Source organism: Strix uralensis, chromosome 18 (assembly GCF_047716275.1).
Source record: "Strix uralensis isolate ZFMK-TIS-50842 chromosome 18, bStrUra1, whole genome shotgun sequence".
Lineage (NCBI taxonomy): Eukaryota > Metazoa > Chordata > Aves > Strigiformes > Strigidae > Strix > Strix uralensis.
The window spans coordinates 6,427,778-6,488,650 of record NC_133989.1 but is presented as its reverse complement, the minus strand read 5'-3'; the positions used below and the strand labels follow the sequence as shown (position 1 = coordinate 6,488,650).

The 60,873-nt window shown below is 38.7% G+C and overlaps 2 protein-coding genes across 2 annotated transcripts; one reads left to right on the top strand and one right to left on the bottom strand.

The window, feature by feature from the left end:
- Positions 1-908: 908 nt before the first annotated feature.
- Positions 909-37,075, bottom strand: CTCFL (CCCTC-binding factor like). Its single transcript, XM_074888147.1, is given in 17 exon segments — positions 909-928; positions 1,950-2,038; positions 2,949-2,977; positions 3,337-3,535; positions 18,463-18,562; positions 22,517-22,570; positions 24,830-24,954; positions 25,743-25,892; positions 25,894-25,913; positions 26,561-26,721; positions 28,515-28,664; positions 29,983-30,103; positions 32,054-32,187; positions 32,669-32,839; positions 34,516-34,729; positions 35,691-36,137; positions 36,458-37,075. Coding segments are annotated over 17 exon segments (2,802 nt in total).
- A 12,678-nt stretch (positions 37,076-49,753) lies between these two features.
- PCK1 (phosphoenolpyruvate carboxykinase 1) lies at positions 49,754-57,410 on the top strand. The gene is made up of 10 exons (XM_074888483.1): positions 49,754-49,837; positions 50,032-50,306; positions 51,674-51,855; positions 52,466-52,669; positions 52,992-53,179; positions 54,137-54,299; positions 54,430-54,654; positions 54,742-54,873; positions 55,622-55,717; positions 56,319-57,410. The coding sequence occupies exons 2-10, from the start codon at positions 50,083-50,085 to the stop codon at positions 56,771-56,773; spliced, it is 1,869 nt and encodes a 622-aa protein (XP_074744584.1). The 5' UTR covers positions 49,754-49,837; positions 50,032-50,082; the 3' UTR covers positions 56,774-57,410.
- Positions 57,411-60,873: the final 3,463 nt, after the last annotated feature.

The window sequence follows — 60,873 nt, the reverse complement described above, 5'->3', positions numbered from 1 at the left end:
TGTGGCAGCAGGAGCTGAAGGGAAGGTGGGGGGCTGCGCCACCCCGACTTTCCTCCCTTGCCCAGGACAAGCGCAGCTCTCCAGACACAGACACAAGAGGGGTTTTACCAGCAGCCACCTTACAGGGATTAATAAGATCTTTTTACCCAGGTGGAGAGCCAAATTGTCATCAATGTCATTTATCTAACAGAAGTTGAATTTTAATTTGATCAAAACCCAAGCGTTTTCCTGAGAAGTTCTTCCTTTTCCAAGAAGGGCAGTTTCACTCAGAAATCATTCTGATGGAAATCCCTAGCCTGCTCTAGTTGTTATGCCAGCAATGCAGATACACCAAGCAGAGAAAAGCACCATCGACGTGTGTTCATTGTTTGATTTGTAAATGTGAAGGATAAAGTAAACTCTTTCTTAATACCGCTACAGGTTTTGTTAGAACTAAAAAGCCCTCTGAGGAACGATTCCAGCCACCCAAAGCCTGGGATGGCAGAGCTCAGGGAGTTCAGTGGGATTTTATCTAACCTGCTACACTGTACCCTGCACCAGCAAAACCACTGGGCTGAGATCTAAATGCTAAATGTCATTTATTTTTGTTATTGCTTGTTTACAAAAATGTGCAGAGGCTTGCACTGGGATGCCACCAGGCATAAACAGAACTAAAAGGCCATTCCTGTCCCCAGGGGCAGAAGGGTTAGTGAACAGGGCAGTGAGTAGGAGATGTGTCCCCTTCCCACCTCCAGAGCAGCACAGGCTGCGGCATCTTCTGCAGTCCCGGAGGCAGGGCTGGCCGAGATGCTGCAGGGACCCTCACCACACTGCCGCTGCATCTAGCCTAGCACACTCCAGCTTGCTTTTGAACAAACTGTTACTATGAAAGAAACGAAAGAACAGCTTCTATGTTTTTAATTATCTGGTCAAGTTTTCCACTCTAAATCTAATTGAGACAGCAAGTAGGGAGCTACGTTTAAAGACAGACAAGACATTTGCATCTGTTTTGCTGATTATAGTAGTTGCACATATTACTTTAAACATCAATGGCTTGCAACTGCTATTCAAATGATATGGAAATTGCTACTTTATACTGAAATTTCCCTTAAGCAACAAAGGAAAGGATTAGCACATGGCTCTGTTTTTTTTTCTTTTCTCTTCTTCTTTTCATTTTAATAAAACACGGTGGCAGTGGAAAGCTCTTTGATGGTTCATGGACAACACCTGTATCTTTTAATATTCTATTCATACCAAGTTACAGAATATTTTAATTCTTTTGTGTAATTATTATGACAACAATTTCTAACTAAAATATCCCTCTTTATCTGAAACACCGAACTAACTTCATTTTCACAAGACCTCTTCGCCACAAGAATAGACATACACAGGCTATATGGATAATTATGCCAGGGAATGAAGGTACCAGCAACAATTTATAATTATTTTCTGATTTAGATAAAGCTAATCAACCAGAGCCTGTCTTATTTCCACATACCCAAGAATCATTTCTCATGTGGTCAGTCCCACTCAAGACTAAATCCTACCTGTTTCTAGCAAAATATATAGCATCGTCAGAGCAAATAAGAGTCAGACCACAGTCAAACCACAGTGTGAATATTTCCCACTGAAGCTCTCATAAGTGAAATCAGTTGTGTTCCAACTATTTGCAGGATTGATCCCGTCCAGCTCTGCACCTTTTTATGCAATACTAAAGATGGCACCTTTTTTGGTGAATTTCAATGGTAAACTTCACTCCAGGCAGCAGAGGTAAAAGATGTACAGGATATATAAAGACAGCTTTGCTGGTCCCCCCAAAATTGATTACTTTTACAGAAGACTGATTAAAAACACTTTACAGATTTGGAATTTACTGATATGGTAGAGAGACATGAGCAAATGTGTATCACCGGCTTCTTACATAACTTACAGGTACCTGCCAAGGAAGAGTTTCAAGAGGACCATCATACCTTTCATTGACTTTGTTGTTACAGAATCTTCGTCATCCCCATCATGTACTTTAATCTGAACACCTCCTCTCAGCACGGCTAGCCAGAATCTGCAAAGGAAAGCGCATTACAAACAAAATATTTTAAAAATAAACCCATGCAGACACATTGACAGAATTAATTTGTAAAACAGTCTGTCTAAAGAGACTGACTCACAACATTTCTATTTTGATGTTAAAAGCTTTGAGGCTTCAGGGTGCTAGAACAGTGGAAAATTATTAAGTCTTGACCAGATCAGATACTTTCCTGTTCTTGAAATTAGTTAACTAATTTAAAAACTCAAACACTGAACTCAGTCACTAGGTTCTTGTGTTCCTTAAGCACCTAGCACAGATCTGGTGAGAAACTTTCAATTCTTCACACACAGGTTCAGAAGAGAAATGCAAACAGAATGATTAAAACACAGCAACTCCTTTCTCTCAGTAACTAAAGTTTTAGTGCATCACCCACAACGGACAGCAATGCCCATCTAGAACTGCCTACATTATGCAGGAGCACAAATCCTGCTCTTATTCATGCGCCCCTGCAATCCCCCTACCTTTGGTGGATTTTTTTCTCACAAACGTAAAAAGGACATTACTTCAAAACATTCACCCTGTATTCATCACACTAAAACCAACACAACAGGGCCTGCTACAATATATTCAAGCAAGAGCTCCGATAACCATACTTGCACTTTTGGTTTTGTTAGTCCCACATGAATATTTATGCACATTTCCATGATATGTCCCCTGGTTTGCATAGGGCACAGGTTGTCAGCAGCTGAAAGCCATTAGCATCTGACAGCTGCTAAAATAGCTTGTTTGAAACAAATAGGTGGTCCCAGCCATTGTCTAGCAGGCAGGTGATTAAGGCATCATTACAAGCTGCATCTTCTTTGGCAGCTGCGCAGACAAGGAGGGCCCTTCTTGCACTGCTCAGACCTGCCTGGTGAAGGGGAGATTTAATTATTATCACTACATAATGGGTAGTTTGTAGAAGACGAAGACCTGACAGAAACAGATAGTGGGCAAACACAGGACACAGATCGCAGCCGATGAAGTAATTACAATCCAAATCAGGGTGTATGAGCTGGCCGGGAGCAGCAGATGTTGCTGTCCATCAGCATCTCTATATAAAACATATGTTCAAATGTTACTTGGAAAAAAGACAGCAGAACATTATTTGCATTATTTGCAGAGCTACAGGATGCTGGGGGGGATGCTCAGGGAGGAGATTATCACAGGGAAAATTCAGGGAATCTCTCCGGAGCAGAGAGGTAGAAGATACCCAGCACACGGGGCAGGGACTGCATGGACAGATACCAAGAGGGATCAGTGAGGAAGATATTCCTTGGCCTGCAACCTACCAACGCCCTCTCCTCCCAAACCTGCTTCATGGATCCGATTCCCAGGTAGCGAGAGTGGGAATGAACCCATGAATTGTAATTGTGCTCGGAGGAAGAGAGATGAAACCTGTGCCCTGGGCAGGCAGGGCTGATGATGACTTTCCACCTCAAGTGGGCAGCCACAGGAAGGTGGTCAAAGTCCCGCTCACATTTAACCTCTCTAGGTGAAAAAGGTTGTGTGCATAGCAAGTAAAAGATGCTGCTCAATTTCCGCTGAAGTCATGGCATCTTGCTGTCTCAAAAACAAAATAAAAGCATGTGTTGGGCAGAGATGAAATGGGGTGGTCAAATGCAACAGAAAAGAGGTACAGTGCAAAGCAGTCCTTCGGAGATGCTGGAAATGCTTGTCTTCATACCACAGTAATAAACACAATTATTCCACTTAAGGCTATTTCATAAGTTATTTTTTTAAAAAATAAACTGATGTAAAAGCAGGAAATGTCAACATGTGCACATTACCTCCTTTCAAACCATTTTCTTGGCAACCACCCCATCTGTTTTACCTCAATCTTTCTTCCAAAGATGAATTAATATATATTGTAATAAGTTTAACACTTAAAAAATTTCTGAAATTACTTTACCTACACAGCATCACCTTCCAGACTTGTGACACTATCACTTTCACCTCACTTCATTCTTTTTTTTTCAAAATTTGTGTGTAAACACATTTATGCACCAGTTTTCAAAAAAGCCATACTCAATAGCAACATAAATTTGGTTTGTAAATTGCCACACAGCATTCTGTCACATGAGAAACAATGATGTACGTGTACAGCTTCGCTGCCTTTGATGCAAAGCCAGAATCAGACATTTTCAACATTTCCTTATTAAGGATAAATTACAAAACAGACCAAGCATGATAGAGTGGGATGGCCTTGACAGGAATGGTGTCCAGGTGTTAGGGTTTCTTTGTTTAATATTGATATTGTCTTCCAAATATTGCAGCCTTTTCTCTGGAGACACGTAAAAGTCTCAGAATCAGGTTTTTTTAGTACAACCATCATTCTTAGATAATGTCTACCTGAAGAGAGAATTGTGTCTTTTGATTTTGTCTGGGCTCAAAGAAGGGATGTCAGAAAAGATGAATGTGTGTGTGTGTCACATTTTCGGAGCTAGTTTTCAATTTTCCCAGTTGTACCACCCCTGTAAGAAAGAAGATAACCCCTGGGGAGAAGCCAGCTGGACCCTAAGGTCAGCCCACGGATCAGCCTCCCACCTCTGCCTTTTGTGAGCCATTTGCAACATCCCAGGGAGCAAGGGTGCCCAGGAAAGCGGCTGCAGCAAACTGCCCTGTGAGCACTGAGCCCTCCTGGCAGATGCATCCTTGGGCCAGTAGCTATCAGGGCAGGCAGACAAGCAGAGCAGGAGGCTGTCGAGGCTGTAAGTCTACCTACAGCTCAACTTCTTCTGAGCACGTAGGGAATCTGGCCTTGATCTCCCAGCAGATTTTTTCCCATGTTCTGTGTACACAGTTACTATTATAAGCACAATCATGGTGAATGTTTGTGCAAATGATTAGCTCTGAATCTTCTTGGTAATTTATACATCTTTGTTACTATTTTTTATTTTACTTGTATTTTTGGAAATGGGGAGCGTGGAAATATACCCGCTTTCCTGGAAGCATACACACAATATGGCTCTAATTCACAAACCCTGAAGTTAATAAGAACAGCAAACATTTATGACTAAAATCATCAGGGAAGAACTGACCTCCATTACCCAGTCCCAGGGCTTACAAAATGCTCATCACTGCATGTTTGCGCTGTGTATTTTTAAAACATGCAGTGTTTAAAACATGCACAATTAATATTAACAAAGACCTGTAGTTCTCAGTGTGAGCGGCTGGAACAAGCACTGCTTTCTGCCTGATGTGCAATGACCTTTTGAAGTATTTTTAGGGACTGTCCTATAAGCAATATGTCTTGCACAAATTACTTCTGCCCAGATATAAAGCAACATTAACCATGAGAAGGAGAGAGCAACACGGGATGAATTTGTGTTTTTTAAAATTGAGCGACAAAGAAAATTACTGGAGTTTATAAGAGGATTTATAAACTGCATCATTTTCTCTCTCATTTAATCCTAACATATAGGATCATGTACCATGGATAAGGACACTCATAATAGACTGAAGTGTTATGCGATTCTCCCGTTTTTGAGTAAAGGAAGAAGACTACACTAATTAGCTCCTTGTAAGAAAGAGAATTAATAGAATCCATTATGTATTTAATTAGAAGTGTTTGTGTCTTCCAGGAAAGAGAAAGATTAATTTAGGTAACTACTGAAAGCTTTCAATCTTCATTAAGCTAGAAACTAAAGTTAGAAGAAACCTGTGTGGAAAAATACTTACCACTCTGCGTGCTGGAAGTGATTGCCTCTCTCAGCCATGGGAGAAGCCAAACTGCATTGTGAACTGTGGTATACAATTGGCTCATACAGTTACGTTATCAACATGTAACAATAATGAAAAAGTCTAGGAAATTACATGAAGGATTAGGAAAAGCTCAGGTAAAGAAATAAAATAGAAAGAGCAAAGTCAGACATTTTCATACCTCAAAATTTTCTTCAAAGTCTGAAAGGGAATGTAGAAACAAAGGAAATGCATATTCAGATTCAGGAAACTTAGCAACTACTAAACACGTGCAAAATGGACATCCAAAATACTTTCTGTAATTTATTTCTGTGAAAAAGTGCACAGAAAATAACTATTTAACTACCAACTGCTGCAATTCATCAGCTGGAGGAGGAGCCACCAAACACATTAACCTGCTTCCAGCAGTGGCCAAATCTGTAGAGGAGTATTACAAGCAAGGTAAATACAATGTGAGCCTACCTGGAATACCCACTCTGTGCTACAGTAGCACTGCTGGCACTTCCTGAGCCAGAGGATGATTTAAACCCACACTAACATTAACAACAGGAACAACTGCAGCAATCAATACCGTCCTTAAAAATTAAACTTAAGGTACCAGAAAGATTTGGTATAGGTATAAAATATACATATATGCAACTACCATGTATAGAATGGATAGAAGCTATATTCAAAGATTGTGATTGTACAGTGTTCATTATATGAAAAGCAAAACAAAAATCCCTGCACCTTTCTGCACATACAAACACAACTGATGTTTTAAAAAAGAGGTCTTGTTTTTAATCCACAGATTTTTCACACAAGTATAAGCTTGTGAAGAAAACAGAATCAGCTGTATTTTAGCTGCCAACAAAAACTAATGGTTGTGGTTGTGCCACAGACAAAAGCTAATGTACCTGTGTTCAGTCATTCTGTAGCAAAGAACTACCAGGAAGCTTTTTATTGATAGATCATACCACAAACCAAATAGTGAAAATTTAGAAAGGAGATACAAGATTACGGGACTTGTTCCTATGCACTTAAAATTAGAAATGCTAAGTGTCAGAGAATAATCATCAGCATCCAAAAGATGAACCAAGTTCCAAACTGTTTTTTATTTATTTAGCCAAGAGTCTTGAAAGAAAAGGAAAAAAAGGAAATAAAACTCAATGTAGAAATACTTCTGATGCAGGAAAAAAAGAGGGTATGATTGCATAAAGGATCACCCACTTTAGGTGACATTGCCAGATCATTTCCTTCCCTGTTACATCACCATTAGGTTCCTTAATAAGCTCATTTCTTTAAAAGTCACCCACAAAGGCCCCATGGCATGAAAATGCTGCATTCACAGGAGGCTTTGTTAGTGAGGACAGGGTCCAGGCTCTGCTGCTGTCTAAAGGGCGTGCTAAGCAGTCAGAGCACCAGGGATGGAAGCGAGTGGTGCTTTGAGAGTTAACAGCTCTTGAAGCTCTAAGGTGAGCAGTTTTAACATATGGGTAGAGATAGTCAAAGCCTTGCCAGCTGCTAGTGTCCCTCTTTCCAGCTGCCTTGGATGTGGACCTTCTTTGATGGAGTGCTGCAGCTTTTTGTCTGACCTGGTCCTCTCTGAAGCTCACTAGTGTAGACTATGGCCAACCCTGAAACTCTGCTGGATCTCAAAAGAGAGAGTCCTGTCCTGACAGGAGAGGCAGAATCTCAAGGCATCACCAGATCTTACCAGATTTCAGCAATATCACATGCATTTCAGGTAAAAATCTCAATATCTATATTCAGCTCCACAAGTGTTTGTTCTTCCTTATTAACTGTTTGAGCCTGCTCAGTCCAAAATCTACTGCAATCACCTGTTTTAATAACATCTGTTGAGAAGGACAGACAAGTTGAATAGCCTAACTGACATCAAACTATTAAGAAATTAAAAAACCCCTATTTTTTTTTTCCATTGAATCAGATTGAAAGGTGCAACCTGTGGGATTTTTTAAGACTTGGATACTAAATTATTCTGGTGTAATGGTGCCACCAGCAGATAATAGTTAGAACTCGTTTTAGCTGAAAAACCTAGACAAGAACACAAATTTCTTATTATTTAAGCTTCCAAAAATGTATAATTTAATTTTTTAAAACAATATTTTGGTAAGAATATGGAAGCTAAAAATTGGTTCTAAATGTGTTCTATCAGTAGATAAAACATTGGATTTATAATTCTCTGTGTAAGTTCCTTATGTGTTCCTCTATGATTTATAAAGACAGGGAAGTGTTTGGGACAGTGTGATGGTATTTTTCACAGTAGAAACTGGTGATTTTTCATGCCTGAACAACTGACAAACACTGGAGCAGTAACAACAACATTAAAGTCTGAGAACTGACTGGAACTCTTCAGGTTTGTTTATATGAATACTAGCCTGATAAACATCGAATATCTGAATGGAGCAACTTCTCTTCTCCAGAGAGACCCAGGACTCTTGTTACTCCTGTTGCAGAGGGAGAATTGAGCACCACTGCAATGTTGACAACCCAAATATTACTGTCACCTTTCTATCTCTAGCACCTTTATTAAAATTGGTCACTTCTCATTCATATTTACTTAGAGGTTTTACAGATTTGGAATATAACCCAACACATCCTCAGACAGGTTTGCAAGCATAAGGACTCCCAAGAAAAAAGTGGAAAAGTGAACACTTAGAGGTGTCGCTCCTCAGTTTGTTAGAAAGCCGGAACAAAACCTGAATGCAGAACCTCGCCACAGTTCACCAGTGCTTCTTCATTCCCTGATCAAGTTTCTGTACTTCTTGGAATCTACCAGCTCAGACACTGTCTGGTCCATCTTGGGTAAAGTCAGCGAAACTGCCGTCTGACCTGCTTCTGACAACCAGGACAGTCAGCGACTGTACACTCTGCTTCTTCACTGTTAGAAGATTGGTCTTAAAAAGTCACCTCCTTCACCTCCAACCTTCCAGTCTGGCCCAGCAAGATCTCTCAGTGGGGAAATAAGGCAAAGCAAGACATCTGAAGAAAGCTTCTCAAATACATTTGCATGAACCAGCTGCTTTGTAAGGCTTCCCATATGTAATTTGTAGAGTTATTTCAGGAACAGTTACATTAAAAGCCTTCATGAAGCTAAAACTATGAACAATTAAAAATAACATACTGTGACATACAAAATTAAAAGGTATGCTAATAAAGTATGCTTACTGTGAGAGTCTGCCTATTCTCCTATAGACAGAAACTATCACAGTTTGGTTTGTTGTTTTTTTTTTCCCCCCAGGACTGAAGCTTGAATTTCTAAAAAGGTGAGCAAAAAAGACACAGAACATGCAACCCCCCCGGCCTTTCTTCTTTTACTATTAAGGAGTAAAAATAGGTCATAAATAAATCTTTCAAAAATGCTTCCCAAGTCACCTTTAAAACAAGGATACATTAAAAATGCATTCTTTATGCTCATTCTGCTGAAGTGCTGGAAAGCCTTATTGTATTAATTATAACAATGTAAAATACAGTTATTTGCCCTTTCTTTTAAAGGACCAGGCTTAAATCCTACTTTATTGATATGTACAAGCATTTTAGAAACCATAACCACTTATTGATATATTCTTATCTGTTACATAAATAATGAAATTGCTACTTCAGTAACTAGCACATGGCCCTAAAATGCTTATGTCTGTAACAACAGCTTATGTGAGAATATATTTTCCTCTTAGACATAAATAATTTAGAATCAAGTAACTAATGTTTCTTTAAGGTGCAGAGTGTAATAATAATACAAGCTATGCAATAAATTTCTTTAATTTGGTATAGCTTAATCTTTAAAACTTGTCTTAGAAAAAAAACCCCCATGCATGATATCCTTCACATAAAAGAGACAGCTAACACTTTAGGATGGGCCAGACAACACTGATGCTACAAAGCAAAAATGACACAAAACTTATTCTCCATGCAGAAAGAATCTCATGTGAAACTTTAAGGAGAGCAAGGAAACATCAGAGTAATAGCTAACCCTTTTTTTCCCCTCAAAAATATCCCTATATTTTCTTGCCATGACAAAGATTTCATGAGAAAAAATGCTGCTGCGTCAGCCTACAGCTTGCCATGGTTTTTTCTCCCATAAATGATTCTAGATAATAAGTCAGTCTTCCACTGCATCAGCTCCAAAAACACACAAAGAAAGACAATAATGCTTCCCCAATTTCACAGGGGTTTGTGATGAAAAGCATGTAAAAGATTACGAGCGAGATGCTCAGATACTGCAGTAAAAACAAGCTTTAAAATGTCTTGGTGTAAATTTGTCCTAGTTTTCTTTAAATAAAATTATTCTGAGAAGAAGTCCATACCATGCAGGTATGGATTTCCTTTCACACAAGGAACTGGGAGTTAGATCACGGTTGCAGCAATGTAATTGAGCTAAACTAAACTGCCCTGAGAAGAGTTACTCCAGACTGAAATATGAATAGGGCAATATGAGAATCAGATCAGTTATCAGCAAGATAATTTAAAACAAGTCTTCCATCGGCTGATTTACAGTTTTCACATACAAGGATATACGTAGGAAACATTCTGCAGTCCTTTACAGCCACAGCCTCTCACTGCGTTATCTAAAGTTAATGGAGCTGATCTGAAGCACCCCTGGCAGCCCTTGGGGCCCTCAGTGCACAAACCCACAGCTGAAAGTCACTGTCACCCGTTGTGCATTCACACTATTGCACCTGCATATTTTATTTCGCACACAAAAGGTCAAAAGCTTGCCAGCAGGCTGCCTGCCTTCTCAGACACACAATGCACGGAGAAAAATAACTCCAAGGAGCTGCTTGCTGTAATTTCCTGCAATTTAAGACTATTTATTTTTAAAACTTTTGCTGCCAACCTCCCCATCTGACTGTCACACTCTTGCTGAATTTTATCATCAGAACATAGTAATTTATTAGAGATCAAATCCAACCAGTTATTTGACTGTCTTGGTTTTAAATACTACTCAGCCTTTTTAGCTGCTCTGAATCCTTAGGGCTCTCTATAATTAATGTTTCTTTAGCAGAGGCAGTAAGGGGACTGGCTGTGCACAGTCCGTGTTAACCCTTTGCTGAGACCGACGTAAAACCACAGTGAGGGCTGCATTTGCAAAGGGGTCGTGACAAATGATCCACAGAACTGTTTCTACTTTTGGCATTTGAAAATTACTCTTTTATACAAGTGGGCTGAGTATAGCCACTATCTACCCACACGATTAGAAACTGGTCTGTGCCTGCAAATGTTAATTAACAGATGGGGGGTCGCACCCACACATATGGCATTTGGGGAGAGACTGGAACTTCTGTAAAGCTTTTGTGGCAGCTAAAGTGATTTGAGATGAGAGAATGGGAATGATCAAGTGAAAGGCTGGATATTTGCAGTGCCAGGTACATATATGTTGGCTGTAACAGCGGCACAGCAAGAAACATATGTGAGGACCAGGGGCAAGCTAGCATGAAATATTTGAGCCAGAAGATGGGGTGGTAGGTGATCACTTCACTGAGAGAGAACCAGAAGAGAAGAATAAGGATGCCCAGCATCAGGCACACTGATTTTCCCCTTCAAATTTGACCCAAACACTGAAGCCTAATGGCAGCCAACGGGCCAAAATGAAGTGCTACATTTGAGGGGTGAAAAGGGGTCAGCCTTTTGCAGCCTGCCAGCACATAGCTGTCTCAAGCCCAACCTACCTGAATTTCCTGGCCACAGAAGGGTTTGCCCAACCTCACTCACGTCAACCACCTCTAACCAGTTGCCAGAAGCTTCTGAAATTGACCTCTGATAAGCTTTTACTTGTAACAAAACCCACTAGACTGGCCTTGAAAAGCAGGAATGAACCAGAGAAACACAGAGCAGCTGAGGTTGGAAGGGACCCCAAACCCTCACCTGGTCCAACCTTTCTCAGGAAAGGGAGTCTAGATGAGATTATCTAGCACCCTGTCCAATTGCATCTGGAAAACTTCCAAGGTGCTGCTACCCTCTAGAAATGCTCCTTTGTCCCTAGCACAGGTAAATGTTCAAACCAACTTCTGTGGCCTCCTGAACAAGCTTGAACTGACTTAACAAACAAGGGCCTACATCGACAGCAGCTTCAACACTTTCTTGTTCTGCAACTTGCCCTGCAACCTCACTCCTCCCTATTTTCCTCACAACTGAACAAGAATGAATACAAAAATATTTATGAGTAAATATTGAATTTTATTCCTACATTGGAAGAAAATCTCCTTTAGGTCAGTATTATCATAGCCCAGAGAAGGTCAAATAGCAGGTATTTGGCAAGAAGTAAAAACCATTGCACAGTAAAACAAGCCAAATAATGAACACATTTTCCTTTAAAATTCAGCATCTTATCATCCTTTTCTTCCAGCTATGTGACCTATTGCCATGAATAGAAAAAATATAACCTAGCATAGGAAAACAAGAATATTAATCAAGGTCTACTCTCAGATATATATTTTTGCATTAGTGAGTTTTTCATAGTTAAGAGGGCTGAATCTGACCTCAGAACATTCCAATAATCTGTTATAAAACAAAACCACAGAAAAATTACTATATTTTATATTTACTTACTAAAAATTGTTACTGCAATTGGAATTCTGAAGGGGCTGCCCTAAGAAAGCTTTGTCCTTTTCTGGGTGAACTATTTAAGGCAGTATCCTTGACTGAACTTCCAGCATTCTAGCTAATTTGACCATGTTTGTCTTCTATCCAAAGCACTCCCAGCAAAAATAGCTGCCAGAGCTCCTGTGCAGCAGTTGTCTCAAGAAGACAGTCTCCGATTTTTGCAGTTCTCTTATGCTGTATTTTAAGAAGATTTTTTTCCAAGTCTCTCATCAAATAGCTTTTAGTAGTGCAGATACGTTTGGTATAAGTCTGTTAGTTTCCCATGAGCAAGAGCTTTGGGGAGACTTCAAGAGTGTACTTGAATTATAGACACTGAATGAATTATAATTAAATATCAAAATCTGTGGTGGGCACAAAGTACCATTACACATTTTGTTGAATAAGTGGCAAAACGCATAAACTAAACCATCATAATATCAGCGTATTGTTCTGTTACTGAACTAACATTAAAAAAAGTAAAATTCTATTCTGAACTATTCATTCACTATTTCAAAAGAATTTCTATCAAAGTAAGCAGGGAATCATTACATTTTACAAATTGTATGAATATTCTATTGTACTAAGTAAGTCTGAAACGTGTAAACAATTTGTACTGATCTAAACCTAAATGTGCTAGTCTATGTTGGCACAATTTTTCTCATGACCATGTTTCTACCTACCTGTTTCATAATAGTAAAGACAGGTTTAAATGAATACTTGCATGAGACTTATATGATGTAAACCACTATGTCTCTGATACTGCAGCCTTTATCAGTGTGAAAAGTCTCATAGCAATTTAGCTGAACAAAAAGGAAACCTGACTGAATAAATTGCAATATGAGAGCAAAGCTTTATTATTATAATACCTACACTGGCATGTACTTTAGAGACAGGTACTTGTCTTTCCTATTACACTTTCTTGGAGTTTGAGCAGAAAAATCTATGAAGGGGGGAAATAACAGCAGATTAAAAAAAACTTAAAGCGGTTTCCAGAAAATGGTATTTTCCCCCTGCCTTTGTATAACTGTTGGTAGGAAAAGAACATGCCTTGACACGCAAACCAGCCCCAGAGTGCATCAGAGAGGAACAAGTCTTTGTTTAAAGCAGCACAAGGCTACCCTGCACTTCTTTATTCTGTCAGCTTCTGGTAACCATAGAAAACTGATATAGAGAACACACAGCCTGAACAGCAAATGTAAATGTCTGTTAATAAACAGGATCGTACATAATGTTGGATGCTTACTTACCTTCCTCACTAATGGTGGGTTAATCAGGATTCTTTATGTAGTTCTGTCAGAAAACAAACATAACTTCTTTAAAAACAAACATTTTGCTTCCGATCCCTTGGACCTCTGGTAAAAAAAAATAAAAGAGAGAAGAAAAATTCCCCTGTGGGCAAAGAAACAGTCTATTAAAATAGGAAGCATTCTGTGGTATACACAACATTCAAACATAAATTGTTGTCTGAGGTAGAAAACACAACCTAATTTTTGTATTTGAGTTAGTTCCTGCCATTTTAACTCCTTCTTAGTGAGCACAACCTGTTTTTAAGGTTTCTTATTCTTCATATAATTAAATCCTAATTGCCAAGGGCTGGACTGACAGATAATGGTGTTACTTCCTTAGGTTCGCTCAGCAATGCACCCACAAAGCTTCTGAATTTTAATCCTACCCAGTGAGAAGCATGAGAGTGCCTTTGTTTTGTAACACTACAGAGAAACATAAAATGATGTCATTATTTATGTATCTTTCATAAGGCATGAATATAAATTCAGAACAGACAGTTAATCTAAAAAGTCTATGCTGCAAGGAACAGATCACTGTTAGCGATCAATACTATTTACAATTTCTTTCTAAGTGCATAGTCATAAAAAATTGAGTCGTATTCAAAAAGAAAAGACACTCCTAACAGCTAAGCATGATGGTAAATGTAAATAAATGTAAATATACTTATGTGCCCAGTTTGTGCTGATTCCCAGGCTAGATGCATGTCCCAGGGAGCATGGGCTAGAATAGAACAAATTTCATCACTTCCTCACTTCCTTGTCTCTGTATCATGCTTCACAAGGACTTATGCAAGTTATTTCTTTATTAAGCAAGAGTACGCATGTATTCAGGCAGGATATATTTTCTCAATTCAGAGCACTTAAAAACCAAAAAATTTTCAGTTTCTAAAAATAGGATTTGATCACGAACCTCATTCTTTCAAAGTCTTAGAAGGACTTTTACTGGTTTCATAAACAATGACAGAACAATCTGAATTTTGAAAAATAGTCTTTGATCAATTATTTCAGTGGATGTTACATAAAGCAGCTTTGTCTATACCCATTAAACGGTGGCTGTTCTCAAATTCAGGCTTGCTTTCATGCCAGGTGCACTCACAAACAGGCCAGAGCACACAGGATTTTGTTCACCTGGAAACACCACTGGGTACCAGAGCACCACCCACCCCTGCCACAGACTGAGCCATTGATGCTTCTGAAAGTTACATTTATATTTTAACACATTTTGAGACACATATATACCTTTAAAATCACTTGTGTGTTTTCTAGGAAATCCAAAAGGTTTTTCCTTCCTCTCATTTACAAGTTTAAGAAGCTAGGGCCACAATATCTAAAATTGATACCTAGCTGTTACGAGACTCACTTTTGAGTTTTAGCTCATACTAGTTGAGCATTTATTTAACAGCAACTACTGATATGCTGAGAAATTTGATGTGCTTTCATTGCCTCTCACTCCCCAATATGGATTCTCATCCTTATGTCTTAGCACTGCTGATTTCTGTGCCTTGTGAAGGGGTGGAATAAAGAGCTAATTTTGTGGCAGGGATGCTGCTTGTGTTCTGTCTGTAAGTAACTGTTCACTCTCCAACAGAAAAGCTTTTTGTATTAAAGAAGTCACTGGACAAACTCAAGAAAAATGAACCAATCATTGTAAGAAAAAGATGCATTTTCAAGTTAAATATTATGAATTATTTATATTCATTCATTCATGCTGCTTATTGGTATTTGTTGTGAAACAACCAGCTAAAGTATTAATCAAAGGATTTAACACTAAATGGTATTTTTATGTTTAAATCACAGCTACTGCTCTGCTTCAGAGTGGGACTATTTCCTATTCACCTACCGACAGTAGAAAACATGGTTGGATTAAGAAAAAGTCAGGAGAACATTCTCCATTTATATCTTATAAAAGGACTTTCTTGATTTAAGGCACAGGATGAAGTTCACTGCCAAGTACGTATTTACAAACAGAATCACTGCCTAATGCTTTGTGATAGGAGCTGCATCCTCAGGGTGCAATTACAGCAATTATCTGGATGGATCTTCTCATCAGTAACCTTTGACTCATCTCCTACAAACTGTCAGTCTTCATCATCAAATGGGGAAAGCAACGTATTGTTTCTATTCAATCAGCTGCTTCTGAGAAAGAGAAAACTCCACGATCAGGACAGCCTGCCTGCCCATACATATGACCTCCTGTAGCTAGCCTGCATCTGCCAGGCGGAGCAGCAAGCCCCAGAACCAACAGCAGTTCACTCCTATACTGTTCTTCTGTCAAGATGAGGCCGGCGGCACCCTCGCACACTTCTGCATTTCTTTTAGGAATTTCAAGAGAAGCAGAAAAAAATCTTTTTGTATGCAAAGTACAGATGCATTGCCTAATCTTAAAAAGTCATGAGTATCTCAGTCTTCAGTAGGTTTTGGAGGCTATACATCCATTTTTGGAAGTCAGCCCCAAAAGGAAGAAACCACTGTCTCAGCTCCCATGTAACTCAAAGGAATTCACTGAACTAAACGGATTTACTGTAAACTTACACCTATGCAAAGATGGAGCATAGTCTTATATTAACACTATTATGACATTTATTATCACACAACTGTTATTGAAGTAAAACCCCTGCAAATGTTTTGCTGGAGGGCTTGGCCTGGAGAATACAGCCCATTTAAATTAAGCAATTTCAATTCACACATAGTAATGCTAAATGTTGAAGGGATAAATAACACAGTTCAAAGAGCAGGACATTTAAAACAGGATGGGAAAATAACTACTATAAAGAGTTTTACAACTTTCACTTCACAGTGAAACAGCTGATGAGTTACTATAAGAGAACAGAAAATCACCTTTGCCTTAAAGGGAGAATACCTTAGTTCTCTCACCATACAGTTCTTCCAGAAAAAGGATGGCCGTTCCAATGCTTAATTATAATCACCATTAGCTGCAACTACCATTTGATGAGTTAGTAACAAAAGCAAGGCTCTTTCTTATCAAAGCAAACAGCAATGTCACTCCTTTGCATTCCTCCCATTAGCTGCAAATGTTGTTATGTGGACAGGGCAGGGATAAAACCAATAATAGACTGAATCTGGGAAAAAAAACCCAAGCTAAAAATAAACAAAATCATTTACAGAGGTAACTCAAACAGTCAACTACCAAAGAAGAAAGAAAATAAATTCTTCATTGTCAAGTGCCAATTCAAAGTGAAAACAGATTGAATCAAAACTGTCAGAAAATTCTTTACCATTTTGTAACGATCACACACCCATAACGCCAGACAGAGTCCAACTGTTTCAGTGACTAACTTCAAACAATAGCTGGGCTGTTTTAAAAGCACAACAACAGGGAATGATGTTTGCCTGAAGACATACTGTATTAATGTAAATTGCTTTCAAATGCACATTCAGTTTCTTAAACAAAACAAAAAATAGGTATTAAACTGTGCGAGTGGAAGTTACTGTTAGAGCCATATACAACACTGTAATTCAGTCATACATTAGTGACCCCATGGAGTGAGCTTACATTCAGTGGGAAAGACAGCAAAAGGGGCTGTCAAAGGAAAATGTTATTCATTTTACTCTACTTTAGAAAGGTCTTAAGACTATGGAGTCTGTGTCTCCTTTATGAACCTTCCAGTTGCCACCAGATGAGCATTTCCTCCCTATGAGATGCTATACCACCACTCCTGCCCATGGCTGCTAGCCATGCTGCCATAGTGCCTTCATGTCATCTTAAGTGCTGACCTTTAAGACGTCATAAATGGTATTTCAGTTTTAATACTCTGAGTTTAATGTCTCTGGAAGTGATTACCAGCACTGGCTTAATGTCATTAGGTCCTTACCTGTTTGCTTACCACCTTCTGCTAATGTAACTTAATCATTACATACTGCAATACCCCAAGTTTCTATTTCTAGTTCAGTGAGATTAAACTAGCAATAAGCAGCAGCATACTGTATCATCAGTGGGCTTCACTGCTCCTGAAGGCAAGAGGATTAAATCAGAGATTAATTATGTTCTGTGTATCATCTTTCTTTTCTGTACAATGGAGACACCATAGCTATGGTTGAGAGAGACAGCTAGGCTTCCTCACAACAACAAATTTAAATTCCCATCTGTTAACTTCTTGTCAGTTATCTTTGCAGTATAGTTGCAATATTGCTAAATAACCAAATTCATTTTAACTAACAAAAAAGTAATGATGGCAAAGATCTTCAATAGATGTACTGACAGACAGCAGACATCTTTCCCTAATCCAGACTTGGTAATCAGCAAAAAGATCTGAAAGACAGGAAAAAGATTCGTTTGGATACGAAGGAGAGGATGGCAGGAACTTAATGATGACAGTTCAAGAAAATTTCTTGGAACATTCACAAAAATGGAAATCAGCTGGAAATCCACTGTTTCTTCATCTACGCTACTAGAATAATGCTTAGACAATGAGTAAAGATCATCTCATGGTAAAATCATACATCATGGCATGCACAGACCTAGTCCTTGTGGTGTCACTGACTGTGCACTATTTCTACACTGTTGTGCCAAAGCTTAACCTGGAGAAAATACAGAAGAAATCTACAGGAGTTGACAAGCTCACCCTTTTATGAAGGGCCAGATCACTTCTCATGGCCTGTGTGCACACTTTACCTTACCTTAAAGGACTTTCAAAATTTGTCTAACCAACCTGTTGCATGTTAAAAGCCCTAAAATCTCTTTAACTACAGATGTCTTAGATAAACATCTTAAATTATCATTAAATAATAATTTTACATGATATGTTAAAATTATTTATCAGCAACAGAAAATATATTAACACTCCCCCAGTGCACACTCCCTACACCTCCCTTGACACTGGTGGCACTCACCTAACCTTTCTTTGAGCCAACTCAGCCAAGGAAGCCAGGGCAGGGGACAAACACAGCGAAGGCACGTGGAGCGTTGGCGAGGCATCGCCGTCGGTGACCGCTGCACTGGGCACGGACGCCCATTTCAGTAGCAACAGGGCAGCCCCATCCCATCCTGTGCTTCAGCAAAGACAGACAGGCACACCCCATCCTCTTTCCTGGCAGCAATGACTACACTTTGTGGTGACACTAGGACTTACTACCCTGCTAAGGAAAAAAAAAAAAGCTACAAAGAACTCTTTTTATATAGACCTGGCACGCACAACATCATGAGCAAGATACCTCACCAGGGCAAGACTACGACAAAAAAATCAAAGCACCTTTGGCATGCATTTGCTCTGCTGCCTGCTTCAACAGAAGTGAACATGTACTGCCATCTACAGGGAGCTGCTCTAATTACCTCATCAGCCATCAGCTCGCAGCACAATGCTTAATTACACGCTCTCATGCAAGCACGCGTTCCAACTTACAGCCCCACTCCTGCTGACAATAGCTACTTTTCTTCCTCTCCTTGGCAGATTCTAGGATTTTTTGGGGAACAATTCCAAGTTTCAGAAGACAATTCATTCTAATCGATTCATCAAAATGTATTTACTTTTGCAGCCTCATATGCCACCTATCAGCATCATTGAAGTTACTGTGCTTCAAGGTCTCAGTTATATTATAGAGACTTATCAGTAAAAATGTATCCAAAGTACTGTTTTCACTCTTTCTCTGCTTTTATCTACTGGGTATGATGTGTTACATGTGCCTGTGCAGAAACTGTACTTCTCCTCACACATTAACTATTTAAAGCGTAGACAATTTCTGCTTGCAGAGGAAACTCAGAATGCATGCTACCTCTTACGTAGGAATCTTTTCCAAATAACTGGATTATCTGAGAACAGTGTTAAAGAATACTATAGAATACTTCAGTATTATCTGTTTCATGATATGAAACATTCCATATATTTAACAACTCCTCCATTATTAGTAAATTGTAATATTTTAAAATTGGCATCTGTTCAGGACATGTACTGTTTTAAAGATAGTAATAGGCGTGTACTGGTCTAAAATATGTGAATAATATCATTAAATTATCCCTCTAAAATAAACATCTGAAAGCCATAGTAATGCAAATTCTTAATCATGAAGTTAAAAACCACGAGACCACTAGGAATGACTCCTGAAGAGGTCAAAGCATTCTTTCTTGATTTCCGAAAGGACCCATTTCTAGCTTCTAACTACTTAAATAATCATTTTGCAAGTTCAGAGAGAACAAGATCTTTCATTACATTCATATTCCACTTTATGTAGTCTGATTTTTACTTGTCAGCACAAAATGAGTCAGCTGTGTTATTAACAATTCAAATGAACAATATATATTGAGAAAATTGATTAAGTCGTTTATACAACTTCTAAAATGAATTTTAATAAAGAAATCTGCTGCTTAGAATTTATGACACAAATGGAAACAGCACAAGAATGAAGTCAACATTATTTAAGCAATTATCATTGACAAAAGTATCCTTAAGTCCTGTGATTGATAAGGCAGCCAGAACAAATTATTAACTTACTAAAACTGGATAAATATTACCATTATGAAAACGGACACAAAACAATAATTATGAACTTTTATTAAACACCCAAATAACACCATTATAATGGAAGGAGGACAAAACCAATGGGCAATTTTGATGAATTCAGATACGCTGACTTCTCAGTGACTGCTAGAAGCATACACTACAAAGCTGAATGAGGTCTTTATTACCGAAGTGATAATTCCCGGTCATATATTTGATTAGGCTGATTGATTAATGTCTTGATGAGGCCTTTTAGTGTACAGTGGTCTGTATCTTCTAAAATTGAATCATTTACTCTTGTAAGACAGCAAGTGTCTCTCACTAACATCCTTATCTCCTCGCCATGTGCATGGAGATACTTAAGACACCACGAGACAGTTAAAGCTCCCAAGCCCGCCATTGGTTTGGGTCACGTTAACAGCAGAACAGCTGCTGAATTAAAAAAGTCATCCTAGAAGAACAAGCATGTAGACATCAAGTATAGGGTAAAGCTGTTCATTTAATATACTAACTGGCAAAAACTATGCTTTCATTTTTAACAGACTTTTCAAAGTAACAGAAGTTAAAAGTTCCAGTCTTTAGATCTCAAACTGCAGTTCACCTGGAATGCACAGCACACAGCAGAATTTACTGCCCCTGATCATATCAGCATAACTAGCAAACACAGCTTACTCAACATGCAAACCCAAACAATTTTATACTGGTCGAATTCTGTATCATATTTATAATGAGGTTAAAGACAGATGTTAATCTTGAAATTAGGATAAGGGTTTGGCATTTTAATTAAAATTATTTACTTGTTACATGACCTGATAGCAAAATTGGCTAGTAAAGCTAGTGCTTATTTATAATGAAACGTAACATAAGAATAGCAGCATTAAAGATGAATATTTTAATAGTATTTAAGATTTTATGAACAGGCTTCCAAGTATTAATTATAAATGACAAAAAAAAATGAGTGAACACTACATAAATGGCAATTGCAATAATTGTAACTAATCATAAAAATCAATAGTACTTACTGTAATTACTCTAAGTATAGTAATTATTAATTAAGAAGTAAACCCAGTAGTTCTTATAACCTAAAAAAAGTTAGGTAATTGTATTTGACAGTTAAAATTTCTCTGATTCTTAAATGTACTATAAACATGAACTTTCCTAAATAATACAAGTGTGCTTTATTGAAGACCTAATTAAAATCAAAGTCATGGGTGTATTTTGGATCTAGTGCTAAATGTATGATCACAACCTTACATGGAAACACTTGCAATAAGGCTATTTAAAGGGGAAGGAGGGGGGAACAAAATAGCTACCACCTGCACTCAAAAAATAGTCAGCTGAAGGTGACAGAAAGTTACGCATTCCCAGAAAGGGGTGGCCCCGCACACTCTTCTACACCAGCACACTGCTGCTTGCTGCTGCTTCATTTTTGTCATGCAGCTCTATGTCTGTCCAGCTAACTGATCTGACCAAAACAAAGACAAAAGATTAGTTTCTATTCAGATCTGCATGCTGATCCAACTCACCCTACAGCCATATGGTTGCTAGAGCTGAAGTAAGAGGGAAGAAAGAAAATTATGCCCAGGACATGGGGAAAAAGACAGAACAGGCAGCATCATCCAGCTGTGAAACCATAACCCAAAGCTTGCAGGAACTTAATACTGTAACAAGCCAAAAAGGGATCTACTTCTACCACCATTTTCCACGCTCATGTAAAACTGAAGGAACTCTTCTGAAGATAATGACTTTATACCTATCGAAAACCACTGGGAAAAGAGAATGGAGCTAATAACATTAATTACTAGAAGTATGGGGCATAAACCCCTGTACTTTTTTAGCACAAAACTGTATTTTAGCATTGTGAATTTTATTAGAAACAAACCTGTTTACAGAAAGATTTAGTAAATGTTCCTTGCATTAAAAAATCATTGCCTTTCATGTGCTCACCTCAGGAAAGTATAACTAGACTGAAGTTCATGCAGCTCTCAATTCTATAGAGCTACTGAGGAATAAATTTGGTTCAGATCAGTATGAGTAAACCTGGAAGAAAAATTAAATGCAAGGTGAAACAAACCTATCTACTTTTTCATATATTACTCTGAAATTAGCTTTTTCTTCATTCTGTATGTACACGTATGTAACAAAAGAGGTGAAGGTTCCCTACAACTTTCACACTTCAGCAATGTTATTTAGGTTACGCAGCAGAAATTGCAAGAAGAAAAATGAGCACAGAAGGGCTTCAACAGCATTCAACCAGCACCTTTTCCAACTTCCTAACTGGACACAGTTACACACTTCAAACTAGTCAGTTACAACCAGTGAAAACAAGGAAGACCAGAGTCTGTTTGTGCGTTTCTTGTCCATCATGTTGAGAATCATTTCACAAGTCATTTCTGTTTTCTGTTCTCTTGGCACTACTGTTTCTATTCTGTCTAAAACAGGAACAATCTCACTGGTACAATGTTCATTTTTCACAGTGGAGACATCCTGGGACAATTCCAGATCAACTTTGAAAAAAAAAATTAAATATTGTGATGATTAACCAGAAAAACAAGTATTTCAATAAATTTAACAAATAGGCAATTTAATTTAGTGGACAAAATACTGCCAATATATAACAACAGTGTATCTTTTATCTTACAGTTTATTTGGAGAATGAATATATTTTATGTTGAATATTAACATTCCAAGCCATGTTAGTGAGTAGAACCCACAGTATTCTTATCAGAGGAAAACTAAGCATTATTTAACTGGAAATTTAATTCTCCTATACATGCATTCTCTTTTTTAATTATTAGTAACAGCAAATCATTGACAGCACCAGTCACACAAGAAATCATTTGTAAAGCCACATACAGAATCCCACAGGCCCCTGCATGTTGTGCAAGAAGTGGACAGTGATACATGTACTTGCAAATGTCAACTTTGAGAAAAAACCTTCTGGAAACAGCACAGAAATTTCTAATATTTGTGTGAGTCAAAAAATGGACTGAGTATCTGCCTGAACAACATCTAAAGACACATTATCTTAGCTCTAGAAAATCAAGCTTTCAGATGAAGGTATCTGCAAGATATCAAAAAAATTGTTTGCACGTAGAAAAACATTAATAAACAGCAAAATCTAATTATTGCAAAAACATAAACACTGCAGCTGTAACATTTCTTTCTAACCATACCATTACAGCCTTACCAGTGAAAATAGAAGTGTCAATGCTAATGTAAACTCAGCTGCTAATATATATTCATTAGATTCAGAAAAGCTCCATTTCTTCTTCTCACTATGTCAAATTTTATCTCAGTGTCACTGGCCAGAAATCAGCATAGATACAATCTGATATACCAAAATGTAAGGTTTTAGGACACCTAGACCTTAGATATATCTCCATTCTTGTCTCTTATTCCAAAAAAATCACCTGAAGAATCCTATCAAGGAGACTACTATGGCTTTCAAACAGCATCTGGGAAGCAGAGGGGCAAAACATGACAGGATATTCTGGTCAGGCTATTTTTTTGGCCCTGGTGACGACCTCAGAAACGTATGACCAGCTCTCACCCTGCAACGGTGCAGAGATTCAGCATTAGATCAAACAGACAAAGGGAAGGCAGGATGCACGAGGATACAGGGTTCCTGCCCATGGACTGACCTAACTGAGTATCGTATATTGTGCTTTGTCTAATTCAGCAGAAATGCACATCAACGAAATTATGAGCAGACACCTCTAGGTCAAACAGACTGTACGGTGAAACTGCTAGAATATTACTACGCATGTGGTGACAGGCTAAGATTTGAAAGAATAAAAAAAATTACTTTGTATGTTTTTAAAGTTGCAAATAAGATTAAACATAAATGATTGTATCGGGAATGTACTAGTGTAACCCAGACAGAAAAGGCACTTCACTTATTGCTGTGTAGTTCTTGCCGACAAGACATCAACTGACCAATTGTCTATCGTTTCGGCATGCCAAAACCTGGACTTACTCACTTTCTGGGAATCTTAACCTAATGAGAGAAGATGAGGAAGCAGAAGGAAGAGATGGAAAGATATAAACTATGGGCCATCTTTTGGTTTATACTGAAGTTTACAAAATAAATGCTCAGTGCTCAAGAGCTATCCACAATGAGTAACACTAAGTAATTACAAGCGAGTTTGTGATTACAAAGACATGCTGAACCAAGAGCTCTATAAACTGGCCTGATCACCTCTGCAGTACAACAGAAGCATGACTCTAGCTACTTAAATCAGTAGCATTTTTATTATTATTTGATCACTATCTGGTCTGAAAGATGAACAATTTCTTTATTAAGACGTGCTAGATCTTTTGTGATTAACATGCAATCTGAGTTCTGAAATTGAAGTTTTCCATCTAGAATGCATTAAAGCAGTATAAATCATGAGCTCTTAAGAAAACTCACTATGGCTCAACTCAGTAATGATGTGTTTCGTCCTCCTTTATAAAAGCAAAGGGAATTTGTAAAAAGGAAAAGACAAACACATTTGTAAGCACTGCTAAGCACGGAGTTTAGAAAGAGGTCTGCAGGAGCAAGGGAACAGAAGCCCCAGAACGGGTACCTGAGTAATGACCCAACTCAGATGACAAGGATTTCTGACACACAGTAAAGACTGTTCTGAAGTATTCTTCCATTATTAGCACTTAAATTAGCTTCATTGTGAAACAGTAATTAAACAGCAGGGGAGATTCACTGCCTTAGCCTTTTATTCTTGATTCTAATTTACATGATTAAATTCTATTTATTCGCTGATTACCTTCTTGCTCAACACGCTTTGGGTTCTCACGGGTTTTATTTTTGCCCTTGCTCCTTTTTCTGGGTGTAGCAGTTTTTGCCCTCACCAATCCACAATTTTCAGCATGCTTATGCATATTATTTTGTTAGCATAATGAAGCATAAATATATGAATCAAATATTAATGTATGTAAGCAATTTAACACACACACAAAAAACAAATATGGTTCTGACTGACAAATTTTGGAACGCTAAGTGAAAGGCTGACTTAGTTAACAACCTCCATAAAACTCCTGAAGATTTTCCAGAATACATATTAGAATTCTGCTTTAAAGGAACATTGCCATTTGGTGGGTATAAAATCAAATTTATCATTTTCTGGTTCCTGAATAAGCAATAAAGTTTTACATGTAAAATCTGTATGTGGAAAAAAGGTTACATTTACTGTAGAAGTGTGCACAGTTAACCCAAAACCAGAGATATGTTCTCACCGCATCTGGTTTTGAAGAAGTGAATAATAATTTCTTATTTTCCTTGCTGAAGTGGTCCTAGAACTCTTTCACTTCAATTATCTTTCCAAGTTCTTTTATTTGTCTTAAAATTCACACCTCCATACTGCCTTTTTATTTGTTTTAAGATGAATACTGTATTAAACAGTAACTTCAATACTGGATTGTACAAACCAGTACCAACCCTGAAAATATGATGTGGCAGATATTTTCTACCTAAACAGGAATACTATAAAGTTCTTTATTAATCCCCCAATTTGAGGTTTGGGAGAGAAAACAAACAAGTTGTGCTGGCTTAGCATTAAGGAGTTAACATTCCAGCCAGTACACTAGTTTTTACTCTCAGTCCTTCATGACAATACAATCTGCAACACTTAGCTAAAGATAACCTCACTGAGATTCCTTAGAAGGAAATATCTTACCCAGAGTGAATAGCCCTTACCACATTTAGGGCATTCATAAGCTGTAGGCTTAATATTAGAATCATGGTGCTTCCTAAAGTGAAGACTGAGAAGCTGCTCCTGTTGAAAGCTTTTGTTGCAGCACAAGCAAGTGAAGAGCTTCTCACCTGTATGGGTGTACAATTAAGCATTGTTCCTGAAACAAAGAAAATATCTGTAACGTAACTACCCAGCTCTATGACACGTGTTCAAAAAAAATCACAGGCACACAGAAAAGCGCAAGGATGTTGCACAGACTCCTTAAATATCCTTCACTGTACGCAGATGCCGCAGAACACGTTGGGATACTGCCCACTGACTCCGAGAAGGTCAGAGGTTTTCCTCCTAACCTTATTAAGGTTAGCAGAGAAAATAATCAGAATGGAGCAACGGTATATTCCAAAATATCGAGGCCAAAGCAATGCTATCCTAAATGTATTCTTTAAAATAAAATTTTCAGTTCAGACTGAATTTATTCTGTGACACTGCTGAAAATCACATTTAGGTGCAAATAGTATATTTTGTTCTCATCACAATGTCACAGAAAGTGATTGCTCTTACTTTATGCTTCTAAGCAGGTCACATACAAAAGATTTATCAAGAAGATAGCTTCAGACTTTCCAGCATTTCAATTTTACTGTTTATTTGTGAACCATTTATCTTGCAAATAAATATAACTACACTATTTTAGTTAGATTGCAGTCACGAAAGTTTTTATCTTAAGGTAAATATAACTGCAAAGCCAACCCTACCTTGCCAAGCTATCAATTGAATAAGCAAGAATTTTTCAGTGAATTTAAATACCTGCATACATGCGTAGCTGCACTGATCACATTTGAATCTTTTTTCATTTCTATGAGTCTTCTTGTGCTGAATAAAAGCAGAGTGCTCATGAAAAACAGCTTCACAGTAACTGCATTTAATTGCCACTGCCATGTAGGAATGCAGATTTCTCAAGTGGATACCTGAACAGTTATTAAAAGCAATTAATTTTAATGGTAACTTTTTGATTTCCACAATTCTGAACAAGAGTTAGACTGTGCATACCCCTGAGTAATGCACACATTGTAGAGGAAAACATAAAAAAGAACCTTCTGTGCTCTCTGCAATAGGGGTAAAATCACCAAATAGGCAATTTTTCAAATTAGTTTAAGATAACTAAAGTTGCAGCACGATGTTGTAACTTTCCAGCAAAATTAAGCAGTTAAAAGCCTAAATCTTACTGACTTCAATGGAAATCATTTAACAAATCAAATCCTTTAAAAAACTCAGGTAACTGCCTGCTTTTGTCTATACACAAAAAATAATTTGAAAATGCTATCCAAGGTAGTATTTACCATATTAAAATGAAAAGTGCAAAAATACATGAACAAAGAAATTGTATATATGTAACAATTCCACTTCTACATTCACATACATAATAGACTTCAATGGAATCTTTATTTTAAAATATAAACAGATGCTAAAGGCATCTTTGTATGTCTAAATATTTTTTTAATATAGCTTTTTCAGATATTTCTAGAAACTTAAAATTTTATATAGGTTTTTTTGGTATCAGTCAGCTATATTGCCTCAAATACAGTAAATATGCTATATTTCTAATGCACTGATTTACTAATGAAACTCTCATCTGTACAAAACCATTTTCTTGAAAAGAAGATTAATTTACATGTGAAATGTATGACTAGGGACAACTTTTACTGGTACTTGAAGCAAGTACTGTTCCAAACAAGAGTGGTTAAATTTAGTATATAACATTCCCAGAAAATCACGATGGCTTATATTTCAAGAACTGTCATTTGTAGAAGGAAAAATTTTAATTTATATTTTCAGTTACAATTATAAATTTTTATTTTCAGTATCAACCTGTATGTATATCAGTACTGTTTGATACTGTTGGCAAAGCAAGAAATTCCATTATCTGCATAAAGAATGAAGATGAATTCATGTTCAGAATTCATTCTGTTCTTTGCATTCTGGGAAAAGACCCCAACTAACTAAGAGACATTTGAGCTTACTGTATCACCTTCAATGTTTCATGAGTGTTATATAGCCAAAAAATAATCTCTGATATTGATGTAATAGAATTTAGAATTCTAAGAGTTTTGAATGCTTGAAGCATAGTAAAACCATTGTCTGCTGGACTGGTGAAGTCAAAAGTTAACTTGCGCTTTACTAACTAATGCAATTACATGTATTTCTTTAAATTACAAGGACAATGCACTCAGCAACTAAACACACAGTACAATTTTAGATTAAGAGGTAAAAGTTGATTTGGTATATGCAAAAAACCATATATACTAAAACATGCAATCTATTTTAGTTTCTCGTATGCTAGACGCATATACACATTTCAACTAGAGCTGAGAAAGAAACAGAACGTGAGAACTGAAATGGGTTTATACAGATCTGACCATTTTCTGTGGCTTTGAGGAAAAAACTTTTCAGTACAACCTGGACATATATTTTTGTGAGATACCTTCTTACTGAAAAACAGAAGGTCACTATGCCACCGGTATTGAACCAAAAAAGAAGTGCTACTTTGCATTTTAAACAAATTAAAACATCAACCACAAGATGTCACCACATCTCCTTGCAGGAGGAACTTACCTGTAAAACAATAAATATATTTCCCATAGAAAAATTCTGCAATGATATAAAGTCATATATATTTTGTATCATTGTAAGCAGTGAAAATTAGAGATTTCACCTCTAATTATCTCTACATTTAATTTTCAATTTTTTCCTTTAAACTCACACAGGTCACTTTTTTGTGCAATAAAGATACTACAATGTGGACACTGGTATTTTGGCACATTTTCTCCATGCTTCTGTAACATATGGATTTTCACAGTACCACTTTGAGTGAATTTGGCCTGGCAAACATAACATTCATAGGGTTTTTCACCTATAAAAAACATATTAAAATAACATATACTTAGAAACTCTACTTATCTGATACAAATTCAAAATTCCCACAGATCTCAACACCCATGTTCTAACAGCAACAGTCTCCAGACCAACCAAAATGTTACTGTTAGTTGACAATGCACAAAAGGCTAAATAAGTTTATGTAAGTTGACATAGCTGATTACAATGCAAAAACTTAGCTTCCAGAATCCGCAAACTGATGAAGCATAAAGCCATTAATATTATTCTAAACTATTAATAAAGAATTATTTTTAATTAACTTCTATTCTGTCTTGAGTGTACAAAAATGCAGAATTATCCTCAAATGTGCCAGGAAAGAAAGTTAACAGCTGTAACAACATCATGATAAAAGTGATTCAACACCAGTCATTGACAATGGTGGAAAAGAAAGCCGTAAATTATTTTCTTGCCTTTCTTCCCCAAAAAGTCACATCAAGTGTGAATATCATCAAAAATTACAACACTGTCAATTGACAGAGTCTAATAAGAGAGAAACAGCTAGAGCTGAGGACGCAACATGCACACAGATTTTGAACCAACTTCAGACTGGTTCTGTGGACTAAGTCCCTACCAGTCTGGATAACTCTTGGACTTTTCTGTTTGGACTCTTCTGTTGACTCTCATTAAAAAAGAACTCGGTTTAATTGCACCAAACTGCCTCAAGATACGAACCAAAGCATGATAAGTGGGGATATCTGGAAGACTTAATTCAAACCACACTCTCACACTCTCAATTCAAACTAAAACACTAATCATAACATACATTACATATCATAATTATGCTAAGTAAAACCCTGAAGTATATGATAGATACTAACTGCCTTCTCAGAAGGCATGCACATTACAGAGCCATGATCAGAATGCGCTGCTTTCAATGTCAAAACAATTTAATTCTTTGCTGACCAAATTCATTACTAGCAATTTGGGGCCACAACAATGTCTATGTTTTGAACAGACATTTTAAACTCTCACATCAGATATATCTCCACATAAAATTAACTAATTGAGAAATAAAAGTGCCAACTTGATCCGCAGAAAACAAGACCACATAAGTATTTTTCTAGTATAAAAAAAGTTTAGGAAGAACATACAGACAGTAACTACTAGCACTGCACAGCTAGACTTCCAACAGCCATATCCAGAAAAGTGAAAGACAACACCTTTTCAGGCATGTTTTTACTCAAAATCACAAATGAAAAAAAGTGCTAATTTTAGAGTCTGAAATTAGTTCACTCTAACTCTATGAGTGTTAAGGGCCTAAGGACACAGACTTGATCACTACATCAGAGTCCTACCTGAATGAGTTACCATGTGCCTTTTCAGTTTATAAGCATCTTTGCTAGTGTAACTGCAAAAGTCACAGGCATAAGGACGCTCTCCTGTGTGTGAGCGAGTACGTCATTTCATTTTGCTTGCCTAGTATAAAAATAAGAACTTTTCTGCAGTAACATTTACATTAGGGACATAATCAATTAATATATAAGAAATTTTACAAAATATATCTATTGCAATTTTTAATATTTCATCAGTCCCAGAATTAGTGCTCTCCTGCCCCGCCTCTTTTTTCCTGTGCAATGAGCCCGTTGTGGGTTTAGGTAACATTTCTGCACTCTTTCCCCAGATGATCTTACTTCCATGTTTAGTGTAAACATAAACAAAATAAGACATTTTATAATAAGAACATAAAAACTAGAATTTTAAAATCAGCTGAAGGGGATACCTACTACCTTCAGGGTACCTGGATATGCCAAACATAAAATTCTTTGAAAATACTCAGGAAAATAAATGAAAGACCAAACTCATTAACCAAAGCCTTTATTCACCTTCAAGTCTTCAAGCACTTTCATGGCAAAAGTTTAATTCATTCTACTTTTTTTTACTGTTCTTGTGATATGTTCTACATAAATATTGTAGGTACGCAAACTAAAATTAGGAGTTACCTAATGATCAATTCCTCCATTTATAAACATACTTAATGAATTCACTGCTAGATCCATTCAAACCTACATAAATAAACCTACACTTAAATAAAATTAAACATGATAACCAATCTTTGCTATACAAAAGTAAAATCATATGCATGGTATTACTAGGGAACTCCTTCAGCTCTCGTCATTCAGGTAGAGCTTACAGTAATATTTGTGAGAGCTCTGCAACAGCAATGAGTACTGAATACTTCCTTATCAAACCAAGAGAAAGAATAGGATACTTTAATATAAACTGACAAGGTTTTTAAAGATGCAAGCTATCCAAAATCTAATTAATAAGATAAGGTACGTGGAATAAAGTTCAGGCTTGCTTACAGCTTTAGATATGGACACAGCACATAAAAAATTTAGATACTGAATATCCACTAAACTGTGACAGTGATTCAATCATAGGTGACTGAGTGATTCAATCATAGGTACATGACTGAAAGACTATTTTTTCCAAGTGAACCCTTAGGCAGCCTCTAACTTTTTTATTTCTAGATTAAGAAAATTTCAATCCTGTAAAAAAACCAAACATCATCAAGTGTATAAACACAATACATGAGCTTCATTGCAGACATTAGCCAGTCTTGTCCTGCAGGATATGGAATGAAGAATAAAGGAGGACCAAGTATGCTTCTGTAGGATCAAATTCACACAAACGTATTGCCTAGCAGCAATTCTACTATAATTAAAAAAAAAACCACCTTAAAATGTAACTAGTTTTAAACAGCTAAATAATTGTACAAATACTAATTTGAAGCAACTCATTTATAAATATTACTACATGGACAAAGTAAGGATTCAAGGATTTCAGATTACTTGTTCCTTGTCTGAGGGGTGATGGGGATGAAAAGATGTGCATACAAATAAAATGCATGTCACTACAAAGCTTTAGTAATCAGCTGTCTTGCAGTCGTACTGCAGTCACACAGCAGAGCAGTTCAACCCATCAGAGTGGTCCAAGGCCATTAGCAGAGCCTGGAGGTCTTTGCTTCGATGTTATTATACAAGGGCCACTGATTCCTGGGATCCAGCAGATATCCTGACCTTTACGGTCTCTACAGTCCTTTTTCACAGTACCGAAGCATTACAGCAACCACACGTTTGGCGGTTCCTCCCAATTCAGAATGCATATATCCACCCACATCACAAGCCAAGTATTAATACTGTAGTGTGACATCTGCAACTACCTCTATAATGTATTAAGTTGACCTCCTATAGAAATCTGACAATAATCAAGGATGATATAGTCAGTACAATATATGCACAGGAAGGTCCCAATTTAGTAGAAACTTCTCAAGGTTAAAAATCTGCGCAAAAATGTTGTAACTAAAACCTTAGTATGTGAAAGCTTACAAACCCTCCCAAAAGATTCAGTTAAGGCTGTGCTTACTTCTACACAAGAATATTTACACAATGAACACTTGAAATGTTTTTCTAAAGTATGCTTGTAATGCCTATGTCGTGAAAGCTCACCACTGGTCACAAATGCCGTATCACAGTCACTGCGTTTATAGGGTCTGGTCCCTGTAAGAATACACCGTTTCTTAGAATTTTATTTAACACCACAGCAGTATGATTTGTCTGCCTTAAATCAACATGCACAATTTTTTAATAGAACCTCTTCGAGATTCTGAATTTTTATATACAATAAAGGTACACTGTAAGTTTATTATAAACACGATTTATCAATTTGCTTCATATGGTTATATAGCAAAACGAAAATATCACAAAAAATTCTATTATGCACGCAAGAATCAGACACAACTGAAGTCAAAATTCAGTTGACAAAAATTTTTAGAATGGTATTTAAAAAAATAAAATGACTACATACACTGAGAGTTACTAACTACAGACCATGTCTTTTTAGTGTGGAACACCAAACAAAATCAGAGAAACTTCTGAGCACAAAATGATCACAGAATACAGCTTTAAGACAAAGTAATTTGCCTGTTAATTAAATTTTGCAGACAACATGTGAAATGAAGTATTTTCACACATTAGATACCTGTATGTACATTCACATGGTTATGCAGGAGAGTAACTGTACAAAAAGCCTTAAGGCAGAGGTGACACACATGACGTTTCTCATCAGAATGGGTTTTCAGATGATGCTCAAGACTTGATATGCTGAGTGTGGTGAACGTGCACAAACCACAGCTGAAAACTGCTTTTTCTCCTGTGGGAACAAAGACATATTTAGATTGTGCAAGCCACAAAATAATGACTACTTTTTCAAAAAATAGTACCAATTCCAACACAGTTCCTCTAACTTGGGTAAAACTACTTCATACTTCTACATAAAAGAACTTGAAAATGCATTACAAAAAACCAAGCTGTCAGAAATTATTGTATCTATTTAAGACTTAAGTGATTTGCCCAAAAAATAGTGCCATGTGTTAGTCATACAGTTTAGAACCTAATCCCAGGAAACCTCACTCCTAGCCTAGCTCTCACCTCCAAGACAGGATGAAACTTCCTCTCTTGCTAGCATCATTAAGACATGGTTTATCAAGGCACTTACAACCTGTGCAACACATTTCTTGATGACAACTGTATAATTAGTACTAAGTAAGCTTGTTCAAAGATTTGAACATGGCAGGTTAAGCTATTCTCAGCTTTCTGGTAGTGCTGAATCCATAAAGTGTATGTAAAAAAACATCATGATGTAAAAACCTCTTTAAAATTATTAGTTGAATTTGAGGAAAAAAAGATCAATTCCTTGAAGAAATCACAGGATAAAATTATGCTTTTTGGATTACATAACATTTCCAAGTTCATGGCACAGCAGTAATGAATTTCTTTTGAGCTTAACAAGTTAAGAGTATATGTGCAACACTTTCAGTTTTGAGGAAGATTTGAAACTGCGAAATGGCAAATACGTCATATTTGAAGAGCCTTTCCAGAACAGTTGTCTCAGCTCCCAAGTGCACTCTCTGTAATGATTTTCATGCTGAGACCAAAATGTATTTTATACAATGCTTTATACCACACAGAGATGTGCAGCTAACACTTCAATAACAGCAAACAAAAACACTTTATTATTTATTCATTGTGGATTCATGCCCACACAAAAGAACATTGTTAGATTTGTTAAAGCTGCTCAAATATGCTTCCTATAAACACAGTAACTAAAACAAGGACATTAACTATTTGTAAAATAGCCGTACTTTAAACAACCTCAGGCAAGATACGTTAATATCCAGATACTATGAAACACACATTTACAGACTCTTCAACATTACTGATGTCATCCAACTTTTACAGTATACACATACAGTTTCTAGGGAAACAGTTGCTTATACATTCCTTTCTAAATCAATACTTAACTTCTGCAACATACTTTTACGTTTCTAAAATCTTAAATCAGTCATTTTCTATAACTTAGGTTTTGGGAGATAACTTTTGCCCACTACCTTCAGCCAGCAACTTGGTACCACCCTCTTAAACTCATCCATAAACCCCTGAACAAGCACGTTTTGAAGCTGAATGAGGGAACTAAAAGACTAAGTAAATTACTAGGTTTATTCAAAGGCATTTTATACAGTATTCACTTTGAAACCTCCCTGGAGGTTTCAAATACCACATACTGTTCAAAATACGATTAATTTCTAAATGCCATCCAAAATGTCTCTCCTGAACACACCACAGATGACATCAGCCAGAACAAGTATCTTTTATCACTTATGGCTGAAGGATATTATTCCTTCTTCCAAATTTCCACAGAATGTTAGATTTAACCTAATCTAAACTTAATTAACACTGTGAATATTTAATATAAAATTTCAACCTCACTTCAAAATCTAACTTAACTTATGTTATCTAAAAATGAACTACAGTTTATTAACTTTTTACCTTTTTTCTGACGTGGAGCACAAATCCGAAATTTTAGATTCTTGGGATTTCTTGCAACTGTTTGTTCTGATGGGCTTGCATATTCCTGCTCTTTGCCTTCACCGCATGAGTCTGACAAATCATCACTGGCATTGCAGCTCTGGCTCTTTGTTTCCCCAAGAGTGAAAAGAAGTTCCTTTCCTCCCTCCTCTTCAGATGGGGTCAGTTGCTGGACCTGATTTTCAAACACATCATTATCTCTGTAAATCTATTTTAAAAATAAAACACTTTACAACTTCCTTAATCAAAGGTAGTAGCTAGTGGCAAAATAACGGAGCTATCAACAAAATACAAGCTACTAATTCATTTTCATTTTCAGCCTTAAAAGTGATGGGCAAAACGGCAACAAAAAATTGGCATTTAACATACAGCATCCTAACTGGGAAGTGAACAATTACTAAAACTGAGCCCTAACTCTTAAAAATTTTATATAAAATTTTAGAGCATCATTTTAAGATTACAGCACTGAGAACACAGAAACTTATATCCTCATTTTTTAAAAATTTAATTTCAGTACATTTACCTTTTAAAAGAAATTACGAGACAGTATGCTCTCAGTGTTTTACTAAACTAATATAGGGCTTCCGCAGCCTAATTGCAATGCTTTCTTTGTCATGTGGCAATTAACAAGGCTGTGATACCTTTTGCATTAGATAAATATGACCATACCTCAGAAATTATCTAGGGTGGCACATGAGCTTTAAAAGAAAAAAAAAATTATTATAAAACTAATAGGATAAATACCAATGTTTGCATGTCCTTTTAATAAAATGCATTTCAAATGAGACCATATTACACACCCAGCTTTAACAACAAGGACTACAGTATTGTAGTAATTCAGGAGAAGGGAAATTGTCTAAAGCTACTTAAGAGATTTAGGCTGTCAAACCAAACAGCACCAAACTGAAGAACTGAATTTAAAAACTTGTCTGAATTTCAATAGGTTGGTCATCTAGAAAGGCTAAATTTTTGCCTTTTTAAACACGGGATGACATTATAAAAATCTGTACAAAGGATTAGATACTTAAGTCCAACAAATCTGAATGCCTAGAAAAAGTAGTATTAAAGTCATAACCAAACCAGTGTGGTAGTACAAGCTAACGTATCACCATCTTCTCCACATCCAGAACTTGTACCTCAATCAGTAGCATGTCTGGTGGTTTCTCTGTTGGCTTGCTTTCTGAACTCTCTGCTTGCCCTTTTTCTTGCAAAACGTTAATCTGCGTCAGCCCTAAGTCATAAAAACCACAGATACCCTCCCGCACACTTCGAGCCGTGCCTGCCGGCACACCCTGACCCTGCTGCTCCACCGGCCGCGGCACAACTGCCCCGGCCCCCGCCACCCCCTTCTGCGGGAGGGCAGTTATCTGCCAGACCCCCTCCAAATCCTCTTCCCCTGCCGTCAGACACACTGTCTGTAGTGCCAGCAAGTGTTTTTCACTCTCTTCAGGAGACAGGCACCGCTCTGGGGGGAGACTTGCCCCCGTCCGCATGTCGAGTCCCGCACTGTTGTCACTGGCACTGCTCCTCTCCTTCACTCGGGCTACCCTGTCCCCGTCACACTCTTCTGTCCCCGCTTTTTTCTGCGTCCACGATTTAGATGAAAGGCTCCAGCCGCCCTAAGGCCACGTACGTTGCTGAGTGAACCTGTTCAAAAGGCGAGGTTTAAAACAAGGCCAAGTCCCAGGCTTTCAAGCCCTGCCTCGCACTCCAGCCCCTGGCCCACCTCGCTGTCCTGCTCGCCCGCGCACCGCCCCCGCCGCCTCACTGCCCACCGCTGCCCGCAGCCCCACTCCCAGCGCCGCCCGGCCGGCCCTCACCCCCCGAACCTCCCCCTGCTCCTCGGCCAGGGGGTCCCCCCACCCCAATCCACCTCACGGCCCCGCAGCGGGAAGGTTCCCACCTGCCGCCCGCCGCTGCGCTCCTCCGGCGGCGGCGGGCCCAGCCCCCGGGTTGCGGGCGTTCGGGCGGCCCCGGCAGCCGGTGGGCAGCGATGGTGGCCCGTGCACTGAGGCTTCCCCTCAGGGGACGGCGGGCAGAGAAGGGGCTCTATGTCGGGGGGCCCCGTCCCTCTTGTGCACCGCGAGTTGGAAGATGGCGCGCCCCCAGGGAGGAGTCTCCCCCTCAGCCGCAGCCGGGGGCGGGAGACCCACTCGTGAGCAGCGTCTTCCGTGGGGGAGAGCTGGCTCCTCACCTGGTAATTCCCTGAGGGGTGCAAGGGCCTGACACGGGCGAACCTCCCAAGGCCTGCCCGTGCCCGACGCTTAGCAAAGAGCCCTTCCCACAGTGAGGGCACGGCAAGTCCGTGCGGCCCGGCAGCAGGGCCTTCTGTAAAAGCCGCTGCCATTTTGTCACGCTCGAGTCCTAGATGAAGATCTCTCGGTCTTAATTGTAGGCCCTTAACCTTCTGCTCCCACTTGGCTGGAGACCACGGGCTGAGCTCAATTGGTTTCCCCGCTTGCAAAACATTTGAAGTACTTCCCATGTTTCTCTCGCGGAAACACTTCAGCCTGGGTGCCATGGCGCTGGAGTGCTGCTGAAGAGCTGGCTGGCTGCTAGTGCCGCAGCATCGCTTACCCTGGGAGCTGAAGTATTTTACAAAATTGGCTGAAGTACGTTTGCAGAAGCAGTAGAGCCATATATAAGCATCATTACACTATAGGCCAGGATTGGTTATTCAATGAGAACAAGAAGTTTTAGACTTAAGAGTTCTCCATAGGCATTGTAAAAATGGCTTTGAGGTAACTTGTACAATTTGAGAGACTTAACATTTAATCTTGTGTACCCTTCTAGACTAGCAATTTCCAGCCATCATACATTTTATAAGGCCCACTTACTATTAATACTCTATTGTACACTAGTGCAAAGGACAGATTTGGAGCTTTATCTCTAAATATTAGTTCAGTGCGTTGCAAAGTACAGTACATTGCAAAGTGACTATAGCCCAGCGTGGTCCAGATCCTGCTAAACCACGTACTGAACTTTAAACAAAACAAAACCCCTAACCAGTTGTGTAACCCACCCATTAAAACTGGCATTTGTGAAATATCCTTAGCACAAAGTAACAGCAAATGCCACTGGCCTGTTTAGCTGTATTATTCCATCAGACAAGCTGGTGTTTTGCACAAAGCCAATATTATATGGTGTGTTTCTGAGCACAGTTAACACTGCCGGGTACCCAGGAACCATGTGTCCCCTTTTCCACTGAATTTGGCAGGGACATTATTACTATATCTGTGTTTTGGGTGTCTGAGATAGCAGGTGCTACACGGCACCATTGGAAAGGCCAGCGATTCTGATTACTGCAACGGATGTAGCCATGAAAAGTACATTGGCAGGGCCACTGTAACAAGTTGTAAGAATGAAAAATTAAAACCTTTACATCTTGAAAAACAAATCTCATGACAACCCTGATTTTAGGTCATTGACCTTACTGGGCCTTATTCTTAGAGACAGCAAGTTCCTGTAACTCCCATAAATACCCTTGACAACAACTACTGCTATCCACAAATCTGCAGAATCCTAAATGCAAAAGTAATACAAATTTTTTACGTTCAATAACTGCAAATTAGTCATAGCTATTATGTTACTTGGAATCAACACAAATTCAAAGCAATTATTTAAGGTTGAATATGTATTCCAGCAATTTAGGGCTGATATTTTAGTTAGATACCGCATTATTCATCACCTACAGAATCTGTGGGCTCTCGAAACCAAAGAACAGGATGCAGAATACACAATATATTCATATAATTATGCTGCTGGTGACTGTAGCCAGAGATTATACTTCTTACATATTTCTGAATCTTTTCAAGTTGCTATGTATACTATGCAATTATGATAGTTGAAAGGCACTGAGGAAAAAAGTTGTTATAATAATATATCCTCCTTTAGGTCATTTTAATGAGTTTTTCTGCACTTGAACAGTCATCAGCATCCAAGAGCTGTCCTGCCTCGTACTTCTGCATTATTAATACCAGCACCATCCATGCAGCTACAGTTAAACGTCTGTCATTATTTCCATTATAAACTGATATTTTCAAGGATTTATAACTCAAATGCAGAATAGCCCTCCAGTTCATTTTTGCTGAATTTAAAGGAACCACTTGGATGAGCAGTCTACAAACTCAACCGCATTCTAATTACTTTTTGACACAATAGAGGTTAACAGCTCCATAATGGCTGTTATAGTCTATAGTGTATACAGTGTCCAGTTACCAGTACTACCTACTGCATCGGCTATCTCTAACTCCAGTCAAGCTTCTACCCAGTCCTCTAAAAGGTCTGTTTCTTTCTATCAGATCAACAGTCTGCATGAAAAATCTATCATGAAAAGAATAAAGGACCTTTTTTTACTTTTTAAGTCATAATTATATTTTGGGGGTTAAACATACTCAGTATGAATAATGTTTGTTAGGAGTATTTTATAAGAAATATAAAGAATTTAATGTAGGCACATTCTTTTGTGCTAAAGTAATGTTACATAAAGAAACAAAATTCAGCCACAGAATTGCAGATAAATTGCTGATAAGAACCTACCAGTGCGTGAAGGTGAATATATGGACAACTAAAATCCTAAATCAGCAGAGTAAATTCTACCCTTGACTGCACTAAGGAAACACAGCAAACTTTGTTCTGATCTGCGTTTTCCTCTGAGTACAAACAGCGCAGCTGACTTTTTTGATGAGTAAAATATTGGATTATCTGTTCAGATTGTCAGTCTTAAATCTGACTAATGTCTTTTATAATATTTAAGATGCTTAATGCTTGTTAGAAGGAGCTGACTTTTTGAAAGCTCCATTATCGTGTAACATAAAGCATATTTGACCTTGAAGGTAGTTCAAAGTCTTCAGTTCCATTCCCTTCCTGTGTTTTAGAAAATCACTTTGGATGATGGCAGAGGTTGTAGAACCAGGCTTTACTGTGTATGCTTTGCACCTCCATCTTCCTATCATAGGTCCTAAACTACAATGCTCTGATGCCAACAGAAGGATTGCCATCAATTTAAATGGGTTTGGAATTAGGCCCAGAATAGATAACTATGTAAAGGAATAACAGTGTGATTTATTTACACATTTTTGACCTGTCCATAAAACTCAACGTAAAGCAGGACTGTTGCAGCACACTTGAAAGGGCGGGGGGGGGGGGGGGGGGGGTGGTGTAGAAAAAAGGAAAAAGATAGACCAAAGCAAAAAAGCCAAACAAATAAGCCCAAATTTAACCTCCAATGCTCACAATTGTTTCATTTATGATATTCCGTCTTGTAGTTGAAAACTACATTCTTCTCCAGAACATGACTTGTGTTAGTCTATGAGAAAACCCAGTCTATGTTGTGACTTATTTTGACAGCTTTAATATCATTTTCCACCTGGCATCTGGAAAGTTTTCCATTTTCACTTTCCTCCAATGTCTCACTTTTGTTTCCAAGTATATGTCGTATTCACACTGCACCTGTCATAGTGGTATCTATGTGCCTTAACACCGGTCTGAAAACATATACGCCTTTACTTTTGCTCTTACACCAGGGACAATTGCTGCCTTCATCACCTGTTTTGTAGTGAGATATTGTCCCTCTTAATAATGACAGCAGTAGATAACCTCCTTCACACCATCACCTACCTCAGAGAAAGTGAGTATACTATTGTAATCTTCTAATTCATGTGTCTCCTTTAAATATTGTTCAGTTTATGAAGCTGTAGTCACTAAATGATTGAAATCTTTTCGCTGTACTTTCTGGTGCTGTTGTCAACTTGTTCTTTTAGCGTCCCACTTTCACACAGATGAAGCACTTCTTCAGAGGCCTTAAAACCTTAATTAAAAAAAAAGAAAGCGTGTCAGCTAATGAGTGAGATTAAAAAAACAAAAAGGATTATATTCTTTTGGATGCTGTTCTAAGCAACCGAAGGTTGCAGATTCAGAATTAACTTAGAGCTTCAGTGCTGGCCTGGAAGATTCTCAGGAGAAATTATACAGTCTGAATTTCAGAAAAGATACTGATCACTTGGAAAGAAGAGTATTATTAAAATATTTTAGCTTTTTTTTTTTCTTTTTTTGTTTTTCCCTCAGACATCCGGTTCTGAGATGGGAGCTGCAGTTTATTCTAGCAGACATCATTTAGGATTCAGATTTTACTTAGATTTCTTGTCTACCTAAAAGAGCACAATTCTCTGGTCCCCATCCCTACAGTCATATAAAAGCTGGCCAGATCTCAGACCCAGGAACTTCAGAATATACAGTCCTACTTGTTACCTTACTTATTCCCCAAAGCAAAGGGAAGATGGGAGCATAGTGAAGCAAAGACAGATGGAAGTCATCCTGAAGGGTATTGATTGACTAGTGTCTAGCCCGGCTATAAATTACCACTTCTCTTTCTCAGTGCAGAGAGGACGGTGAGGAGAGCTGCAGAACTCTCTCAGAGGCACAAGGCTTGTTTGGACTGTGCCGTTCACGCACAGTCAGCTAGATGTGGGCTGTGCCTAAGGCATGGGGAAAGCCTTGCTTTGCTCTCTCTCCAGTGCTAATCTTGACTTTGAGAAGACAAATAATCTTTTAAATATGAGTGGTTCTTGTAGAAGAACCAAAGCAACTTCTATTAAGTTAAAGGACTTAATGCTTTTGAGTATTGCCTATGCTTTTAAAATCCTGCTCCATACTGTTAATGATTATAATTATATAGCATGACAAAAAAGCAGGGCATAATAGAGTACAGATGTGGAATATATAAAAGGGGAAGTATTTAACATAAGCTTATTGGAGCTGAAAGTACCAGGGATGATTGATTGCTCAGACGCAAGTCAGGGAAGTGGTCTAAAAAATATTAACCATAATTGCAATTTATCTATTAACCGTTTCATCTAACATCATGATATATTTAGAAACAATTCTGCCATCCAGTAATGCTCCGTTTGCTGCTTGTGGCAAACAGCAGATCTGCGTGCCTGGGTCTGTTTGGAAGGATGTTTACTTGAGAAGCATATTACTTCTTCCATTTCAAAAGACATTAGCGTGGTTATACAGTTAACTACACATCAGTGACTTCCACTGTTTTTACAGAATACTCTTTAATCCAAGAGATAGCAAAGAAAGTTTTAAAGAAAACTCCCCTTAGTTAGTTAGTAAAGGTTTCTGCTGCTGTTTGTGCAAGGGTCAAAGAGTTAAAAGGCGGAAAGTTTTCCTCTTGTTTTGACTAAACTGGAGGAAACATGCTAGAGCTGTGCAGAATTTGATTGCCAAACACAAAGTGAAGATACACAGTGAGAAAAGATAGTAAAGGTTTAACCAACTGATGTAAGAAACAAACTCCAAGGATGCCCATGTTTCCTTGCTTTTATCACATTGTTAATCTTTAATCAGGAAAACAGTTCTGAGAAGAGCTCTTTGTGCACAACTAAACAGGCACCACTGCTTGGAAGTTAATAGGATCACCAGAGAACGAGACTATTAAATCATTGTCCTAATAAATCAATGAGTGAGATGTACAACCCAAAGGAGTTCAAATTCTGCTTCCACGTGGATATGCAGCAAGTGCACATTAAACCTTGCAAAATCAGCAGTAAAGAGTTGGTTGGTGGGTTCAGAAGAGCAGTGGCTTCCCGTGTGATTTTCTTCTAGCTCAGAGCACAAATCGGCATGGGCACTAAAGCTTCTGAGGAGCCTCTATCAAGCTTCTCGATTCAAAAATCCAAATAAATCTAAAACGGGCTACCACATTTAAGGGCATATTTAAAAACACGTATATTAGTGTGACTTCACTGACAGTGGGTGATTTACTCCTTGAGATTTGTCAGCAGAGATACCTTAAATCTTAGAGCCTTCCTCCCTGCTACAGTGATGAATCATCACCTTGACCAAAATGAGATAGCCCTATGCCTCTCCATCAGGAACAGGTAACAGAAATATGGTATAGCAGGCATAATTGTACATCTTGTATGCTCCTATAAGAATAAACAAAGTCAGCCTTCTAGTCTTCCTCTTCATAGTCTTTTTGAACAGCAAGATGAGGAAGTGCCTAGAAAGCAAATGAGAATAGCTGACTTGTGTTTTATGAATAATGGTTATTACTCTGTTCAGAGTTGCCTCTACAAACTTAGTCTCTTGATTTGTCATTCATACCCTTCTTTTGTTCTGTCTTAACAGTAAGATCTCCTGGACAGAACACATTTATGCTTTCACCCAAAATAACGAGGTACTGCCTTAGTGCTCTTGCAACACAAATACCCGAACTATACAAGGTTAACAAGTGTGTTACTTGTTTTATTTAGAGAATGCAAGTTGGTTGCTATTCATTTGTACATATTAGTTTAAGTTCATGTGTAAGAGGTTTCTCTTTAAGTAAACAGTATTCACGTGCATATGAATCATCCTGAATCAGTAAATTTGGAGACGGGTACAGTCAACAGAAGCATGTACTGCAGAGTCAGAATTCTGTCTTCGTAAAAGCATAAACAAAAAGTATGATCTCCAGGGTCCAGCTGAACCCTTGACATCTTTACCGAGTGTTGTTTGTAGCAGTAATCATACTTGTGGCACTTGTCTGGTAGGAACCATGTACATCAACAAAACAAAAATGCTTTTACATTGAAAAAATCCCATTGTGGTCCACCCATGCTGCCTTCCTCCTATTAGAAAAATGCTAAGCATAAGCGTACAGTAGGTAGGATTTCACCTGGTCTGTTAACACTTACATCAGGGTTTTCCAGTAAACACAAGATATATTACAGAGGTAACTCTTTTTTCATAATGTTGATTTTCCTACAGCAGTCAGGTTCAAGAACCAAAAGGTATGTAGTGCTTGACATAGGCACATTTGCCTTCTGACCTTTAGATGTAGCCTGGCTTTTATTTCTGCACAATCAGCTTCTCTATCCTGTTGTTGCTTCCAGTGTTACAAAATGCTTGAAACATTCATCAAAGCTATTTTCCTGGGAAAAATATAGTACAAACCTCGCTTGAAACAGACAACACGTTTCAGCCCAAGTTGGTGCTTTTGTGTTGCTATCAAAGTAGAAAACAGGTTATAGTACATGTTTTTCATTTCAAATAAGAACATAGTATTTGCATTACAATAATCTAGAGAGGACCCATCAGGGACTATCTGTGGCACAAATATAAAGATGAGAGGAGATAATGATCTTGTCTAATTAGGTTTTAAACTCCTCCAGCCAGGAACTATCTACCAAAACTGGGAAGAATCACAAGAACAGAGAGAAATTGGCATTATCACCTCCCAACCCCCTTCCCATGGAGAGGATAAAGGCTTGGGGATGTAAAGTTCCATGTCCAAAGTCAAATGGGAAATCCAGAGCAGAGGAAGAAACAGAACCTAAACCTTCTGCATCTGCACCCATGCTTACTGGTTAGAGCCATCCTTCTTTAAAGAAATTGGCTCAGGAAGGATATAGAGAACTGTGTCCAGTGGGTCAGACTGCATGTAGCAAGGGATAAAAGTGAAAAGAGAGACAAAAGGTAACTGGAAGTATTTAAATAAATGAGAAGAAACACATTGCCAGTCAGGTAGACAGAGCTGTGTAACCCTGACATGACAAGTGACAACAGAGTGCTGCTAGCAAAGTGAAGGATCGCAGAGAAATAATGAACAGCATGCAAAAGGAAGGAGCAAGAAGAGACAGGGTTGTCTCATCCTAGAAAAAAGTAAGCCAGTTTAAATTTTAAAAAGTGCTGCCATGTAATTTCCTAAGGCCTGAGCAGGACCCTAGTTATCAGCAGGAAGGCAGAAGACTGCTCTTGAACAAGAGGTTGAAACATCTCCTGCTGCTTGAACCTGTGCAGGGATTTATCATTTACCCCTCCACAGGTAAGAAGCAGGGAGCCCTTGACAGCTGCAAACACACAGCTCTGTGGTAAACAGATTTCGCTCCAGCAAGGGTTACCATTTTTATTTGCAAAGCTGAATCTCGGTGCCATCTGGGCTTTGTGTGACTGAGCAGAGCAGATGCTACATAGGTGAAGGGAAACACACAACCTTATGCTGACTGTTTTCCACTCTGTTTAGTACAGTTTGTCCCCATCTCTCCTGGCTGTGGTTCTGCTGTGCATCCAGCCAAAAAAATGCAGTAACCATGCAAAAATTATTGTCATGTTCTTATCAACCTTGTGCTGGCTAAGGTAAAGTCAGTTGAAGTCCTGGTGGGCCCAAACTCTCCGGGTGCCTATTAGACCTTCTGCAGTAGATGAGAAGAGCTCCCGAGCTCACACTTAACAGGGTTACACATACTCGGCCACTGGTCAGATACCAGTGGCTACAGGGCCCATTACTCACATACTCACACTGATCCCTGATATGGGTTTTACGAAAGAGAGGACAGTGTTCCTATGGGGAAGAGTCCCCGGATTAGAGTCACAGCTCGAGAAATAGCTCTAAAAGCGCGACTACTTATCAGGGTTAAGATTACATGAATCAATCCCATCTCCAGAGCTAACGAGCTGGTGAGAGAGAAGGAGGAACAGTGAATAACATATTGTTCAGAGCCACTAACTAAGCAAAGGCCATTAATGGGGAGCCACTTGCTGCTCTGCATGTGGGGTGCTGTCTCCCACCTGAGATTCAGTTGCAAAATCAGAGTCCAAACAATTTGTCTTATGTTGCTGAGAAGGGTCACTAGTGTGACAGGAGGGAATTAAACCTCAGTATCCTTCATAGGCAATGTGTGGATGTGCCACAGTACCACCCAAGCCAAGACTCCAGTTTCTGTTGTTTACAAGAGAAAATGAAAAAGAGAACCAAAAATAGTAAATGGTTTCTGTACCAAAGTAGAGTAACAACAAGCAAGAAACCAGTCTGCTTGTGATATAATGGCAGCCTAGGCACGGACTGTGACACAGACAGGACTTCCCCTAAAATACAACCTAAGATTGATCACTCAAGCTGATACTAAACTAAACATCAAATGTTGGTGACTTCCATCAGAGAGCATAAACACACATTAATGCATGTTCCTTTCCACTGAGATTTATTTTAATTTGTTTAGAGTTTTAGCATGTCTGTTGTCAAGATGAAAATGCTGGACAGGCTAATGAAATTGGAATCTAATCACAATAAATCTGGGTATTTGTTTCCCCTTTCTCTTCCTCTGCCATCAAGTGAGCCACTTGCAGACAGGCAAGAATGTTACATCGCCTTAGTGATCCACAAATGTTATCTCTTACAATCTGCCCTTATGGACAAATAGTGTATCCTTTACGGTTGGAGAGAAGGAAGTAAGAAGGGAAGCACTCTGCTCCCAGTTTGCTGCTACCTGTTCTGCCTGAGAGGCTCAGTCTCACAATTCACACAACATCCAAGGAAAGGAGTGTACAGCATGTGTGGCCAGAGCCCCCAGACCTCCTGCAGCTCAGTCAGTGCCCATAAGAAAAGGGGCTGCAAGGCAGGAAATATCCCACAGGGCTGTGCAGGGTCTGTCACTTGGCTCAGTCAGACCCTTCTGCAACTGCAGGCAATTTGCATAGTTCACGTTTTCTTCTGGAAATTGAGGGAGCAGTCCCTGCCCTGGTTTCTGAGAGTTGTATGCTTGCAAGGGCTGCTCTTGGATCTGGGCTCATTGGGCATCCAGTCCAGCAGCAACTGCAGTATGCTCAGTACGAGTTGAGTACAACTTCACAGCAAAAATAACAATCATGAAACAGTGTTCTTCCTTCAGTAGGATAGCTCATAGAATCTTAAAAAAAGCTACAATTTTATAACAAAAAACCCAAGTGACAAACTCTTTGGAGGTGACAATATGTAGGATAATTAGCAATGGGAGGGGAGTAGAATTTCTCAGTATTATTATACGCTATTAACAACTTTCAGATCTCATTGAGAGGGCTTTGTTGCACCTCGGTTTGTAGTGATGAGTTAAGCTTTCTTATGACACTTCTTCTCAGCGTCTAAGAAGCTTTACATTTATTGCATTGAGTTCCAGTAAGTCAGTAAAAGTTGAAGTGCTCAGAACCTCTATTTTGAACAGCCTGAATAGTGTCCATCAAAGCAAACATCCTGAAAACACTCCTTTCAAGGCACTTGTTGAACACTATCATCTCGAAATGTCAGATTCACACTCATTTAAATAATTTGACAGCTTCCAAAAAGACACCTGATGATCATCACATTCAAGTGTCAAGAAGCACAGAGAAAAAGTGCCAAAAAAAGTTCAATACGAAGAAATTGTATCAGCTATTAGAGGAGTATTACAATACAGTTACTACTAAAAAAGATTTCTCATTTAAATGGAAAATAAAATTTACATTCAAGACAATTTAATTTTCTTTTTAAAGACCTTACATTGCTGCCATACCACCTCTCATGTTTCTCACTAGTGATATCTTCCAGCAAACTGAATCCAGAAGGCAGACACATACATGGCAAACGGGAGTACACACTGGTATTGGGTGAACACCTCAAGACCACTTGTAACTGAGCCATTGGAGGTGCTACTTCTGGGGGTTTTTTCTGTGGGAGACACTGGGAGTTATGAGAATTCAGTATCTTCAGATTAAACCTTTAATGCCTTCTGTTGGTATCAAAAAGCTGAATCTCTAAATGAGAAGATTCTTGAAAAAAATCTTGGCCCTGATTTGCATATGCTCCAGTTATTTCATTGCACCAAATACTATGCATGTTTTATATAGGGGCTTGAGGCTTACTGTGTGTTTGTGATAAGCTTTGAGATCCTTTGATGGGAGGTGTTACCTAAATACAAGTAATTTGATGCTTAAGTGTCTAGAATTCCCAGTGGACATCTGCACTCAAGCCCTGCTGCCATCACAAATGAAAAACATTTGGAATCCTTAATGTGATTTTTAATGGACATATGTTCATAACACAGTGCCACCAATTTGGCATATTTAGTGTCTTCTCAAGAGAAGCCCACAGTTTGTATAGCAAGATTGTGGGAGGTTAGGATTGCAGTGTGAGAAAATTTGCACAACACCTGCCTGACTATAATTTAATTGGCAGAAACTAATGCTCCGGGTTTAGGGATTTTTTCCTCCGCTCAAAACTGAAGAGACACTAGGACTAATCCTGCTGCCTTACACTGTCAGTTTTAAGCTTTTATTCTGACTTTACTTGTGCTGCAATATGATCGTTTTCTGGTCCACTCTCTTTTTTTCTGACAACTGAAGCATTGCTGTTTTACTCTCAGTTGTTATTTCTATGTATAATGACTTATCTGGCCAGCAGGAAGGACTCAGTATTTTTGTACTTCACTGAAAGAGGGATCTGCTTAGTATTACTGAAGATTATGCCCCATTTTATTTTTAATGAAGTACTTAATGGTATGTTTTAAAAGGAAAACAGTTGGCCAAAGTATTTCTGATCAGCTCCACCAGAAACAATATGTGGACTCCAAAGACAAACACCACTGCTGTCATTATTAAGTTGTCTTTGATTTTACCTTTGCTAATGGCAGAGCCCCATCTGGAGCAGTCTTTAGCACCTCTTATCCTACCAGATTTTTGTTTTCCTTTTCAGGAATGTTTGGCCTTGCAGTGCATCAAGGACAGCCCTTCTTACTTCACTATTTTCTTCCCTTTGCGTTTACAAAACATAATAAAAAGCTTTGCAGGAGAGATAGAGGATACAGTCCCAGGGGAAGCGTTCCTGCAGCGCGAGATTCAGCTCTGCGTTATTTTAGTCTCTCAGGGCAGGAAGACGAGCTGCAATCCTGGTCCATGCTGCTCTGCCAGATGTGGCTTTTCAGGGATTGCAAGTCACCACTGGATGCCTCAGTGAAAGCCTTGCAGGAAACATCTCGCTGACTGCACAAACCTGAGCAGGTGGCAGGTTATGAACATGCTTTATATAGGATACTCACATCAGTTTTGTTGCTTTAAAGAACTCCCTGAAACTTAGCAGGGATTCCCAGATTTCCTGTCCTGCAAACTACCATTGACAGTATTTTACATGCATGGTAGAAACTCCTTCAATATAAAAAGTGACAGGTTGGCATGAAAGCATCGCCTCCATCCAGGCCCCAGATGCTTTGCTGGGACTGGTTGTAAAGCAGGGTGAGATGAAATGGCAGCAGGGTTATTTCTGCAGTTTTATTTGCCTGAAATACTTCAGTCTTCACACACCCAGACTGCATGGACAATGGATGTGGAGGTCAGCCTTTCTTTATGGACATGATGGTCTAAAATGGTGTAGGGGAAGGTAAAGAGCTGAAAGACAGACAGGCAGGCGGGAACAGTGTTAGAGGCAGAACCTCAAAATGTCTGAGGTCACACTCTCACTATCAGAATTATAAGAGTAGTAGTGACTGTTGGTATCATATACTGCCACAACAGATACAGATACGTGCACTTGTCTGTATGTATACATATGCATACAGTGCACCTCACACATATAACACTGTGCAGCCACGTTCCTGTGCAGTTTTGTGCCTTTCCTTTGAGTACTAATTTAAAGGTGGGTTAATATTTTATGACCCACATAGTGCTCCTAGTAAAATAAAACATAACATTTGAAGGAGGGGGTTAATCACCGAGACAGTGGCTGATCTGCCTCTTCTGAGCTTGCAGCAATAGAGAATAATTGTTCAGTTTGCCTAAAGCAAGCCACAAGCAAAAACTTTCTCTCCTGCACTGAAGGAAACCCAACATTTAGATTTACATTGCCTTTTTTTTTTTTTTTTCCAGAATTGCACGGACAAAAATAAGGCCTCTAGGCAGGTGTATGTAGTGGTTATTCAGGCCTGTCAGTGCTCACTGTTGAACTTTATCCCCGGATCAGGCAATGTTCCCAAGGTGAGTAAACACACCTTGGACGAGCCTCCACTTCACAGCCAACTAGCGATCATCTGCCTACCAAATGTGCCAACTGCGCTCTGCCTGGACGACCCCCGTGTTCCCTGTTCCAGATACTCTTTGTACTCAACCTTTCCCACACACCGAGAAGTTACAACGCTTTTGGTTTCAAAGCCAAATCGGATCAAAGTTTGGTTAAACTGCTAAGTTTTGTAACTGCTTCAAAACAGAATCACCGCTTTCACCATTCATTAATCAAACCTGTTAAATGATTACCTCGTCAGGGCTGCTTTATTGACAACTCTGCATGATGACAATGTCAGTGGCACTGTCCCAAGACACATCCAGTGGTGACGTAAAGGACAAGCCTCCCTCACCTCACCTGGTGGGATGGACACTACCATGAAGAATATTTAAGGAGGGAGGATGCTTCCTTCTACAGCAGTGATTGCAAGAGTACTACAAAGCAAGTCAAACGGGATCAACTGAAGGGGACTGCAGAATCCTCTCTGACATCCAACTCAATCTTTTAAAGACAGTAAGTAGAATGGCCTGTATTTTTTCCAGCTTGAAATTACCAGTGATCCAAGTTCTCTGTATTGATTTTAAAGCAGAACTACATGATCAAGACTATTACAAATTCTACCTTTGCATTATACGTTGTCAGGAAGGTTTATTGACACTGGTTAGAATGTCATAGTATGCTAACACACCCAATATATTTGATTTTAGATTGTGATCAGTATTTCAAAGCCATCAACAAGATCCACTACAGGTTCAATAATGCCCCCGCAGTTGAAAGCTGAGGTAAATGTCATGCCCAAGGTTGTCCAGGGGGATTTGCAGAGCCTGCCTCCAGAAGCGAGGGATTTCATTGAAAGTAATGCCAAGCTGTGCCAGCCTGAGAGCATTCATATCTGCGATGGCTCGGAAGAAGAAAACAAAAAAATTCTGGACATCATGGTAGAACAAGGCATGATCAAGAAGCTGAGCAAGTATGAGAACTGGTGAGTAGCTTGAAGGAAGTCAAGTATCATCTCAGAATTGCAATATTCATTTTCTATCCTGTTTACTTTTAAAACTGCTTATAACCCTTCAGTATTTGCTTTCCGTGAACATTTTGGCACTGTAGCTTACATAGGTGAAATACTCAGGAAAAGGAAACTTTTTCCTCTAAAACTTAACATGACACATATTATTCAATTGGACTATCAACTGTACATTGTCTCTATTGATTAGTTACATCAGGGAACTGAAATAATGTCATGAGACTTATGTAACTAATCATTAACAATAGCTAAATATTATTTAGCAAATACATCTTTTTAAGAATTCTACTATTTTAGTCAATTAGTTTATTCATCAAATACTTTCTTGTGGCATTCAAATAGCTCTGTGGGTGTTCAAATATTATTCAGTACAGGCATTATTCATATCATGCCGATGAGCTTTGACTGTAATGTATTCAGCAAATGCTTTTTTCAAATATTTCATCATCTCTCCCAACTAACCCAACATGAAAGGAGAATATTAACAACAAGTACATACTCAAGAATTACGTGCCGACCAAGAGATCTTCATGGAAGAAATCTGCAAAGACTTTTGAATAACTAAGTGCAGGAATTTGGCAATCTGTTTGCAGACTATTTGGGAGAGAAAAGGGCAAGATTCACCAGATAAATTATTCATTGTTAATTATATGCTTAGCTGTAGTGATGATGGTTATGACAGCCCAACTAGAACATTTTTATACTCGTGGAAAATTTCTATGCACAGAGGTGAAAATGTAAAACAATCCTCTCTATTGTAAATAGATGGCAAAAATTCTTTACAGGGGAAAAAGAATCTCCTTTAATAAATTCCTTCACTTTTTATGATTGTGCTTATACTCAGTATTTCTTTTGGGATGCCTCTAACTTAAAGGACTATGCCAATCCACTAAGCTGGATTCTGATCCCATAGGCACTTATACCAACACTTAAGTACTTGTTTGGCATCCACTTTGCTCAAGGCATCATTTTGTTGTCCCCATGCAAAACAATTTCACACTGATGAGAATGAGAATTAAACAAGATTAACTTTTTCCTGGAAGTTAGCAACAGAGAATAAGACTGAGATAAGAGGCAAAGGAGTATTAACATGTAACCAGAATTTCCTGGGCCATATAATTTGTTATTTGTACTGGAAAGTCTTGAAACAATTTGTATGAGAGAATGTATCTGACTGATTTTTGAGATTGTCTGTTATACTGGCTCTGTCACTGTAGTTTTGGCCTTACAAAGCATTGTACCCTTTTGTGCTAAACCAGTCCCACAGAAGGGTAAAAAGTGCTATATTGATAAAGTCTGCTTTCCTGATTTTTGGTGAAATGCAGCTGGTTGGCTCTCACTGATCCAAGAGATGTGGCAAGAATTGAGAGCAAAACAGTCATCATCACTCAAGAACAGAGAGATACCACTCCGATCCCTAAAACTGGAACTAGCCAGCTGGGTCGCTGGATGTCTGAAGAAGATTTTGAGAAAGCCTTCAATACCAGGTTCCCAGGCTGCATGCAAGGTAGGCAAGAAAAGAACAGCTGACATTGAACTTCTAGGATTAGAGAAACCTACTACTAGTTACTGTTATCTTTAAAGAAAGATTTTAGCTGAAGGTTAAGGTTTATACTCCTGATATTAGTCACTTTGTTGGTTTCATCTGGATCTTTACCATAGATCCAAATGTCTGTGGAAGGATAGTTCTCAGTCTCTTTCCAACATTCTTCTCTTCATAGAAAAGAGGGGCGAAGTAAGGTAGGAAAATTTGGGTGACTTTTTTCAGGAAGTCACACAGCAGCTAAGCAGCAGATAGGAAGTGAGATGAGAATGGAGGACCCACATCCCCAGCAATAATTTCAGGTTCAGCAATTTACACCAACAGAGAACTTGGCCTCCAGCCACCTTTACTACTGGCTAGACAATTTGTCTGAACAGCTGCTTTCAGCATTTAAGACAGAACTTCTTGCTACACAATTAGACAAACAAAGCTACAGCTCTTTAAACATCATCAGAAACACCCACAAGACAAACAGCTTTTAAAGGAGTGAGAAACAACCTCCATGCTAATAAAGATTATTTCAAAAGTTCCTTGTTTTGCTTGTTGCCACATCTTGCTACTCCCTGTTTTCTAGGACGTACAATGTATGTCATCCCCTTCAGCATGGGGCCTATTGGGTCTCCTTTATCCAAGATTGGGATTGAGCTGACAGATTCACCGTACGTAGTGGCCAGCATGAGGATCATGACACGGATGGGAACAGCTGCTTTGAAAGCCCTGAGCAACGGGGAGTTTGTAAAATGCCTTCACTCGGTTGGATGTCCTCTACCGCTAAAAGGTAAGAGACATTAAAAACTGTCACTCCTGGAAATTCCCAGAGGTGTGTTCAATGCTGACTGTGTGTTCTCAGCACATCGAAGACACTCACCATAGAAGACCAGGATAGTTTGTGCCACAGCACTAGGTTCAGAACTCAATTAAAGGAATTAAAGCTCAATGAGAGTTTCACAGAAAGGAGATTATTATCCCTAGTGCTTACCAGGGGGTTTCCTTTAAAGCATCTGGTACGCGTTGTTGTCAGAGGCTCGATGCTGATGAAACAACAGTGTGATCCAGCATGGAAATTGCTGCATTCATGAGTACAACATTCTGTTCTGCAGAACCATTAATCAACAACTGGCCGTGCAACCCGGAGTTAACGCTGATTGCCCATCTCCCGGATCGCAGAGAGATCATTTCATTTGGCAGCGGTTACGGAGGAAACTCCTTACTGGGGAAAAAATGCTTTGCTCTCAGAATTGCCAGCAGAATCGCCAAAGAGGAGGGCTGGCTAGCTGAGCACATGCTGGTAAGAGCTATTAAATCATGTGTGCTTGAACAGCCATTAAACCCTAAATTAGCTCAACATAAATACATCACATCTCACTATCAATGAAATTTGTCTCATATGGATAGTCCTGTAACATTAGATATGAGTTTATCACATGGCGGGCTATAAGAAATAGGAAACTGCTTGCAAGGTTAAGTACCAAACGTTTTAAAATAGTACTTGTAAAATCATAAACCAAGAAAAATTTGGAACTTCTGAGAGTGGCTACTTGTAGGCAGACCCATGTACCTGAGCAGACCCTAAACGTCATCACTGGGCATCCACATTGTCCCTACAAGTCTAATAGCAAGAGATTAATGCAAGTTTTGAAAATTGTCTTTCATATTATAAAGAGGTCTGTGCACTCAAAAAAATCTGCAAATACTGTATTTTCTAAATGAGTTCTGCTTTGTACCCTTCCTGCCTTTACTTTCTGATGTCATTTAAACATTCTACTACCATAAAATACCACTGAAAAAAAGAATTTTAAAGTGCATTAGAAAACAGTCTCAGAAAAAAATATCTACGGACTCTAAGAAGTACGTAAGTATCTATATGTGAAGTGCTTTCACTTCACTCCAGTCATGCAGCCAAAAGACTATTGCCTGGTTTTCTTCTGTCTCAGCTGAGAAACACAGCTGTATACAGTCTGTGTATCAGAAAAATAAAGATAAATGTATGAATTATATACATACCTGACATTTTTTTAAAATATAAGAACTCCTTACTGATATTCTAAGGGCAAGAAGAGTAGACTTTTTGATTAATAAAGTACAGTTTGAATTATTTGTCAACTATATTATATGGTGCTTCTTCTGTAGGAAGAAATTTGCATAATTAAATATTTTATCATTACCACTTGCTGGGAGACAATCTTCAAAATGCAAAGTGCAAGAAAAAAGACTGTGTTTAACTGTTGCATTAATTTTTCAATAGATCCTGGGCATTACGAATCCAGAAGGTGAAAAGAAGTATTTTGCTGCAGCATTCCCTAGTGCATGTGGAAAAACTAACTTGGCCATGATGAACCCAAGCCTGCCAGGATGGAAAATTGAGTGTGTGGGTGATGATATTGCCTGGATGAAATTTGATGAACAAGGTATGGAATTGAAATGGGATTGTTTTACAATCCAGCATAGGTTGCTTTTAGTTGCAGCAAGACATGCTACAAAATTCTGGATAGAATTAAATCAGTTTGATTTACTTATATTTTGTTATTTAACTTCCAGGCAACTTAAGGGCAATTAATCCAGAAAATGGCTTTTTTGGTGTTGCCCCCGGAACCTCAGTCAAAACAAACCCCAATGCTATTAAAACCATATTCAAGAACACCATCTTTACCAATGTAGCAGAAACCAGTGATGGAGGTGTCTACTGGGAAGGCATTGATGAGCCATTACCACCAGGAGTAACACTGAATTCGTGGAAAAACAAGGATTGGACCCCAGATAATGGTAACCTGGCCCACTCCACCTCTTGGCTTTCTCTACTGAATTCAGGTTAATGCTGCCATCATGACCTTTTCACTGTGTTCTGTACAGGGGAACCTTGTGCTCATCCCAACTCAAGATTCTGCACTCCAGCCAGCCAGTGCCCCATCATCGACCCTGCATGGGAATCACCCGAAGGCGTGCCCATTGAAGGGATAATATTTGGAGGCCGCAGACCTGCAGGTAAGAGGTGCTGCAGCCACGCATCAAGGCTGAAGTGCTGACCACAGAGGGTCGAAGCACAACTGGGCACAGACACAGGTTTTGCTTTCACAGCTGCAAAAGCAAGCAAATAACCATGTTAGTCAAACTTCTGCATGTTAGCCTTTGACACACACACTTACAGCCACTGATATTTCAATGTCTGAATTGTTAGATGTTAACACAAAACAGGTAATAATAATGAATTAGGACTGGAGAGACATCAGGACCCACTAACCTGGGTAATACATAGATGCATAGCAAATTACTATACTTGTCTCAATTTGCTTTCAGTTTAACTAGTTCAGATAGGGAATGGTTAGAGAAATGAACCAGTTGTAGACAGTTTACAGAAAAGGAAGTAAAATAAATTGATCTGTTAAAGGTCACCTAAAGTTGGAAAGGAAATAGAAGTGATGCTAGGTCTGAGTCTAATATGACCACAGGACCAGATTCTATTTCCAGTAAAATTTTCTGGGGACTCTGAGGTCCCAGATATCTCCTACTGAGCAACTAAACATGGGTGTGTTCAGTAATCAGTAGCCAGTTTTGAAAACATTCATATAAATTTCTTTGCTGTAAGAGGGCAGGAAATGAACTGATTAAAAAAACCAGGAAAAATTAGAATATGTTATACAGTAACATGCATTCAGCAGCATCTCAGGTAGCAAAACCTGATATAAAAATGGTTTTTGACCTCTAATTACTGAAGTGATTTTGTTCTTTACAGGTGTGCCTCTTGTATATGAGGCCTTTAACTGGCAGCATGGAGTATTTATAGGAGCAGCTATGAGATCTGAAGCAACAGCAGCTGCTGAGCACAAAGGTAAATCAAAATTTAATCTGCCTACCTGTATTAAAAGCAATCCCCTCTGGTCTGTCTGCTCTGTCCTCCTCCCCTGCTCTTTCACATTTCAGTCTTGGCAGCTAATTTTGCAACCTGTGCATTTTCACAATAGAAAATATTTGTACTGGAATTAAAAGTCAAATTCTCTGTAAAAGTCAAATTAACCAAAATAATCCCCTAGGTGGCAAGCATACAGAACAGGGTGCATGCATGGGGTTGCCAAAAGCCTTGATATAGAGTTCTTGTTACAGTCTGGGATAAATAAACTTAAATTTTCTATTCTGCTAGAGCTCAACATAAATACATGAATGATGAAAGCCAGCTCTTGAGGATCTTCATTTAAGCTGCTTGACCTGAGATTTAAGAAATTTAATTTCCACTGATTACAAAAATTAATTTAATGTGTATTTTTTCTGTACATCAGGGATAATGCTTGTATTGTTTCTTAAAGCTCTTTGGTTCATATACAGAAGGGAGGTTAGGGGACCATGGGTTCTAAATCCTGGGAGTATCTGAATCTTGTACTTCAGAATAAATGTGCTATTTATTATCTTACATTCTCCATTTGTGTTTTGAACAGGCAAAATCATTATGCATGATCCATTTGCCATGAGACCTTTCTTTGGCTACAACTTTGGCAAATACTTGGCCCACTGGCTCAGCATGGCACATCGTCCAGCTGCAAAACTACCAAGGGTCTTTCATGTTAACTGGTTCCGGAAAGACAGCCAAGGGAAATTCCTGTGGCCTGGCTACGGAGAGAATTCCCGTGTGTTGGAGTGGATGTTCAACAGAATTGAAGGGAAAGCCTCTGCCAAACCAACTGCCATAGGTTACATCCCTGCTGACACTGCTTTGAACTTGAAGGGTTTAGAAGATGTCAACTTGGCCGAACTGTTTGATATCTCCAAAGAGTTCTGGGAAAAGGAGGTAGAAGAAATCAAACAATACTTTGAAGTGCAAGTTAATGCTGACCTTCCCTATGAAATAGAAAGGGAAACACTTGCCTTAGAGATGAGGATAAAACAGTTGTAGCTGATCAAATCCACAATTATTTATCAATCCACATATACCAAGACAGGACAAACACATTTTACCAAATCACCACTGGAAGCATAACAGCACACCGATGGGCAGGGGGTTATAATGAAAGTAGGTCTTAGTTTAGTTAGAATATAAATAGGGGCATTCTAAAAGTAACTCCAGACCTAATGATTTATAACTACATCAGTTGTTGTGAAAAGGTGAGCAGCTGTGGAAATGTATGTGCATATGGTCTTCAAAACCCAGATCTGTCACTTACATGCACATATAGCCATGATGTGTGTAAATTATTTGCCTAGTTCTGCATATACAATCCAAATCAGTCCAGCCTTCAAGGTGTAGCACATTGTTTCTATCACACAAACCTCTAGAATCTCAGACTCTACAGGACAGAAGAAAGAAAATTAGATGCTGTATATATGTATTATCTAAACATATTTCATGGCTTAAATATTTTTTAGAAAAATGAAGTGGTAACTTTTATCAGAGTGAGAGATGACTTTGTATTACTAATGCATATTTAAGATATTGCTATTATATATGACTCATGTTCCTGTGATTTCCAGATGTTTTGAATGACTTGTTCTTTAAACTATTGAAATAAATGTTTATACAAAATATGACCTCATTTCCAGTATTCTCACTGTTTATAAACTACATGCATATAAATTGGGCCTCCTGTCAATACCACAGCACAGAGAGAAATTCACATGTGGAAGTTAGATGTTGACTAGCATTGATCTGCTACCCCTAAGCCAACTAGTTTAAGCCACATACTGTCTTTGCAACTTCTATTCAAGTCAAAATAATGATCCAGAAATTACGATACCAGCTGCGAGCAGTCACCCAGCTCAGGACACGCTCTCCATAACTGGGCATTGTTAGTTACTTCAGGCATTTATAAAATAAACTACCCTCTAGGAAAGCCTCATATTAGGACCTTGCTCATTTGATAAAGTCACAGGATTTGTCTCTGTTCCACAGTACCTTAGCTTTTGCAAGAATAACTAGTGGAGCTCTTGAAGTAAAGGCAGTTTGGGAAGAGTTTTGCAGGTTTGTTGAGATGCCTAAAGCCTTAGACAGCTCAATGAAAATCAGGGCAGGAGTCTGTGTTGGCTTCCTTGTAGATCCAAGATACTAAAACCATCCCATGTTCTTCCAATTAAAGTTGTCCTTTACATGCTACCCACGTCCCTGGCAGGTATCCTGCTTTTTCACTTTGAATGCTTGATCTCCCAAAATATATTGCAAATATTTGCTTAGCAAAAAGAAAATCACTTACATTGTGTAATAAGCCTTTTTATAGACCCCGCTTCCTTGCAAAACAAACAGTACCAGAGCTGGTCAACAGATGCCCTTCAAAGTTTGCTAGGAGAGGTCACATAGTCTGAAAAGCCTCTAACTACCTCCTGACTCCATGTTGAGGACTTAACACAAACATTATCAATTCTGAACCAAATAATACAGCATAAGTCAATAGATAGATCACACAAAAAACAGACAATAGAACACTGTGACAAAAGCAGAGGAGAGCAGTGCAGCCTCTGTAGAGATGATCATCAGTTGACCTGCTTGCTGGTCAAAACCCACATCTGCATGGATGCAGATCTCCTATAGGGTCATCTTTAGCCTGTGTACTCTCAAGTGGGCTCCAAATTAAAAGAAAAATCAAGGTGGAAGAGAGTAAATAAGTCAGAGGAAGTGAGCAAAGACAGACTAGTATATGCACTCCTCAGATTCAAGGACTACTATCACGTGAATAAAGTTGCTTATAAAGTAATTCTATAAATAGTTGATGAAAGGCCTGGGCCATTCCCAAACTGATATGACAGTATTGCACCTGGTATGTGGATAAATCTAAGGAAGAACGAGGAGATCTAAGAAAATCTGTCATGCTAATATCAGAGAGTTATGGCCAGTTACAGTCTCAGAGTTTCTTACGGGCCTCATGAGAGGATCCCAGTCCTGAGCAGTGCAAACATGTTCCAAGCACATTTTGAAATGCTGCCCACAAGATGTACAGAAGCTCGGGGCTTTCCAGAGCTCTCTGAGCAGCTCCAGCATGCTGTTCTGCCTTCTCAAACACAACCAGGCTCAATATTCTGAGTATTACAAAAGAAACGACTCGTACTTCATGCCAGAGGAATCTGTGCCAAAGGCCCAAGCCCAGCATGCATATGGACACGGGAGAAGTGACACTTGTCCTATAAAATGCTGCTCAGTGAGGAGATAGGTGCCGTCACTGTGGGCCAACATAACTGTGATCTTACTGCACACACCCAGCTACAAGATTGGTGTTATAAGGTGCTAACTGCCTTGAGAACATCATACCCCAGCCCAAAACACTGGATTTCATGATCTGACTAAACCTTCGCTTTCTCTTCCTCACCCCATGAGGTTGGCAAATTTTCCTTCCCTTGATCGCCGTTGCCCTCAGGGTTCTCCTCTGGGTATTTCTTTCCACGTAACATAACGCAACTCATGGAAAGTGGTTATCACGAGCACTTCTGGCAGCAATACTTAAACCATTTGCAGTTCTCCCACTCCACACATTTTAACCACATGCACCTTTTCAAACACTGCTCAGAGAATGACGGGCACGCAAATCATTCTGGAAACTACAGAAAATGGGGGAAAAAACTGCTGTACTGTTAAGGCTGAGAACAAGAATATAACTTTTTGCGTGAGTCATTCAACAGCTCCTTTGTATGTAAATATGTCCGCAACCCATCAGCATCTATGGGGAGTACAATTTACATTTTGAATGATCAAAATGTTTAGTATTGGCAGAGAAAATGTTTAAAAAGAGAGAACGTGGCGGTTTAAAATTTAGAAACTTAGTCAACCGTGCCAGATTATGATCTCAACTTCTCTCCCTCCAACAAATACTATGCTCCATAAAAACAAAATGAATTAGAACAAAATGCTTTTAAATTGAAATTTGGAAGTTCCCCTGATTTTCAAAAGAAAGAGGGGAAGGCAACAAATGCAATAAATTTCAACAAATTAGTAGAGAAGTATAAAACTTGGCCTATTAAATGTGCTTCAGAGAAGGGAAGCACAGGAAAGACTAACACATGAAGTGTACAGAGCCATAACATTTGCAACAGCTGTGTTATGAAATGCACTTGGTATTCTGGGAAGCGAGAAACAAAATACTTTGTTAAAACACTTGTGGATGTACCAGTGGCTGAAAAGAAGAGAGACAAAGTCAAAAATCACAGTTCAAACATTAGTGCTATCGAGGATACGGTCTCTGGTACCTTGTTTATGCCGTGATTCACTGAACAAGACAACACAGTAATGGATACACCACATCCAGGGGAGGCTGTGCTCGACTCCCTACAGTTAGTGCAGTCCCTCTAAATCACCTTCATCTACTCGGGCAAAAAGTCTGGCTTCAGTGCCAAGTACTCCTATTAACAGATAAATCCATAGAACTCAGACCCAAACCTTGGTGCAGTATTTGCACAGGTTGAGAAGTCTCCAAGCCTGATGCCATCCTTTGGACTAATTTCTAATGTTTCAAGGTCAAATTTTGACTGTGTTTTGTCTTGTTCCTTCAAATCCCTTTCTCAGGTGTCAGTCTCAGAAGTAATTAGCTTGAGTATATAAGATATCCACACACCTGTATTCTGTCAACATGATGAAGGTTAAACCAAATAAATAAAACTAAAAAGCAACATCCAGCTTGCTGCAGAACTCTTACTGTAAAAAAGTGAACCCTGACTTCAAGTCTCTCACGATTCCATGATGATAGTGCTATTTTCAGGGAAAGAAGTAAAATTCAGAAAAATGGCATTTGTGCTCTGGGAAATACTGTTTTCCAAAAACCTTGGCTACCATAGTAACGTGATTTATTCCATACTTGCTGCAGTATAGTCAATTAGCTCCCTAACTGAAAGACAATTATCGTAACTAGAGATGTACCTGGCTGGAAGACTACTGAAATGCTGCTTACGAATGGCAAAGCAGAGTGCTCTAAAATCCAAATTAGTAATCATTATTGTCGATCACAGAGGACATTTCTGGCAGTGGTTTAACCTCAGAGATACAAAAGGGCACATTTGTCAAATGGGTGCTGGCAAACC

What these genes read in the sequence shown, in the direction of transcription:
- PCK1 (XM_074888483.1), top strand. Translation starts at nt 50,083, where the DNA reads ATGCCCCCGCAGTTGAAAGCTGAGGTAAATGTCATGCCCAAGGTTGTC. An exon ending in ATGTCCTCTACCGCTAAAAG is followed by an intron (nt 52,670 to 52,991) that starts GTAAGAGACATT and finishes TCTGTTCTGCAG; the next exon opens with AACCATTAATCAACAACTGG. An exon ending in AGCAGCTGCTGAGCACAAAG is followed by an intron (nt 55,718 to 56,318) that starts GTAAATCAAAAT and finishes TGTTTTGAACAG; the next exon opens with GCAAAATCATTATGCATGAT.